Below are 60,948 nucleotides of genomic sequence, written 5' to 3'. Positions count from 1 at the left end.
GTTACATAAGACAGATGGTTACTTAAGGCAAAAATGAAAGAAGGGTGGTTAGTCGGGGTGGATGGGTGAGTGTATAATGCGAACGTCTAGCAACCCAAAGGTTGAGAGTTCGAATCTCATCACAGAAAACTTTGGCATTTTAGCTAATTAGCAACCTTTCAATGACTTACTACTTTTTAGCTACTTTGAAACTGTTTAGCATGTTAGCTAACCCTACCCCTAACCCTAACCTTAACCCTTGTAGCTAACCCTTCCCCTAACCTTAACCCTTTAACCTAACTCCTAAACTTACCCCTAACCCTAACCCCTAGCCTAGCTAACGTTAGCCACCTAACTAGAATTCTTAACATATCATACATTTAGAAAATTCGTTACATATAGTACCTTTAGCTATATCATATAATAAAATAATACGAATTGTAATTCGTAACATATTATACAAAATGGGTGATGGACAACCACAAATGAATACGTACCATACGAAAGGTAACATACAGTATCATAGTAAAAGTAGTGTCTCGGATTTACGTACAGAATAATACGAAATGCTCTGAGACCAGGTTGGCCAATAAACTCTTCTCCTTTCTCTCTCTCTCTCTCTCTCTCTCTCTCTCTCTCTCTCTCTCTCTCTCTCTCTCTCTCTCTCTCTCTCTTTCTTTCTTTCTTTCTTTCTTTCTTTCTTTCTTTCTCTCTTTGACCATCTCTCTTTCTTTCTCTCTCTCTTTGACCATCCTCTCTCTCTAATCCTCCCCTATTCTTTCACTCTCTTTCCACCCCTCTCTTGTTTGTACAAGGCTTACATCATCAGATCTGATACGATCAATATAAGTCATGTTCAGCAATGTGTGTGCTGTGCACAGCAAGGTGTCCAACTCCTGTCCCTAAGAGGCCCTGGTGCATACAGGGTTCTTTCCCTTGACACTATAAGTCAATTAATGATAGCCATGGATTGACTGAAGTCATGGAGGTGTCTACTCACCTGGTTTTGCTCTGAATCGGCAGTTCAGTAGTAAAAGGAGGCAAAAACCAGCAGACACGTGACGTGGTCCTTGTGACTTTGAATAGACTGATTCACCCACTTATTCAGGGTGGCACAACGTTACACAGCCTTGCGTAGAACAGAAATTACTCTCCACCTTGTAGAATTGTGTCAGCTCTAGACATTGCATTTCTATCTGCAACATTTGAAACGTGTACTCCAGTGTTGTGAGTAAGCCGAGGGTATACAGTAACAAATGACGTCATGGACTTGTTTGAGTCTCTACTTTTCCTAGGCTTGAGTCATGGGGCACAAACAAGAACAGCTTCCTTAAACAAGTATAACACTAGATTGAGGTTGAATTAGTTAAATACATACAGTGGTAATTGCCCATGCTCCTGAGTGGTGCAGTGGTCTAAGGCACTGCATCGCAGTGCTAACTGTGCCACTAGAGATCCTGGTTCGAATCCAGGCTCTGTCGCAGCCGGCCGCGACCGGGAGACTCATGGGCGGCGCACAATTGGCCCAGCGTCGTCCAGGGTAGGGGAGGGAATGGCCGGCAGGGATGTAGCTCAGTTGATAGAGCATGGCGTTTGCAACGCCAGGGTTGTGGGTTCGATTCCCATGGGGGGCCAGTATAAAAAATAAAAAAAATGTATTCACTAACTGTAAGTCGCTCTGGATAAGAGCGTCTGCTAAATGACAAAAATGTAAATGTAAAATGTAAATTAAGACTCTGGCTTTCTGATCAAACAGCTTGGAAGTCCATCTTAGCAGGGCCAGAGCAGAGGGAAAGGACAAACGACTATTGTCTTCAATAGGGATTTAATTAATGCAAGTAAGCTCTAAACAAAGTCAACCTTAGTGTAAAAAAAGTGATGGACCACATTAATTTTTCAGTATGACTTTATTTGACGATAAACTGCTTATAAACTGCCTGTAAACATGATTTGTTAACCATGTAAATACATGTATAAGGATTGTTGTTCGTGATTTGTATATGATTGCAATAAATTGTTTATATACTGTATTTACTTTTGTTAATAGATTGTATATAATGTAATCCAAAGTTTACTAATGGTTATCTAACTATTGATTAAGGTTAATAAGCAGTTTATAAGCAGACCTTCAAATAAAGTGTCACCAACTCTTTTCCTTCATAAAGTAGGGAGAACGTCTCAGTGTTAAAAGTGTGATTTTTCAGACATGGTATCACAGTTAATAAAAGCTAAGGTGTTGGTGGTGTTTGTGGAGCACCTTGGCAAGGCACTTCTGTAGATATAATCACCATATGTCACAGGATGCATATTTTCCCATCACCGCTGAGGTGAAAGCCAGGTCTATCCACACTTTAGGAGAAAGTTGACAGGGAACAGATAACATTTGCACATTCTTATTTATTCATGAAAAATACCACTTTTTCCATTTTCTGTATTTTTTTAACATTGTGCATTTTCACAGTTTTCAATATTTGCCAGTACTGTTCTACTTTCAAGTATCAAGTATCAGTGTCAATGACAAAGCAAATAAAACATACTGTATTTTTGTTTCAGTGCTGCAAAATATATTAGATCATGTTTCAGAAGACAAATCAACAACCCCCAAAATTAGAAATGCATTATAGCCAGTTGTGTATAGTCTCCTACAGTTAGACCTAAGGCTACTATACTGAAAACCTAGTCAGAGGTGCAGGGAGCGAATGGCAAGATAGACGGACAACTATTTTGTTTATATGGGGTAAACTAATAGTAAAGGCTAGGAAACAACGATGGGTGATCCTGAGAGTGAGCTTGGACTTGTTATTTGTAACTTAAAGGGAAACCTTTTCTGCTGGTCAATGACGTGTTGCTGGGCTGTAGTTTACATGACTCTTTTACATAAAGATCCATAGAAAAGGTGGGCGCCCTCAGAACTAAGAGCTGTGGATTTAGGAATGGAAGGCTACTCAATGGCACAACCCCAGAAGGAGAGACATGAAGTCCATGAATTTCACTTGTTCAATGATGGCATCATAATCTCATGAATATTTACGTAAATGTCCATTTGTCCATTTCTAAAAACAGAACTCGGTTAGAGGCGTGTTTTGAGGAAGCACTTGTACATGAGATAGACTCATCAGTAGCACATAACAACACTGTCAGAGTCAGACACAAATCGAGGCAATCACCTTCCTGTGACCTCCCTCTCTCTAGTGTGAGTGTGTGTGTTGCTGGGGGCCACGTGCTCTGCTGATAAACACTGTTAACACTCGGCCCCAGTGTGATGCTGTGATGTCCAGATAGCATGCAAGGAGAGACCGCCCCTGCTGTCTTATGACAAGGATGTGCCCTGTGTGAGTGTGTGAGTGAACAGACAGAGCCATAGTTCAACAACAGCTACAGCAACGCCAGATCAATGACAGTATTTAGGTAATGCCGTGACTAAGGACAGCTAGCCAGCTACTGATGTGTCAAGGTGTTTTATACGTGGTGACAAGCAATCCCTGCTGGCTTTCCAATAAACCACTCAGCATTGTGCAGATTGTGACGTCACCCCACTCCCAATCCCCACCACTCCTTGTCACTCTATCACCCCTACCCCTGACTACCACCATGACCCCCTTCCACCTCAACCCCGACCCCCCCACCCCTTCTAACACTGACCTTTGTCCTCTAGCCCCAAGAGCCCATCATATTTTACTCCAGCCAGCCTTGGCACAGCACAGTGCATCTGAAGGGTGCTCAGTATTTCACAGCAGATCTATTAATGACAGCACTTCCCCCCACCAGTCCCCTCCTCCCTCCTCCTTCCCTGCCCAGATGATTGAGTCCAGAGCAGGGGCTATCTCACAGAGCCAACGCAGGGCAACTAGGACCATCCGATAAGGCTTTTATACGGGTCCGAAATGTAATTATACATACTGTATCATAGCTATCATATTGGCGAGGCTATCAGTCTCTCTGGTTTCCGAGCCCTGTTTTGTTTTTCATTCTGTCCAGCTGCTACTGACTGGCTGCTCTATCTTTTTCAAATGAAATCACATTTTATTTGTCACATACATGTGTTTAGCAGATGTTATTGCGGGTGTAGCGAAATGCTTTTCTAACCAGGCAAAGATGTCAGAACAACGTCAAATTATGGTTGATATTTGGTTGAGATGTCATCATGTCAACAGATTTGAGTTTAATTTGAAATAAACCAAATCACAAAAACCTGTCGACGCTATTTGGTTATATCAAGACAAAATCTGTGTATGTCAATGACTTTTAGCAAATTCAATCAAGTAGCCAAGTTGATGCAGTGTGACAACGTTGATAAGGTAGGTTGAAATAACGAGCAAACAATGTTGCCCAGTTGTTGGTGGCTTTTGATGGAAGTGTTATTCCTCTACCAAGGAAGCTTTGCTTCCATAAAATATCCAAACATAATAACTAGCGTAACATTCATGAAAAAGCAATACCTTCAGTGACAGAAGCAGAGATGCAGTTTTCTTAACCACTTCAAACATCAGTCCCTGTTCCTTTTTTTAGCTCATACTACTGATGCTGTTGTTCTTGTTGTCGTTGATGATGTGATAAGGAGATAAAAAGGCTGATGCCAAATTCTATCCCCCAGCAATCCCTCTAAACCCCCACCCCCTCCCTCCTCCATGAGAGAGATTTCAGCTCTGGGTAAAGCTGCCCTGCCCATAGCTTAACGAGTGACTGGGCATCGTCACGTTTATGGAGGTATTTAGCTAGCCGGGGCTATGTGAGAGGAGAAAAAAAAGGCAACACATTTCTGCAGCGGGCTACAACTGGCAGTGGCAACCCCAGAAGTGGGTCATCTATATGCCAGGCTGAGCCTAGCATGCCTACTGCTGCAAGGAGGACAGGGTGAAGGGTGGGTGGAGGGAGGGAGGGAGGGATGGAGGAAGTAGGAAGGCTGGAGGAAATAGAGGCCGATCAAGGGGAGCAGAGAGAGAGAGATGGATCAGAGAGAGGAGAAAGTAGGGGCAGGGTGAGAGAGGGTGAATGGAGATGAACATCAGAAGAGAGAGAGGGTGCGAGGAGAGCGGGGGGGCTACAGAAAGAGAGAACAGAGATGTAAGACGGTGCGCTGCATACACCTCTGCACCATGTGGATTCACACACAGGGACCCTAAAGCCGAGATGATTTATCTCTCGTAGCATCGCATGGAGGACTGCTTTTTTATTGCCCCTGTTATGAAACGCACAGTCATTTCCCCTGGCTGCTGCTTGCTGTAACACCAGTATTGATTAGGTGCTAGCAGGGTTGTCCCCTCCGACAGCTGTAGAGAGGAGAGAAGAAAGGTGGGAGGGAGGGAGGGAGGGAGGGAGGGAGGGAGGAGTGTGTGACACACACACTGTACAGTGACAGGGCCCTGAGAGGGAGGGAGTGGTGATAAAGCAAATGAAAGATAACATGATGAAATACTGTTTTCTTTCTGTAAAGGGAGGTTGTTGACAACTCTAAATGTCAGCTGAATATCAGTCTCAATGGAATTGAATGTTGTCAAAAAACCATTTACACAGCCATGCATAACTTGCAATGATGAGATGATGAGCTAACTGACTATTTGAAAGGGTTTGTTTGAACGTCTTTTCTCTTTTGTTCTGTGGTAGAAAAAGGGTTCCAGCAGTTTTAGGACCCAATTTGGTTCCCTATAACCCATTGTCCACAACCCACTGTTCCGTTCCTAAACCCACACACACCAGCACCAACAGTCTGGATGGAAGAAGAGACAGGACAGGTGAAGGAATACTGCATTGCACTTGGTTTAAGGCAAAACATTTGCAGTGGAAAGCGATGTAAACTTAAGGCAGCATGGATTGAATGATTCTCATGTTTAAAAAAGTACTAAAACTACATATGTCACCCCAATACGATTTGTATTCACGTATCACTCATGTGGAGCACAAAATAGCGCTTATTCACAAAAAATGCTTTCTCCCAGCCCATAAATCAAAACTCAACTGGTATACGCAAACTTTGTGCATGTATACATGTATGTACCATGTACATAAACATGAACATAAATACTATATATTTTTCAACCCACACACACTCCCCATCCCTCCCAACCCCAAACCCCAATCCCCCCCAAAAAAGCAAAGTTAAATATATATATATATATATTTTTGCAATGACTTCATCTAGCACAGTGAAACCGACCCAGTTTGAAGGTAGAATGGTTGCAGTTTGTTCACTCCAGTTTTAAAGTCAGCTCCAGCTCCCACTTATGGGCAACGAGTGTCCTCTTTCTCCAAACTGCTCTTGTCCTTGTTTCACTCTCTCTCTCGCTCTCTCTCCCTCTCTTGCTCAGTTCTTACAAAAAAAGAGAGGAGAGGAGAGAAACAGAGAGGCAAATAGAGGCAAGGAGCTTGAGGGAAGGTTAAAGGAGAAAAAAGGAAAGTATGTAAAGGGAGAGAAAATGAAAAGTGAGGAGTAGGTAGAGGAGTGGGAGAAGAGGAGGAGTGTTTAACCCCCCGAGGTCAGTCAGTATTTGGGCGGGATGACCACGATGGGGTCCCCGGTCTTTGGCCGCCACATGAGCACTTGAGCGTCATTGGCGTTGGGCTTGACCATGGCATTGGGGGGAATGGGCTCGTTCTTGCCCAGGACGTGGGGCTGCTCCTGGGCCACAGGCTTACGCAGCGTGGCCCTCTGGCCCAGGGGCTTGTCCGGGTCCACCTCGATGTGGAGCTGCATCCTCCAGCGGATGGTCTGCATCACCAGGGTCTCGGCCGTGGCCTGGTTGATGGCCACCAGCCAGGTGGTGAAGCTCTGGTCACGGCGGATGCTGCTGAGCTGTGGCAGGTTGCTGTCGCTCACAGGCACGCCCCACGTAACGCTGGGGTAGAAGTTGTCATTCATGCTGACCGTGAACTTGGTGGCCTTCTTGGTGGGGCCCACGATGGTGCACGTCTCCGTGGTGTTGCCATACCATGGGTAGTTGACGCCGTCCGAGTCGCTGATGGCCTGGATCTTGCCATCCCGTAGGTCAGGGAGTTCCCAGCTCGACCTGGACGTGGAAAAGCAGGCAGTGAGATATAACCCGGAAGGGAAAACAGAGTGAGGCTTAAAGGGATAGTTCACGCCAAAATCAAAGATGGTGCCAATCACTCCCATTCATTTGGGAATAAAATATCCTAATACTAATAAATCTACACAACAGGTGGTGTGAACTGTCAACCCAACTCGATTTTAGACCACTTTTATGGTGTGAAAACATGAAGAAATTGTTGATTTTGGGTGAACGAATCCTTTATCCTGGAAGTGGAAACAAGAGGCTGAGACTTGTTTTATAAGTGAGAATCTCTCTGCATGTGGCTAGTGCTTTCCTGCCTAGAATCGCTTGAGAGAGATATCAATCGTAATAGGCTCCTACCCACTGTTAAATAAAGGCTGGAGGATAAGAAGAGTGGAGGAGACTATCTATGTCCATGAAAGACTCAAACAGCCTGGCTGAGTGGGTTTGCTCTATAAACATCAGCTCAGTAGCTATTGCGATTCAGGTCAGGGCAGCACAATCACAGCACACCACAAGTTCCCATTGTTAAGAGCCTCCCCATCTGTCTAACCTTTGTAGTAAGTCACTATGGGTGCAGCTTAATAGTTTTACATGGCTTTCTTTTCTCATCTCTATTACCACCTCTGCACTGACCACTGATCTGTCAACACAGGATAGGTGAAACAAATATGTCCTAGGCCTATCAAGATTGCTTTGCCTCATCCACCCTTGTTTCAGATCTGAGTGAATTAAGTGAAGGAAACTATGAAAGGAGGCCACTTTGGAGTATTGAGACGCAGTGGGAGACATTGTGGGACATAAACACTCTGGTTCGTCCGCCTAGCGATTCCCCCTCGGCAGGAAGAAGATGACCTTTCTCCCAGAAGTAAAGGATCAGCAGAAATGCTGCAGAAAACAGTGATCACCAGACACATGACAGGCCTGCATGGCCATTTATTCACAGAGGAGCTAGATTATGATCTCTAGAATAAAAATAGCAAGCCCCAGTGTGTGTATGTGGGGGGTGGGGGTTAAAGTGTGTGTGTTTCAGTTGAAAGTTTTATTAGTTGTGTACAGTATACACATGTCTAACGAAATGCTTACTTCCTGGTTCCTTCTCGACAATGCAACAACAACAAAAAATTATAAAAAGATAAGAATACGAACATAAAGTAAATGGCTCAGTAGAATAGAATAGACATTTTAGCATGTGTGTGTGTGTGTATGGGAGTGGGTGGGTGTGAGTGGGCGGTAGTGTTTTTCTTTGTGTGTGTCTGTACAGAACATGGATTATGTTTTATCCATGTCCATTCTTGTCGCTACAAATCACTTTCTCCTCTATCAATCTGTCTCCAAAACAAGTTGAACAATCTTTCCATCTATAAATACTGTACATCTCAGACAGGAGCCAAACTGTTACATCAATTCCACTGTGAAGGGCCAACGACTGCAGACAATGGCAACAAGGCACTCTCCTCGTATTTTTATCTCGATAACACGTGGTTTCTTGAGAACAAAACATGCCCAAGAGCAAGAACATTTGCCTTGTGTTCACCGTGCTCTTTTTCTCTCTCCCCGTATTGGAGGTCTAACGATACTACAGGATCTACCTACTCTTTATTGATGGCATTTTCATTACAGTACTATACTATTTTCAGTATAGTACTCTCATTCAAAACCATGGGAGGTGCTCTATTGAAATAGATCCTACAGATGTAGGATCTTAATTTGATCACTCTTTTGTTGCTGAAAATTTTCCTGTAAAGCAGGAAATGCAAACTTGTAGTGTATTTGAGTTTTTAAAAGGCTTTTAAAGTTTGCAATTTCCATGTAGAAAGGTGAAACTTAATTTGCCCTTATGAAGAAAATATATAAATTATAATCCATATAATAATTTATATTTCCTGTTGCTGCAGGATTATTTTCCTTCTGTAGCAAACTGGCTCAAAATAAGATCCTACATCTGTAAGAAGGACCCAACAGACTAAACGGCCAATCAACTGTAGTGGCGGGTGTGGCTTCTTTTGATGTTGAGTGAGGGACTAGATACAGTGAGGGAAAAAAGTATTTAGTCAGCCACCAATTGTGCAAGTACTCCCACTTAAAAAGATGAGAGAGGTCTGTAATTTTCATCATAGGTACACGTCAACTATGACAGACAAAATGAGGGAAAAAAATCCAGAAAATCACATTGTAGGATTTTTTATGAATTTATTTGCAAATTATGGTGGAAAATAAGTATTTGGTCAATAACAAAAGTTTCTCAATACTTTGTTATATACCCTTTGTTGGCAATGACACAGGTCAAACGTTTTCTGTAAGTCTTCACAAGGTATTCACACACTGTTGCTGGAATTTTGGCCCATTCCTCCATGCAGATCTCCTCTAGAGCAGTGATGTTTTGGGGCTGTCGCTGGGCAACACGGACTTTCAACTCCCTCCAAATATTTTCTATGGGGTTGAGATCTGGAGACTGGCTAGGCCACTCCAGGACCTTGAAATGCTTTTTACGAAGCCACTCCTTCGTTGCCCGGGCGGTGTGTTTGGGATCATTGTCATGCTGAAAGACCCAGCCACGTTTCATCTTCAATGCCCTTGCTGATGGAAGGAGGTTTTCACTCAAAATCTCACGATACATGGCCCCATTCATTCTTTCCTTTACACGGATCAGTCGTCCTGGTCCCTTTGCAGAAAAACAGCCCCAAAGCATGATGTTTCCACAGTAGGTATGGTGTTCTTTGGATGCAACTCAGCATTCTTTGTCCTCCAAACACGACGAGTTGAGTTTTTACCAAAAAGTTCTATTTTGGTTTCATCTGACCATATGACATTCTCCCAATCCTCTTCTGGATCATCCAAATGCACTCTAGCAAACTTCAGACGGGCCTGGACATGTACTGGCTTAAGCAGGGGGATACGTCTGGCGCTGCAGGATTTGAGTCCCTGGCGGCGTAGTGTGTTACTGATGGTAGGCTTTGTTACTTTGGTCCCAGCTCTCTGCAGGTCATTCACTAGGTCCCCCCATGTGGTTCTGGGATTTTTGCTCACCGTTCTTGTGATCATTTTGACCCCACGGGGTGAGATCTTGCGTGGAGCCCCAGATCGAGGGAGATTATCAGTGGTCTTGTATGTCTTCCATTTCCTAATAATTGCTCCCACAGTTGATTTCTTCAAACCAAGCTGCTTACCTATTGCAGATTCAGTCTTCCCAGCCTGGTGCAGGTCTACAATGTTGTTTCTGGTGACCTTTGACAGCTCTTTGGTCTTGGCCATAGTGGAGTTTGGAGTGTGACTGTTTGAGGTTGTGGACAGGTGTCTTTTATACTGATAACAAGTTCAAACAGGTGCCATTAATACAGGTAACGAGTGGAGGACAGAGGAGCCTCTTAAAGAAGAAGTTGCAGGTCTGTGAGAGCCAGAAATCTTGCCTGTTTGTAGGTGACCAAATACTTATTTTCCACCATAATTTGCAAATAAATTCATTAAAAATCCTACAATGTGATTTTCTGGTCATAGTTGACGTGTACCTATGATGAAAATTACAGGCCTCTCTCATCTTTTTAAGTGGGAGAACTTGCACAATTGGTGGCTGACTAAATACTTTCTTTCCCCACTGTACATGACAAGCAGAGACACCAACAATTTGCTTTACCCTCTTATAAAGTGATATATCTGAATTGTGCTAGTATAAAGGAGGTTTTATTGCAGGTAAAATATTGCATATTGCTAGCTACATTTATAGGCTTTTATGTTTTTTTGTCGTGCTTAATGTGCAGTAGCCTACACTCAAAAAATGTGGGATTCAACAATGGTTGTTCTAAGATCCTCAAAGTTCTTTGAAGAACCTTAGGGTTCTTGGCACTGAAAAAAGGTACTTCCAAGAACTCCATAAGAGGTGGGGTTCATCGAGGAACCTCCTTAGTTCTTGGGGGTTCTTGCAGGAACCTAACTTTGGATTTGAATTTGAAAAAACAGCAGGTGCAGGCACTTAACTGAACATTTTTAAGATCTCCTCAATTTAAGGTAAGGTTTCTCCCTTGTATGATCTAAATTGATATTGTTTTATAATGATACCACCTATCTTTTCATATTTGTACAAATGGCTGTGTTGTTTGGCACTTTCTCCCTTTTAAAATTATTTCTAAAACAGAAAATGTACACAATACAATGAATGTCAATCAACAAAGAGGTAAGAAGAATATGTGAAGGCTATAGCTGCATTGGGCGCGGATGACTGAACTGCCCACTTATTTGTGTGTGTCTGCAGGTATACTGACGAGGAGGCACACAAAGGTATGTACAATTGGTATTGGTTTGTCGCATAATATTATGCAGATCACATGTATGCTATCATCAAATTTGTATTAATGGTTTCTCTAAACCCTTATAGGACTCAGTCACAGCGGCCAGCTTCCTCCTCCCTGACCTCTTCAATGAAGATCCCAGAGGTCTCTACATTATGGACAAGGTATGTGTATGAAAATCGTTGTCAAAAGTGAAAAGCGTTTTTTCATTCACATTTATCACAAAAAACAATGTATGAATACTGTCGTGTGCACGTTTTGTTAATCATCTGTATAATTATAATTTTTGTATTCAAAGACTTCACCCTCCCTACACCACTGATGAATATAACTAGAAACCTGTTCGATCACCATGCACTGCAAAATCATTCTGGCTATGGGTACGAAGGATATCAACACATTAACACGCCAGATGATATACTGATCGAACTTGGAACTCTGCTGGGAGTTTACCTCATATTTCGATTTTAGAATTCTGCTTTGCCACTAAAATCATAATAAACATTAACAACTAAAAGATTGTGTTATTCTTGTTATTGTTATGCTGATTAATAATAATAATATATTCAATGTCTGTGGGGTATTGTTGTAGGCCAGTGTAAAAAAAACTCAATTTCATCATTTTTAAATTCAAGCTGTACTACAACAATGTGGAAAAAGTCAAGGGGTATGAATACTTTCTGAAGACACTGCATGTGCTTGTATGCTTGTGTGTGTGCGTGTGTAGCATTACATCACTGTGTTTATACACCTAACACTACTTTACCACACAACACAAAGAGAATAATAGACTACTGCTGCTCTATTGTATTTTCCAATCACAGCAACCGTAAGACTGGGTGTCTGGCAGATTCAGAAACCAGGGCACGCACCTGAGCCGACAGAGAAATCATCCACAGTATTATCCTGAGTCACTCTGTCCAATTAGACCAGAGCATCCTGGAAGTTTACTGCAGTAATTGACAGAACTCAGAACAGCAGTCTCAATAGAGAGAGAGCTTACGTCCTGCATCTTAACTATCTCCTCAAACACTGACAACACAGCTCTGGGTTATTAAGAAGTTACTAAGTTCCTTTTGTCTTTCTCTGAGATTGCTGTCAAAAGGGCCACACTGAATGATAATGGCAATGACCTTAAATGTATGAAGGCATTTGTCAAGACTAACGACAAGTATTACAGGGAAACCGTGGTTCTCTCTTTCAGAGAGTAGGCTATATACTACACAGAAAAGCTTAAGGGGGAAATGCTACTGTATGTACATCTCGGACTACCGGGGCATTCTTTATACCCCAAATCAGCAGAAATGAGTCGCTTTGATCTTCCCAGACAAGAGGATGTGTGCAGTATTTGTGCCATTTGAGGTCATAGCTGCTCTGAGAAAGAGAGAGATTTGCTAATGCCTGTTTCATCTATCTCTCTCGCTCTCTCTTTCTCTTTTTCTCTCACTCTCCTCTCTAGTCTCTCTTCATATTAGGTTTCATTTGCAGAGCAGAGGGAGATGTCTCTCTAATCTCCACACAGCATTAATATTGTTTTTCCCATTCAGTGGCTCCTTAGGCCCCGAGCAAGAGATTAACACACACACAGAGAGACAAACACGCAGAGAAAAACACACATAGCCAGACTAAGTCAAGGGGAGAAGGCAATGTAGGGGAGGAGATCGTAGTATTGGGACGGTGTGTGTAATCTTTGACATGCAGACCCAAACATCCCATGCTGCAACGGGTGAAGATAAACCCTCAGCATTCTGGGTATATGTCAACTTGTGGTCCCCACCACAGGATGTGGGACAAACTGAATTTGTGCAACATTGTGTAAGTCACAGACATCTGTAAACAGTCACTGAGCCGAACGAAAGGGATATTTTAGTGAATTGTCTGGCCTTGAATTAATTTCCTAATATTTTGAGAATAATGTGATTTCTCATACAGTGGGGGAAAAAAGTATTTAGTCAGCCACCAATTGTGCAAGTTCTCCCACTTAAAAAGATGAGAGAGGCCTGTAATTTTAATCATAGGTACACGTCAACTATGACAGACAAATTGAGATTTTTTTTCTCCAGAAAATCACATTGTAGGATTTTTAATGAATTTATTTGCAAATTATGGTGGAAAATAAGTATTTGGTCACCTACAAACAAGCAAGATTTCTGGCTCTCACAGACCTGTAACTTCTTCTTTAAGAGGCTCCTCTGTCCTCCACTCGTTACCTGTATTAATGGCACCTGTTTGAACTTGTTATCAGTATAAAAGACACCTGTCCACAACCTCAAACAGTCACACTCCAAACTCCACTATGGCCAAGACCAAAGAGCTGTCAAAGGACACCAGAAACAACATTGTAGACCTGCACCAGGCTGGGAAGAATGAATCTGCAATAGGTAAGCAGCTTGGTTTGAAGAAATCAACTGTGGGAGCAATTATTAGGAAATGGAAGACATACAAGACCACTGATAATCTCCCTCGATCTGGGGCTCCACGCAAGATCTCACCCCGTGGGGTCAAAATGATCACAAGAACGGTGAGCAAAAATCCCAGAACCACACGGGGGGACCTAGTGAATGACCTGCAGAGAGCTGGGACCAAAGTAACAAAGCCTACCATCAGTAACACACTACACCGCCAGGGACTCAAATCCTGCAGTGCCAGACGTGTCCCCCTGCTTAGGCCAGTACATGTCCAGGCCCGTCTGAAGTTTGCTAGAGTGCATTTGGATGATCCAGAAGAGGATTGGGAGAATGTCATATGGTCAGATGAAACCAAAATAGATTTTTTTTGGTAAAAACTCAACTCGTCGTGTTTGGAGGACAAAGAATGCTGAGTTGCATCCAAAGAACACCATACCTACTGTGAAGCATGGGGGTGGAAACATCATGCTTAGGGGCAGTTTTTCTGCAAAGGGACCAGGACAACTGATCCGTGTAAAGGAAAGAATGAATGGGGCCATGTATCGTGAGATTTTGAGTGAAAACCTCCTTCCATCAGCAAGGGCATTGAAGATGAAACGTGGCTGGGTCTTTCAGCATGACAATGATCCCAAACACACCGCCCGGGCAACGAAGGAGTGGCTTCGTAAGAAGCATTTCATGGTCCTGTAGTGGCCTAGCCAGTCTCCAGATCTCAACCCCATAGAACATCTTTGAAGGGAGTTGAAAGTCCGTGTTGCCCAGCGACAGCCCCAAAACATCACTGCTCTAGAGGAGATCTGCATGGAGGAATGGGCCAGAATACCAGCAACAGTGTGTGAAAACCTTGTGAAGACATACAGAAAACGTTTGACCTGTGTTATTGCCAACAAAGGGTATATAACAAAGTATTGAGAAACTTTTGTTATTGACCAAATACTTATTTTCCACCATAATTTGCAAATAAATTCACGGCAAGCGGTACCGGAGTGCCAAGTCTAGGTCCAAAAGACTTCTCAACAGCTTCTACCCCCAAGCCATAAGACTCCTGAACAGCTAATCATGGCTACCCGGACTATTTGCACTGCCCCCCCACCCCATCCTTTTTACGCTGCTGCTACTCTGTTAAGTATTTATGCATAGTCACTTTAACTCTACCCACATGTACATATTACCTCAACTACCTCAACTAGCCGGTGCCCCCGCACATTGACTCTGCAACGGTACCCCCCTGTATATATAGCCTCCCTACTGTCACTTTATTTTACTTCTGCTCTTTTTTTTCTCAACACTTTTTTTGTTGTTGTTTTATTTTTACTTTTTTGTTTAAAATAAATGCACTGTTGGTTAAGGGCTGTAAATAAGCATTTCACTGTAATGTCTGCACCTGTTGTATTCGGCGCATGTGACCAATAAAATTTGATTTGATTTGATTTGATTACAAATCCTACAATGTGATTTTCTGGATTTTTTTACTCATTTTGTCTGTCATAGTTGACGTGTACCTATGATGAAAATTACAGGCCTCTCTCATCTTTTTAAGTGGGAGAACTTGCACAATTGGTGGCTGACTAAATACTTTTTTCCCCCACTGTACCATATAGTTTTTGTTGACTCCAGTAGCCTACCTCACAATGAAACCCAGCTCGAATGGATACATTTTACAGACAGTGTTTGTGAAAGCCTTCCCACTGGGAAGAAACTGGTTGAATCAACGCTGTTTCCACGTAATTTCAACCCCAAAAATGTATGTAATAACTTTGAATCAACGTGGTTAACAGATCAACTTAAGAATTGTGTATTATTTTTACCCAACTTTTAACCTAAATCCAATGATATGGTGAAATGTTTTGTTGATTTCGCGTTGAATTCACATTAGTTGCCAACTCAATGAAATGTAAATCAAAACTATACTGAACAAAAATATAAACGCAACATGCAACAATTTCAAAGATTTTACTGAGTTACTGTTCATATAAGGAAATCGGTCAATTGAAATAAATTCATTAGGCCCTAATCTATGGATTTTACATGACTGGGAATTCAGATATGCATCTGTTGGTCACAGATACCTTAAAAATAAAAGTAGGGGCGTGGATCAGAAAACCAGTCAGTATCCGATGTGACCACTATTAGCCTCATGCAGATTGACACATCTCATTTGCATAGAATTGATCAGGCTGTTGATTGTGTCCTGTGGAATGTTGTCCCACTCCTCTTCAATGGCTGTGCGAAGTTGATGGATATTGGCGGGAACTGGAACACGCTGTCGTACACGTCGCTCCAGAGCATCCCAAACATGCTCAATGGGTGACATGTCTGGTGAGACATTTTCAGCTTCCAGGAATTGTTTACAGATCCTTGTGACATGGGGTCGTGCATTATCATGCTGAAACATGAGGTGAAACTGCACATTTTAGAGTGGCCTTTTATTGTCCCCAGCACAAAGTGCACCTGTGTAATGATCATGCTGTTTAATCAGCTTCTTGATATGCCACACCTGCCAGGTGGATGGATTATCTTGGCAAAGGAGAAATGCTCACTAACAGCAATGTAAGAAATGTGTGCACAAAACTTCTGAGAAATTAGCTTTTTGTACTTATGGAAAATGTCTGGGATCTTTTATTTCAGCTCATGAAACTTGGAACCAACACTTTACATGTTGCGTTTATATTTTTGTTCAGTGTAAATTCATTAGGCCCTAATATATGGATTTCACATGACTGGGCAGGGGCGCAGCCATGGGAGGGCATAGGTGTCACGCCCCGGCTCTGGGGACTCTTTAATGTTGAGCCAGGGTGTTAGTTTCTATGTTTTGTGTTTCTATGTTGGCCGGGGTGGTTCTCAATCAGAGGCAACGTGAATCAGCTGTTGCTTGTTGTCTCTGATTGGGAACCATACTTAGGTAGTCGTTTGGCATTTGTGTGGTGTGGTATCTTGTTCCGTGTAGGTTTGTGTTTGTGAACCTGTGGACTTCACGTATCGTTTGTTGTTTTTGTTCGTGTGTTGAATATCTAATAAATCATGTACGCTTATCACGCTGCGCCTTGGCCCGTTTCATCTAATGACGATCGTGACAGAAGATACCACCTCGACTGGGTCAAGCAGCGTGAAGAGGAGAGAGGTTGGACTTGGGAGCAGAGGATGGAGAGTCTGGCGAGAGCCATGGAGGCCATATCCACGGGGGAGAGACAAGCCCAAGAAATGTTTAGGGGGGGGCTCACACCGTGGACGACGGGGCTGCTGGAGGCAGATAAGGGGCAAGTTTGTGGACAAGGAGAGAAGGCCACCGGGTTACGGGAGCCATTGGTGATTAGAGGGAAGGAAAGTGTAGAGGCACGGCGAGAGGTACTGAAGTGTGTTGCCAGTCCGGTCCGGCCCGTTCCTGATCCCCGTATAAGGCCAGTGGTGTGTGTTCCCAGTGCGGTCTGGCCTGTTCCTGTCCCTCGCACCAAGCCTGTGATGCACGTCGCCAGCCCGGCCCGGCCTGTTCCTGCCCCTCGCACCAAGCCAATGGTGCGCGTCGCCAGCCCGGCCCGTTCCTGCCCCCCGCACCAAGCCAATGGTGCGCGTCGCCAGCCCGGTCCGGCCTGTTCCTGCCCCTCGCACCAAGCCAATGGTGCGCGTCGCCAGCCCGGCCCGGCCTGTTCCTGCTCCCCGCACCAAGCCAATGGTGCGCGTCGCCAGCCCGGCCCGGCCTGTTCCTGCTCCCCGCACCAAGCCTATGGTGCGCGTCGCCAGCCCGGCCCGGCCTGTTCCTGCTCCCCGCACCAAGCCTATGGTGCGCGTCGCCAGCCCGGCCCGGCCTGTTCCTGCTCCCCGCACCAAGCCTATGGTGCGCGTCGCCAGCCCGGCCCGGCCTGTTCCTGCTCCCCGCACCAAGCCAGGGGTGCGCGTCGTCAGCCCGGTCCGGCCCATTCCTGCTCCCCGCACCAAGTCTGTGGTGCGCATCGTCAGCCCGGTCCGGCCCGTTCCTGCTCCCCGCACCAAGCCAGGGGTGCGCATTGTCAGCCCGGTCCGGCCCGTTCCTGCTCCCCGCACCAAGCCAGGGGTGCGCGTCGTCAGCCCGCTCCGGCCCATTCCTGCTTCCCGCACCAAGCCTGGGGTGCGTGTCGTCAGTCCGGCACAGCCCGTGCCTGGTCAGGTACCGGTCAGCTGCTCCACACCGGAGCCTACGCAATCCGCTCCACCGATGTCCAGTCCAGCTCCAGCCAGCGGGGCCAGACCAGACCAGGGGCACTACGGGGGGGTTGTTAGAGGGTGGGGGTCACGCCCGGAGCCGGATCCGCCGCCGAGGTGGAATGCCCACCCGGTCCCTCCCCTGTGGTGTTTGGTTGGCGCGGTCGCAGTCTGCGCCTTTGGGGGGGGGGGGGGGGGTACTGTCACGCCCTGGCTCTGGGGACTCTTTAATGTTGAGCCAGGGTGTTAGTTTCTATGTTTTGTGTTTCTATGTTGGCCGGGGTGGTTCTCAATCAGAGGCAACGTGAATCAGCTGTTGCTTGTTGTCTCTGATTGGGAACCATACTTAGGTAGTCGTTTGGCATTTGTGTGGTGTGGTATCTTGTTCCGTGTAGGTTTGTGTTTGTGAACCTGTGGACTTCACGTATCGTTTGTTGTTTTTGTTTGTGTGTTGAATATCTAATAAATCATGTACGCTTATCACGCTGCGCCTTGGCCCATTTCATCTAATGACGATCGTGACAATAGGCCCACCTACTTGGGAGCCAGACCCACCCATTGGGGAGCCAGGCCCAACCAATCAGAATGATTTTTCCCCACAAAAGGGCTTTATTACAGACAGAAATACTCCTCAGTTTCATCATCTGTCCGGGTGGCTGGTCTCAGACGATCCTGCAGCTGAAGAAGCTGTATGTGGAGGTCCTGGGCTGGTGTGGTCTGCGGTTGTGAGATTGGTTGGACGTACTGCCAAATTCTCTAAAATGACGTTGGAGGCGGCTTATGGTAGAGAAATGAACATATAATTCTCTGGCAACAGCTCTGGTGGACATTCCTGCAGTCAGCATGCCAATTGCACGCTCCCTCAAAACTTGAGACATCTGTGGCATTGTGTTATGTGTCAAAACGGAACATTTTAGAGTGGCCTTTTATTGTCCCCAGCACAAGGTGAAACTGTGTAATGATCATGCTGTTTCATCAGCTTCTTGATATGCCACACCTGTCAGGTGGATGGGTTAACTTGGCAAAAGAGAAATGCTCACTAACAGGGATGTACATTTTTGAGAAATAAGCTTATGCTTATGGACATTTCTGAGATATTTTATTTCAGTTCATGAAACATGGGACCAACAGTTTACATGTTGCATTTATATTTTTGTTTAGTATAATAATTTATTTGATTCTGCAATAGAGGATGGATTTGCAGTATGAATAAAAATGTACATCTTCGTTCTAATTATCACTAACTCCCGTGAAGTCATCATGACGCATAGTTCAGTGATCCAGATGCGAGGAAGCTTAAATTAGACCTCCAATCTATCTGAAAATACTGTGTATTGGATGTGTCAAAGCCCCAGCGCCATTGAGAGGTGAACATGAAGAATTAAGTAGATTGCGGGTTGCAGGTATTGTCTGGCATTTTAATTCTAGGATATTTTTATTAGGCCTCAGTGTAATCAAATGTGCTAGTTGCCTCTGCACCTGATCAGACTGTAGCCCTGAGTATAGGCCTAGTCCATCACCTTCACCGTTGGTAAACTTGGAGTAGGACTACATTTAACATGTTGTATATATTTAATTGTAGGTTGATATTTAATTTAGGTTGATACTCACATCCCTTTGGTTCCATATTTGTTGTAGAACTCCATGTGGTTGCATGTTTGAATCCAGCCAACGGTCCACGTCTCTTTACCGGCCACGGGCGGCACCAGTACCCGAGCAGAGGCTCGGAAGTGCGGTGTCCGATAGCGCAGAACCACGATGGATGACTCGTCGATGCTGGTTGGCGTGGAGTCAATGGAGGAGTTCACTTCGAGAACGATGACACTTTCACGGAAACTCTTGGGCTTACACCTGATACTCTGGATACAGCCCATTGCATTAAATAGCAATACAATCCACAACAACGTCCCGAGGTCTGGAGGAGAAAGACGCATGGAAACAGCAACAAATTCACAATTGCATCCACATTTTCAATAGTCAAAAAATTTTTTTAAAAAAAAATACGAAAAAGGGTGGCACTGGCAAATGGCCAGAGTTCTCCGTTGAGAATGACTAGGCTATCTCTTTGCTGACATGTTCATAAAAGCCATGTATTTTGCAACCAGTTCTGTATTCCAACACTATGATGGAAAATGTAATAGTTTACTCAATAATGGAAGGAAGAGTTGTGATTAAATTCAAAGCAGCATGCTTTCTGCTTTTCGTTGGCCATCAGATCACATCACCAAAAAAGCGCCGATGCAACTTTCTTTTCCGTTTCTTGAAGCTTCCTCCATCAATAGAAGGGCCTCCAGATGTGTGATGTGTGCGCTGTCTCACCTCCACAAGCAGCGCGAGATCCCCCGCGATTACTGGCAATTTGCGATCATCGGATATGTGCACCAGCCACTGCTCACATGTACTTTGTGATCTAATTAAGCAGACGCAATTGATAATTGTGACCTAAGCATAATTTACAAAAACTGCTAACATAACATTTCGACGTCATATTGGCCGAGCTCAGCGCCACTCATCTGTGAGCCTATTCATGACAATTTTCATTCTCCTGAAAATGCGTAAAATCAACTTTTGCCTCAATTAAGCATTCTGTTTTCCATAATCCACCAGCTCCGTCACTGGTGAAAGGTTTTCATTTCCAAAAATGTGTTTTGATGTGGATAGGAGAACTGCAGCCAGCAATGGCTTGTGTTGAGCAACGTCTTAAATATGTAACAATAAACTGTTGACATTTAATACCACAGTAGGCTATAATAGGCCCCCTTTCACTGACCCCAGTGTTACGACAATTATGACAATGCCACATAAAAATGTACTACATGAGGCGCACCTGCACATGAATTTAATCATATGTACAAAAAGTAATCCTTTTTACATATTAAATAACCCCTCTAGAATATGTTGCTGAAGGTCTTCACTACAATAGAAACACATCCCGCGTGCAATCCCACAATAACTCTATGCACGGGGATTATACTATGAGAATAAATGTATCATAAACATTGCTGTCCTTAAATCGACGCAAATTGTAGACATGGTATGCAAAAGACAATTGGTAAAGTGAAACGTTTAGCCTAAAATAAAACAATTGGAAAAATTCCTTTCCTTAACTAAAACTCGCACTGGACTTCCCCCTCCCACCTTACTAGCTCTGACTTTGCTGATAGCTACTTTATCGAGGAACAATGTACTTACTATGACTGTGATATGTGGTTGTCCCACCTAGCTATCTTAAGATCAATGCACTAACTGCATGTGGCTCTGGATAAGAGCGTCTGCTAAATAACTAAAATGTATATATAAATGTAGTCTCGTTGCAAAAAGCCAGTTGTAGCATAAACCAAATATGTTTTATTTTTTTAAATAGAGGTTAACCACACTTTTTTTCAATGCAAGCACGTCTTTGTGAATTGTCCCCTCATGACAGTTTATTGGACTGCCCTAGATGCGTGCGCGCGTGGTTCGAGTAGTAATTCCGTAATCTTCCTGTTCGTTCCCTTCTCTTTTATTGTTGCATTCAATGTCAAGGTCCGGTAGTGGTATCATTTCAACTTACATTTATTTAATCGTGGGTTACAATGAACACCGGAAATATTCAAAGGCAACCAGGTTAACTTTCCCCTCTCCGTTTGCATCCATATCTTCTTGTAGATTAACTAATAAAAAACTATTTGAATACATGGAATGTCCGATAACCCAACCAGGCTCCCTCCTCGATCCCTGTCCTTTGGGTATAATTTAGTCCCAATTCCAAGACAGGCTGTCATTTCTCTGCGCTGGTCCCATCGCGGCCACAGCAGTTTCACCCTCCCGCATTGGTCTATTTTAGCAGCTTGAGCTGCAGCTCCTTTATTTAAGTACCTTTGAGACGACACTTCCCCTCGTCACTGCAAGCATTCTGGGAAATGTAGTGATGGCTTCTTGCTTCATTTATTAAATTGAACAGTTTTCAGGCTATAATAGGCCAATTCTATATGTCAAAGTTAAGCGAATAGCCCAAATTTAATTGACTATTTTGGGCTCACATCAATTTGGCTGCATGTCTAATTATAAAATATACATTGGTGAATATTAAATAACAATAAAATAATTTAAATTTAGGCCTACTTTGAATTAAATTGTTTCCCATGATTTTAGCCTGATAATAGCCCCACTTTTGTATGCTCCTGAGAAAACCCCTTTTAAGAAATTGATAAAGTCAATTTTCATAATTTAATTTAATGTTTGTTATTGCTTCTTGATTTGCGGTTTATTTTCTTCTATTTTTGGCCATTGACCAATGGACAAAGACGTGCCATGGGTTCGTGCTGAGAGCGTCTCTGTAGCTGTCCATTTAAGCACCTTGGAGAACTCCCATCCGGAAGAGCGCGTCCTTGAATGAGCACGGTTGCGTAGGCTAAGTCATGTTCACGACTGACACCGTCCTTAGAGCTTTCATCTTTTCTAAATACTGAATGACTCGCGGAGCTGACTATGAATGCTTGTTCGTTGATTGACTTTAATAGACTCGGGACTGTCTAGCTAGAATTCCTTGCCGCATTCTCTAAATGCCAATCCAACTGCCAGTGTTGTGCAGCGCGCGAAAAGGATCTGAACTATAGCCCATTCCTATACCTCGGCCTGGTAAGATGATAACATTAGTCTTTCTCCTTGAGCATAACAGGGGTACAGTATGGCCCATCTATTTATGCGTAAAACCAGTGTCTTTAGTTTCTGTTAGTGATAGGCCTGCTGCACCACCACATCTGCCGTTCAGGATCAAAACAAAACCTCCATGCCATTCCATGTTAGTTGCTCATGATTGTATATTTTAGTTTATAACATGTTAAAAGCTGATGATGACATTCTGTTTTCGCTGTAGATTGTGTCTCGTTCGATTGGCCCAGGCAGATGCCAGTCAAGCCTCTTCATGCCTGCATGGATCCGGTTGCAGGCTAAACACAGCAGCATGGGTAGCGCGCATACCAACGGGCTAAATATATCTTGTAGGGCCACAGGAGGGGAAGGACAGGGCTTAGCTTTGGACATTTAGCCGTCGTGCGTAAAACGAGAAATTGTCCTTCTGAAAGGTAGAGACCAATCCAAAATGCCCGCAATTCCGAGTTCTAGGTCCAGGACGCGGGATCGGAACAACGTCCTGAGCAGACCCGAGTTCATGTCCCTGAATCAGCCTCTACGGTGCGTTAACTCTGAGACCCGGGGCACCGCAAGGCGACCGGCCCAACCCAAACACCAAGCAAGCCAACCGTGCGACCCGCAGGAACCTACCGACAGTGCCAACAAGGAACGGAAAGAGCCCGCGAAACTGCCGGATGAGGACTGTATCCAGCTGAACCCTTCCTTCAAAGGGATAGCGATGAGCTCCCTCCTCGCCATTGACATTTGTCTGTCCAAGCGCCTGGGGGTCTGCGCCTACACGTCGTCGTCTTGGGGCAGCGTTCGTTCCATGATCACCCTGCTCGAACTTACAGGGCACGGCATCACGTGGATCTTTGGCACTATCATATGTCTGACAAGAAGTAATACGCTGGCGGGACAAGAGGTCTTGGTCAATCTATTACTTGGTAAATGCACTCCTCACTCTGTACCCAAAACACATTGTGTAATAATTATGTTATTGAATTGTAAGCTACATGTGTGACAGCTCTTCTTTAATGGCTTGGATATCATAGTGTGTCTGTCAGTGCATTTTTAATAGGTGTAGCCCAGGGGTCCCCAACCCCTGGTGAAGCCTACTGATATGATCACATCTCCCTCTACTTCCTTATCCCTGGGCCCAGGCCCTGTGTTAGGCCTATATAACCCATGTCAATATAGGATATATTTATAGCATGATTGTTAACAACATCTCACCAAAGGATGTCATTGTCCACCAGAATGTGATTTTAAAGCATTCCATGGTAGAGTATCAGAAGCAGGTCATTATGAAATCCTAACCCTCCATGGTCTCTTCTCTCTCCATCACCCAGTGTAGAACCAGGCCTGGGGAACAGGTGCAAGGCTTAAGGCTCCACACATCACGTTTTGACTTTCGACTGAAGAACTATAAGTAGACATTTTAACAAGCCAGGGGCCTACATCGAAAGACTCAGTGAAGTCAGTATCATTAATGTCAAGCATAGGCCTATATGAAGATACAGGCCTATACACTGCTTTGCACTTCTTATTATCCCCACTATGGCAGCTGCTACAGAAGCTACAGTGGAATAATTTTCCAAAGTACCTTATGAAAGTAATACATACTTTATGATACGTACTTCCTTGATATAAGATCAATAGGTTATTTCCCTACATTTGCTTTAGTCACACGAATGTAACATAGCCTACCTAAAGTGCGACCCTGATTTCTCTAACTAGTGGTAATGGAATCCTCCTAGATGGTGAACTCATTTTAGGTGGTTATTTTTACACACTTCTGCGAAGGAGAGCAGCTGACTATCCCCCAGATTGATTTGAGTGAATTATGTATTTCTCAGAACAAATTGGGGCCACTGTGACAAATTGTGATTCTGTGTGTGTGTGTGTGTGTGTGTGCGTGCGTGCGTGCGTGTGTGTGTGTGTGCATGTGATACTTCAAAAGTACTGTAGGCCCACACACATCCAACAGATTGCCACAGGTGTGTGTATTATTCTAATTTAGCTATGTGTACTCCTACACACCCCTTTGCTATCGTAGGCCCACCATGTTGGCTGGTTCATACCTGTGAATTCACCATGTTCCCTTTGACACCTGAAAGCCTCAGGTATTTTATTTTTGCTCCTGTGCCGGATGCCTGGTTGCTTTGGGCTAGTGTGTGTGGAAGGGTTGTGTGTGTGGAGCGATTACTCAGAAAAACACTGCAAATCTGTGGACTGAAGCTGTATTGTGTTCAGTCTATAATCTTTTTAATTTGGGACAGTTTGGGATATTGTGTTTGGGGCATTGTTCAGGTCATTGTTCAGGTCATTAATAGTGATCCAGGATAGGATAGGGAACCACTGTGTTTGAACAAACATCCTGATGAAGGCAAGCTGTGAATGCAGGATAATTCACAATAACACTTCTCTTTGACTTCATTTTGCCAGGAATAGACAGACAGTCAGATAGACAGATACACTATGTGGACACCTGTTTGTTGAACATCTCATTCCAAAATCATGGGTATTAATATGGAGCTGGTCCCCCCTTTGCTGCTATAACAGCCTCCACTCTTCTGGGAAAGCTTTCCACTAGATGTTGAAACATTGCTGCAGGGACTTGCTTCCATTCAGCCACAAGAGCATTAGTGAGGTCGGGAACTGATGTTGGGCAATTAGGCCTGGCTCGCAGTATCCGTTCCAATTAATCCCAAAGGTGTTCGATGGGGTTGAGGTCAGGGCTCTGTGCAGGCCAATCAAGTTCTTCCACACCAATCCCGACAAACGATTTCTGTATGGACTTCACTTTGTGCACGGGGGCATTGTCATGCTGAAACAGGAAAGGGCTTTCCCCAAACTGTTGCCACAAAGTTGGAAGCACAGAAAAATCTAGAATGTTATTGTATGCCGTAGCGTTAATATTTCCCTTCGCTAGAGCTAAGGGACCTAGCCCGAACCATGAAAAACAGCCCCAGACCATTATTCCTCCTCCACCAAACTTTACAGTTGGCACCATGCATTTGGGCAGGTAGCGTTCTCCTGGCATCCGCCAAACCCAGAGTCGTCTGTCGGACTGCCAGATGGTGAAGCATGATTAATCACTCCAGAGAACGCGTTTCCACTGCTCCAGAGTCTAATGGTGGCGAGCTTTACACCATTCCAGCTGACGCTTGGCATTGCACATGGGGATCTTAGGCTTGTATGCGGCTGCTTGGCCATGGAATCCCATTTCATGAAGCTACCGACGAACAGTTATTGTGCTGACATTGCTTCTAGAGGCAGTTTGGAACTCGGTAGTGAGTGTCGCAACCGAGGACAGATGATTTTTACATGCTATGCGCTTCAGCACTCGGCGGTCCTGTTCTGTGAGCTTGTGTGTGTGGCCTACCACTTCACGGCTGAGCCGTTGTTGCTCCTAGACGTTTCCACTTCACAATAACAGCACTTACAGTTGACCGGGGCAGCTCTAGCAGGGCAGAAATTTGACGAACTGAGTAGTTGGAAAGGTGGCATCCTATGACGGTGCCACGTTGAAAGTCACTGAGCTCTTCAGTACGGGCCATTCTACTGCCAATATTTGTCTATGGAGATTGCATGGATATGTGCTCGATTCTAGACACCTGTCAGCAACGGGTGTGGCTGAAATAGCCGAATCCACTAATTTTAATGGGTGTCCACATTTTTGGCCATGTAGTTTATATCGGTAGAAATATACATATTTTTTTGCTTTGAAGGGCATCATACAGTACATAACATTCTAGACTTGTGAAATCCATGGCTTGGTTCTCCTCCTCCCTTACCTTCAGTAGTTTTGAGGTGGGCTGTATCAGGGGGCAGAGCTGTGTCCTGTTGTTGGTACCAGTTGCTTTCCAAGCGGCTCAGCACTGTGTCCCAACTGTCCCAGAATGACCCCAATGTACCACATACTCACTTCCATGCTGTCCATTTTCCTCTCTCTGCCTAATTTCAATTTTCCCCACCTTCCATTTCCTTTTTCATCCTTAACTCAGTTCTTTATTCCCATTCTTCCATTCTTCCTTACTTCCTGCCTTCCTTCATCCCCCCCCATGTTATGTAATGTTAATGGTCGGTGACCACTGTGAATTCTTTAATTGCTAAAAGTTTACTTTACGACAGAACTAGGGGGTTATTTGTGTGTGGGTGTACAGGAAGAAGACAGCGTAATCAATGTTGTAATCCTGAGTCCTGACAGATTCCACAGGGTGGGGTGGTAGCTGGGTGATCAAAAATGAAAGGTGGTGATTGTGGGGATATTTTGGGCTGCACAAAGAGGGTTGGATGCTTTTAAAATGAGGTCTGCAGAAGACATGACTGAAAATATAAACGTTTAGGGCTGGATCAAGTCAATCATATTCAAATAATTAATAAGTATCTATATCACACCCAAGCATAATTAAGTACGTCTATTATACATCTATTACCAGTTTATTACAGTCTTATTACACAGGTTTGAGGAGGAAATCGTTTCTATCTCAGTATTTCACTTGCAAATACTCAAATAACTACACAGACAGCCAAGTGCACATAAATTAAGCCAAAGCTGAACTAACTATAAGCTAAGAGCTCTCCCAGTTCTGTGCTATCTTCCAGACCTATTTAGAGAGTAACTGGGCTGCTAGCCTGATAATGTGGCCCATTGGGATGCTGTAGCATAGAGGCTCAAACATTCTGATCACATACAGGGAAGAGAGGGGGTTGCGGTGATGCACTACTGTTCCACAAACTCTCGTCTCTTCTTTAAATCCACTGCGGCATTTCTGGGGTATCGCCTGGCCTGCCTCATTGCTTAATCACTGATGCTTAGCCCTGTAACAGATATGGAGCAAATTACATAACTGAAAATGTGGCCCATTTGTTTTTGACTACTGATATTGTATGTTGTGGTTTACTGCCCTGTGGTTAATTTATCTAATTGGGCTTTTTCATGCAACATTGTTTAAAAAGAAATCCTCCCTCCTCAGCCCTCTTACTTGACATCATGACCGTGGCCGGTGTCCAGAAGCTGATCAAACGCAAAGGACCCTGGGAGATGACTCCGGGCTTCCTGGACTACTGTGCCATGGACGTGTACTCCTTCCCGGCGGCCCACGCCAGCCGCGCCGCCATGGTGTCCAAGTTCCTGCTTTCCCACCTGGTCCTGGCCGTCCCACTACGCATCCTGCTGGTGCTCTGGGCCTTCCTGGTGGGCATGTCCAGGGTGCTGCTTGGTAAGCACCACCTGACCGACATGGCGTGCGGCTTCGCCCTGGGCCTGCTGCACTTCAGCCTGGTGGAGACGGTGTGGCTGTCGTCCAGCGCCTGTCAGACCCTCATCTCTATAGGGACCCTCAGCTGGAGTCCCTTCTACTGAGGGCTATCTATCAAGGCCCTCAATGCCTGTTTGAAGCTGTAAAGCCTGGCTTTATGAAGCCTTATAAGTAGGGCCAGGAGTTTTTCCTGACAAGAGTTTTCCCTGATCAGGGCCTACTGTCTAAGGCTGCATTAGACGTACATATAAACTTTATCTGTGATGACAAAAACTTCTATACACACAATTAGGCCCTATCTGGTTTAGCTCATTTACAGTATTTGCAGTAAATGTTTTTGAGGGAGGTAAATGTGCTCGTTGGAGTCATTTTGATCATTGATGACTCAAAGAAAGAAAATGTGGTAGTGTTGATATTTATTGATATTTACAAAGACTTCTATAAAATCCCTACCACCTTTTCTCTTCCACTGAACTAATCCTAATGCTTGAGAGCCCTCACTCGCGTATATCTAATTTTATTGGGTCTCACTGCTGTCAAGTTTCTTTCTTTTCTTTCTGCTTATTCCACCACTCCTCACCTTGCTCCACTTCCTCTTTCTCTTCGGCTTCCTTTTCCTCTTCTTCCCTGTTCCTCTTTCCTCCTGTCTGTGAACCTTTAACCCTTTTGTCATTTGAAATGTTTTTACTTGTACTTGATCAAAATATTGCCCAGTACTTTGAAGTGATGAAATTGTTTTCTAAAGGTTTTGAAATGTGTCCACACTTGAATGGTCCATTTGCAGATGAAGAAAGGAGATGTTAGGAAGCTCTTTGATTTCCTTTCAATTATGTTGTTTGTATGTTTCTGCTGGAAACTATCAACTGTTAAAACTACCAATTGTTGAGAAACAGATGGACTGGACTCCAAATGAATATATTTTTGCTGTCATTGAATTGGGCTGTAAATAACATAATTGTTGTCTAGATCAGGGATTTTTCTACTGGGTTAAATATTTATCTTATCCAAATATGTTTAAAAAGTAGGTTTTGATTAGTTTAAGGCTAGCAGTTTCATCATAGATGTGTATGTGTATTCCACATTGTTTGCCTTCCCTGGTGCAATAAGCATTAACCAAACAGATAGACACTGTCTTTTTGGTAATGGTGCTGATTTCATGCCACACTGACTGAACAACATCTGTGAGAATTCATCTCCATCAGGCTTGGGTTTACCATTGACACTGTGTATGTGTGTTTATGGGTGTGTGTGTGGGACGTGGATATGTGCGGGAGATTGTGTGTATGTGTGTGTCTGTGCATGTGTGTATGCATTGCATGCATGCAAGCAAGATCTCTTATGTGTGTGCCTTTATGAGTCAAATGTAATGTATTTTGGAGGGTTAAAGTCACTGAGTAAACCAATGCAGTCTGAGTAAAGTCATGAATGTTCACTGAAGTGTACAAAATATGTATTATACCTGATATCTTTATACCTACTGTATGCCTTCATTCATGTATTTCATTTATTGGTCTTCTGCTGATAATCTCTTTTGGTTGTTTATTTTTGTTGTGATGTTATGGACTTGGGATCCAAACTATTTAAGCCGTAACCTTTTTGCTGCCACAAAAAAACATTATTTCATTGGGTTGGACCTGTATGTATATATACAATATTGCATTTGTGCAAGTCAGCATGTTTTGTTTTGCACAAGGATGACAAAAAAAAGTCATATTTTCATGCAGTGTTTCAATTTATCCAGTCTAATTTACAAAATGAAGAAGATGGATCGATAGCCTTTGTAAGATGTGGACTCTGAAAAAGTGGAATGTCTTGTTCACTATTTCCTAGGTTGTTTATGCATGCCCATAAATACACCATTTGCAATGACTTATTTTTGTGTTGTTTTTCCTGTGTGTGTGTGTATCAAATCAACGTTTATTGGTCGCATACACAGTTTAGCAGCTGTAATAGCGGGTGAAGCGAAATGCTTATGTTATTAGCTCCTAACAATGTAGTAAAATGTCAAACAAGTACACAAATAATCACACAAAAAAACACAATTAATCAAGAAATGTCAGAACGAATCCATTTAACAACCCAAATAGCACTGCAACAGTAATCAAAATGAAATCTAAACATATATACACCGGCTGAATTTACACAACATATACTAAGAATGATATGTACAGCAGTACATATATTAGACTGAGCTATGTCAAGAACCCAGTATATAAATATATATGTATAAACAGTGTAACTAAAATGCAATGTACAGTAGTATAAATATTAGAATGAATACAGTATTTAAATACACAGTACAAAACCCCATGGCAAAATGGATAGAATTGCAGAAAATTAGGTTCCAGACCAGAGTTCGGAATATAAATAAATTATATATGCATGTGAATGATGTGTATGGACAGTATGTGAATAGAAAAGGTGTTTATGGCAGTAGTTATATAGGATGAGCCATGACTACAATACAGTAAACTGTATACAAATAAAGTGGGTGAAACAGTATGTAAACATTATAAAAGTGACTAGTGTTCAATGACTCTATGTACATAGGGCAGTGGTCTCTACGGTGCAGGGTAGAGTACATGGTGGTAGCTGGCTAGTGACAGTGTCTGAGGTTCAGGGTAGGATACTAGGCGGAGGCCGGCTAGTGGTGACTGTTTAACAGTCTGATGGCCTGGAGATAGAAGCTGTTTATCAGTCTCTCGGTCCCAGCTTTGATGCATCTGTACTGTCTCCGCCTTCTAGTAGCGGGGTGAACAGGTCATGGCTCGAGTGGCTGAGGTCCTTGATAATCTTTTTCACCTTTCTGTGACACCAGGTACTGTAGATGTCCTGGAGGGCAGGCAGCAAAGTCATTATAGTTTTGTGATTTTCTATTATTTGTTTTATTTCTATTCGTTTTTAGTTTAGTCTCAGTTAGTTTTCAGACTTGACTTACATTTCATATTTCATTTTTATATTATTTAGTTTCAGTTTTAGTTTTAGTGTTAGGGACAGAAAGTAGCTTATGCATAGGAGGCTATGAGCCATGTTTGTGTTGTAGGCCTATAGTTCGTTTTTTGGGATGTCACTTCTTGCCACAGGGGTGCAATAATCCATAAGGTGATGGGCCAGGACTATAGACATGGATAGACATAACGTCTCTGTATCTGTGTCATAATGGCGTCTGTGAGAGCATGGGTAGCACCATTGAGGCCATCTCCATCTTGAAATAGTCAATTTTCTTCTTCACAAGTAAAATTCATTGGCTGATCCCTCCAACCGGATCATCAGGTCATGCCAACCGGGTCATCAGGAGGGATCAGCCAATGAAGTTGGAAGTCCCGCCCAGTTGACTAAATAAAAATGGCGAAAGTCCTCAATGGCTCTGCCCATGCTAACACAGGCTTTTGGCAACTAGAGGTCTCCATACAACTCCATGGCCAGGACATAGGTTTGGTTCGGTTTAAATTACTCTATAAATAAATCCTAATGTGACTTGGATTTAAAGGATAAGCGCCTAGACTGGTGCAAGAAATATGGTGGAAGGAAGCTCTCTTGCCCATGCATGTTTAAGCCAATCCAATGCTTTTTTTTACCTTCAGTAGTAGATGTAAGAAGAATCACCTTTACCTTTATCTGACGGAAAGAGAGAGGGAAAAAGACAAATGAAGTCATGGCACATTTGACATGTTATGTTTATGTAATATTGAACATGTATCACTGACTAACCCCTTCAAATATGGTTAATAAAAACAACTGCAACAACAGCAAGAACATAAGCAATAGAATGATGACGCCATACTGTATGGCTGCCGTTTTGCAAGCTCCGACCCAACTTTGCCATTTTGAGATCGGCGAGGGCTAACCAAGTCGCGATAGCTAGTCGTGTGGCTCTAGCTAAATTGAGACTGATGACTAGAAAATGAATTATACTCTAAGCAAAACGTTCCTATCGACAGGAGCTGAAGTCTTACATTCAGCAGCGTTAACCTCCCGGTTTGCCTGAGAACGGTTCAGTAGGAAGACAGTAGGAAGTTGTGCTGAGGAGAGCTTTTACTGAACGCAGTCACTTCCGAAAGGAAGAGCGGCGAGAATGACCAGATGTCGGGCGAGTGGCTCCCTTTATGGATGAGATGGGTTCACCTCATTCGCCACTCGACCTGTCTGTGTGATTGGATACTTCGAGCTTGTGACCCGTCAGTGTCGGTCGGTACCGTTTAAGATGAGGGAGGATGATATTTTTTTAAATGAACATCGCCTTATTCTATTACAGCATATTGGATGACTGTCATTCATATTCCATTCACCCAGCTCAATGTAACATCGATAGGTTTAGGCTACTACATGATACTCTAATTTTCCCTGTATCCATCATGAGTTTGCTACAATCTAGCCTATGAATGAAAGTGTACAATGAAGGTAAACAGGTTGAGAGAATTTTGAGTAATCAATGTGACAGATAGTGACACATTCAATACTGCCTTGCACACTCTTGCCCAAATCTAGCTGATCTAGGGTGTAGTTTCAAACAGTTGCAAATGAGAGTTTCATTCCATTTGCTTCCATTTAAGAAACGTTTTTCAACAGAATCGGCATAATGAATACACCCCTGATCACACGCAAACACAGTTCCCTTTCATAGCAACCACATACAAACAGCTTGTTGTATATATACTGTAATTCCTTCTCGCATCTATCTACTTCAGTGCACAACACATCAGCTGTCTGTGACCAGGCAAAAAATACTTTCCAAACCAAACCTTCATATCCTGACGTTAACCGCTACACCCAGCCTACATAGTTGTCACCATATTAGCTAACGTCATAGTCAACATAGCTACTAGAACCAATGCGTTAGTAAACCCGCTACAATCATGCAGCACAGTGTACAGTCAGCAGCAAGCAGTTTTGCAGTTACACCGGCAGGCCCCAGTGGCAATAAATTAATAAAACCAAAAGCTTACCTTGAATTGGAAGAGTTCCAGTGTTGGATAGCCATAGCCAGCTAGTTAACATAGCATCCCTTTCTGTTTGGGCCAGGTGCATTCGATGCTAGCTAAGTAAGTGAAAAAATATATACTACGAAATATAGCTAGCTCTCTCTCTCTCTCTCTTGCTTCACTTTAATTTTGTTCAACTATTGTCTTTCTCTCTCTTTGAGTCAACAACTCACCACATGTTATGCACTGCAGTGCACAGTCCCCTCTGTTCCATAAGGTGTATTTTTATCAGTTTAAAAAAAATCTGATTCTACTGCTTGCGTCAGTTACCTGATGTGGAATAGAGTTCCATGTAGCCATGGCTCTATGTAGGACTGTGCGCCTCCCATTGTCTGTTCTTGACTTGGGGACTGTGAAGAGACCTCTGGTGGCATGTCTTGTGGGGTATGCATGGATGTCCGAGCTGTGTGCTAGTCATTTAAACAGACAGCTCGGTACTTTCAACATGTCAATGCCTCTCACATATACAAGTAGTGATGAAGTCAATCTCTCCTCCACTTTGAGCCAGTAGAGACTGACATATTATTAATGTTTGCTCTCTGTGTACATCCAAGGGCCAGCCATGCTGCCCTGTTCTGAGCCAATTGCAATTTTCTCTTTGTGGCACCGGACCACACGACTGAAAAGTAGTCCAGGTGCGACAAAACTAGAGCCTGTAGGACCTGCCTTGATAGTGCTGTTAAGAAGGAAGAGCAGTGCTTTATTATGGACAGACTTCTCCCCATTTTAGCTACTGTTGTATCAATATGTTTTGACCATGACAGTTTACAATCCAGGGTTACTCCAAGCAGTTTAGTCACCTCAACTTGCTCAATTTCCACATTATTTAGTACAAGATTTAGTTGAGGTTTAGGGTTTAGTGAATGATTTGTCCCAAATACAATGCTTTTAGTTTTATAAATATTTAGGACTAACTTATTCCTTGCCACCCATTCTGAAACTAACTCCAGCTCTTTGTTAAGTGTTGCAGTAATTTCAGTCGCTGTAGTAGCTGATGTGTATAGTGTTGAGTCATCTGCATACATAGACACACTGGCTTTACTCAAAGCCAGTGGCACGTCGTTAGTAAAAATTGAAAAAGTAAGGGGCCTAGAAAGCTGCCCTGGGGAATTCCTGATTCTACCAGGATTATGTTGGAGAAGCTTCCATTAAAGAACACCCTCTGTGTTCTGTTAGACAGGTAACTATTTTTCCACAATAAAGGGGGTGTAAAGCCATAACACATACGTTTTTACAGCAGCAGACTATGATCGATAATGTCAAAAGCTGCACTGAAGTCTAACAGAACAGCCCCCACAATCTTTTTATCATCAATTTCTCTCAGCCAATCATCAGTCATTTGTGTAAGTGCTGTGCTTGTTGAACGTCCTTACCTATAAGCGTGCTGAAAGTCTGTTGTCAATTTGTTTACTGTAAAATAGCATTGTATCTGGTCAAACACAATTTTTTCCAAAACTTTACTAAGGGTTGGTAACAGGCTGATTGGTCAGCTATTTGAGCCAGTAAAGGGGCTTTACTATTCTACTATAATGACTTTTGCTTCCCTCCAGGCCTGAGGACACACTTTCTAGTAGGCTTAAATTGAAGATATGGCAAATAGGAGTGGCAATATCGTCCACTAATATCCTCAGTAATTTTCCATCCATGTTGTCAGACCCCGGTGGCTTGTCATTGTTGACTGACAATAATCATTTTTCACCTATTCAACAATCACTTTACGGAATGCAAAATTACAATTCTTGTAATTTCCATAATTTGTTCAGATATACTTGGATGTGAACTGTCAGCGTTTGTTGCATCCTGACTCCAGACCTGCTCTCTTATTTGTAGACATAGAGGTTATGGGGAGGGCCGGTAACTGATCTTGGCACAGGTCTTGGTAGTGGATTTAAAAAATGGATAAGAAAAAGCAATCAAGTTTGATTATGTTTTTTAAGTCCACAAATGCAGAGAAAGATGGGGATTCGAAGCCGAAACGAGCCAGAAAACTGTCAGTGCCGGAGAAGAGGAGTGAGGGGCAAACTGCTCCTTATGGTGATGCTTTAGCTAGCAGTGCTGCTAATCCCGCCGGTTTAGCATCACCACCAGCACCTCCACTAGCTAGTAGGCCTACTAGCGAGTCAGACTCGGCAGAAGAGGGGGGTGGGGTCAGTCCAAGAACAAGCAAATTTATAACCCCTGACTTGTCATGCAAAATTCAAATCTGTGCTGTACAACAACAGGCTTTGAGCAAGAAATGTACTTTGAGCAAGAAACAGACTGGCAGGAGTTAAATGTGCTTGACATGGGGAGAGTCATTGTGGGTGGTTTTGAAAACTAAGGTAGGAACATAGGAGAACCCTTTTTGGTTCCAGGTAGAACCATTTTGGGTTCCAGGTAGAACCCTTTCCACGGAGGGTTCTACCTGGAACCCAAAATGGTTCTTCAAAGGGTTCTCCAATGCGAACAGCCGAAGAACCCTTCTAGGTTCTAGATAGCAACTTTTTTTCAAAAAGTGTAGTCTTGTATTACACACATTTACTTTCAATATTATTCATACATGCATCCATGATAGAATGCATTCAGCATTGCGCTGCATAGCAGACATATTGGATCTTGCCTGTCAGTCTGACTCGCTCTCACTTCCGCCTCCCTCCCTTATCTACAGTATATAATATATAACATATAGGGAGGGAGGGGGAAGTGAGATGGTCAGACTGAGAGGCAAGATTGTCATGTAGGGAATGCACACTGTAGATTCAGAGAGCAGGACACTGAGGCATGTATCCAAAACACAGGCAGACACATGCCTGTGTGACAGAAACTGTACATGGCTCCGTGTCCTGCAGTCTGAATCTACAGTGTGCATTCCCTGCATGACAAGCCAGTCAGCTTTTAGATATGTATTTGTATGAAGAGGTGAGGGGTCGTGTGTGTGTATCTATAAAGTATATCAAGTTTGTGTGTGTGTGTGTGTGTGTGTGTGTGTGTGTGTGTGTGTGTGTGTGTGTGTGTGTGTGTGTGTGTGTGTGTGTGTGTGTGTGTGTGTGTGAGTGCGTGCGTGCGTGCGTGCGTGCGGGCGTGCGTGCGGGCGGGCGTGCGTGCGTGCGTGCGTGCGCGCGCATGTGTTTGTGTGCGCGTGTGTACGTGTGCATGTATGTGCTTGTGCATTTGTGTGTGCATCCATACATGTATGAGTGTGTATGTGTGTGTGTGTGTGTTTGCCTGTGTGTGCTGTGCAGGTTCATATGGAGTGAGATTTGTTTCTTTATTCTGTAAATATGTCTAACATGAGCCGTGCGTATATTCAACATAACTTAAATAAAACTATGATCTGTAAATATAGAAAAAATATTACATTAATAAAATCATAATCCGTGAATATGTTTTAAAAAAATAATGTTAACCAGAATACCTAAATATAAAAAATATTTCACAAATTAAACCATGTCCGTATGCATGTTCAGTATATGTCACAAATACCTCCATGATCGGTAAATATATTCAACATAGCTCACAAATAAAATACAAATTTGAAAAAATTTAGAATGATTTGTGAGCAAATGTTTAGACATTCCTAATGTTAACAACTGTGGATTGTGCATTTGCGCATTAAAAACTGCTTGTGGGTCTGTATTCTGTGTTTACAGAATTTTGACACCGTTTTTCTGCCGGTTTGCATGTGCATCAAACACATTTCTAATCCAGGCATTGGGATCTGTGTCACATAAGACGCCGTGTGATAATGTCATGTTAAGGCAGGGCGTAAAAATCCCAGTGTCTTGGTACAACATTTTCGGGAAGAATATTAGACAACAACTTTGTGAAATGTAAGTATAACGCTTATTAATTCAACAAACTATGTTAAAAGGTTCAACAAATGACTTGCATATGAATGTTAAATTCGATCATTGGGCGTCGAGTGTGTACTTTCGACATCAGCCCACTAGCCAAGCTAGCTAGCATAGCTAACTAGCTAACGTTGGACACTACCGATAGCTAGCAGATGATCTTGTCAGCTGTTTCGACTAACAACCAAACTTAAACTAACTAGTTCATTGTTAATTCAGGAATGTGTCAATTATGAAGAACCGCTCAGTTTTAAAATCCTGTAAAAGTGTTCCGTCTGCCCCCTTGTCTTTGTGTGTGATTGTTCATTGTAGAGGATATATAGCTCGTGGAGCTAGATTTGTATTGTGTATCGCCGGGATATTCACCCGTTTGCCTTGTCTTCCCCAGTGCGCCGTTTACCGCACTGGTGTATATTACGCATTGCTGCGTACCTCTGTTTATTTGAATAAACCATTTATTCCGTGATTTCCTCTCCTGCGCCTGACTCTGTCCAACATCACCCGCTACAGAATCACACACCTGAACAACATGGAGTCAGCAGGAACCGGGAATATGTCTGCAGTCGTGGAGCGGAGTACGACGGGACAGCGGCCCGCTGCCAGGGTTTCCTCCTGCAGATGGAACTCTATTTCTCCACCATCAGCCCGGCTCCATTGGAGCGGGAGAAGGTGTCCGCCCTCGTCTCCTGCCTCTCGGGCAAAGTCCTGGAGTGGGCCAACGCAGTCTGGAGTGAAGGAGGAGCCGCGTTGGACAACTACGGGGAGTTTGCTCGACTCTTCCGGGCCGTCTTCGATCACCCTCCCGAAGGGAGAGAGGCGGGCGAGCGACTGGTCCATTTGAGGCAGAGGACGAGGACCGCGCAGGACTTTGCCCTGAAGTTCAGGACTCTAGCGGCTGGGTCCGTGTGGAACGAGCGGGCCCTCATCGACCACTTCCGGTGCCACCTGCGAGAGGACGTCCGAAGGGAGCTAGCCTGCCGGGACACCACGTTGTCCTTCAATCAACTGGTGGACATGGCCATCCGGTTGGACAACCTGCTAGCTTCTAGAGGACGTCCTGGGAGGGTCCTGCCCGTTTCACCGGATCACGAGATGATGGAGCTGGGTGGTGTGGCGATCCAGGAGAGCGAAGGTCGCTCCCAGGACATCCTCTAGAAGCCAGCAGGTTGTCCAACCGGATGGCCATGTCCACCAGTTGATTGAAGGACAACGTGGTGTCCCGGCAGGCTAGCTCCCCAGCATTCTTTTGGGTTTGGAGGCGGCAGGCAGGGCACTCTCGCGTCACCCCAGGTATCGAACACCCACACTTGTTCAGAGCCCTCTGCTGCGCACTGTACCCTACACATCCACTTCCCTGATTACACGGTAGTTCCCCAGTGTAAGGTGCTGGTCGATTCAGGCGCAGCTGGGAACTTTATGGACAGGTCGTTAGCACATAGTTTAGGTATTATATTGGTTCCTATATCCATTCCACTGCCCATCCAAAGCACTTGACAGTCGACCATTAGGGTCAGGGTTCGTTAGGGAGGTTACAGCACCAGTCACGATGGTTACACAAGAGACCCATAGAGAGCAAGTCACTTTTTTTATTATTGAGTCTCCTGATTTCCCTGGTGTGTTGGGTCTTCCCTGGTTAGCACGACACAACCCCACCTTTTCATGGCCACAGAGGGTTCTCACGGGGTGGTCGCGAGATTGTCAGGGTAGGTGTCTGGCTGTTTCCGTTGGTGCAACCACGGTGGAAAGTCCAGACACTACCTCCACCGTGCGCATTCCCCTCGAATACCTCAATTTGGCTCACGCGTTTTCCAAAACGCAGGCGACCAAATTACCACCTCATCGGGCGGGGGATTGCGCGATAAACCACCGGGTAGACGCTGTGCCTCCCAGGAGTCAAGTATATCCCCTGTCGCAGGCTGAAACGGAGGCGATGGAGACATACGTCTCCGAGTACCTGGGCCAGGGGTTCATACGTCCCTCCACTTCGCCCACCTCCTTGAGTTTATTTTTTGTGAAGAGGAAAGACGGAGGTCTGCACCCTTGCATTGATTACTGAGAACTTAACAAGGGGACTATTCGTTATAGTTATCCTCTACCCCTCATTCCATCTGTGATCTCCTGAATGCGTACAACCTGGTGCGTGTCCGAGAAGGGGACGAGTGGAAGACAGCATTCAGCACAACCACGGCCATGGTCCCACTTGTGTATCGACTTCCTTACTGATCTTCCCCTCTCTCAAGGTAACACCACCATCCTGTTCGTTGTGGACCACTTTTCTAAAGCCTGCCGCCTCCTTCCTCTGCCCGGTCTCCCCACGGCCCTGCAGATTGCGGAGGCCAGAGGATATAGCGTCTGACCGGGGTCCCCAGTTCACATCTAGGGTCTGGAAGGCATTGATGGAACACTGGGGGTCTCGGTCAGCCTGACCTCTGGTTTTCACCCCGAGTCTAATGGGCAGGTGGAACGGGTGAATCAGGATGTGGGTAGGTTCCTGTGGTCCTACTGCCAGGACCGGCCGGGGGAGTGGTCGGTGTTCTTGCCATGGGCCGAATATGCCCAGAACTCTCTCCGCCACTCCTCCACTAACCTATCGCCATTTCAATGTGTTTTAGGTTATCAGCTGGTTCTGGCACTGTGGCATCAGAGCCAGACCGAGGCTCCTGCGGTGGATGACTGGTTTCGGCGCGCGGAGGAGACGTGGAACGCTGCTCACGTCCACCTCCAACGCGCCGTGCGTCGCCAGGAGGCCAATGCTGACCGCCACCGCAGCGAGGCCCTGGTCTTTGTACCGGGTGATCGGGTCTGGCTCTCGGCCCGGAATCTGCCCCTCTGCATGCCCTGCCGGAAGCTGAGCCCGCGGTTTGTGGGGCCGTTCAAAGTCCTGAGGAGAATAAACAAGGTTACCTATAGGTTACCACTCCCTCCAGATTATCGCATTAACCCATCGTTCCATGTGTCTCTCCTCAGGCCGGTGGTGGTTGGTTCGCTCCAGGAGTCTGAAGGTGCGGGAGGTCTCTCCACCCCCTCTGGACATCAAGGGGGCCCCGGCGTACTCCGTCCGTTCCATCCTGGATCGGCGTCGGGTGGGGGGCCTTCAGTACCTCGTGGAGTGGGAGGGGTACGGTCCGGAGGAGCAGTGCTGGGTCCCAGTGAGGGATATCCTCGATCCGTCCCTGTTGCGGGATTTCCACCGTCGCCATCCGGCTCGCCCTGCTCCGCGTCCTTCTGGTCGTCCCCGAGGCCGGTGTCGGCACGCTGCTAGAGCTGCGCATCAAGGGGGGGTGGGGGGGGGGGGGGGGGGTACTGTCACGACTTCCTCCGAGGCTGCCTCCTCTCCTTGTTCGGGCAGGCTTTGGAGTTCGTCGTCACCGGCCTTCTAGCCACTGCTGATCCTCATCTCATCATTCCATTTGTTTTGTCTTGTTTATTACACACACCTGGTTCACATCCCCTCATCAGTACCTGTATGAGTGTTCCCTCTGCCCCCTTGTCTCCTCAGGACAAATATATTTTATATTTAAGATTCTTCAAATAGCCACCCTTTGCCTTGATGACAGCTTTATATAACCCCTGGCTTGTCATGCAAAATTCAAAGCTGTGCTGTACAACAATTGACTTTGAGCAAGAAATTGACTGTCAGGAGTTAAATGGACTTGACATGGGGAGAGTCATTGTGGGAGGTTTTGAAAACTAAGGTAGGAACATATTTTTCCTTTACAAACATATTCTGTACTGTGAAGTTAATATGAATATGCGCTTCATATTTCCACATAGGCAGGAGGCCTATGTATTCTCATATGTGTGTTCTGCTGTAGCCTACATTGATTTATTTTATTTGAAGTTAAATTCTGACACCAACCACCGCTTGCAAGTATACTACTTGCGAATGTTCAGTCTTTGGATAACAAAGTCGATGAGCTCAGGGCAAGGATTTGTGTATGTCCCCTGTAGTCCCCTGTAGTCCCCTGTAGTCCCCTGTAGCTCAATTGGTAGAGCATGGCGATTGCAACGCCAGGGTTGTGGGTTCGTTTCCCACGGGGGGGCAGCATGAAAAATGTATGCACTCACTAACTGTAAGTCGCTCTGGAAAAGAGTGTCTGCTAAAATGACTAAAATGTAAGGATTTCTTTCCAGAGAGACATCAGGGCCTGTAACATAGTTTGTTTCATGGAAACATGGCTCTCTGGGGATATTCTGTAGAAATCGGTCAAGCCAGATGGGTTCTCAGTTCATCGCGCAGACAGAAATAAATAACTCTCCGGGAAGCAGAAGGGCGGAGGTGTGTGTTTCATGATTAACAACTCATGGTGTAATTGTAGTAACATACAGGAACTCAAGTCCTTTTGTTCACCCGACCTAGAATACCTCACAATCAAATGGCGACCGTATTATCTCCCAAGATAATTTTCTTCGGTTATAGTCACGGCTGTGTATATCCCCCCTCAAGCCGATACCACGTTGGCCCTCAAAGAACTTCACTGGACTTTATGCAAACTGGAAACCACATATCCTGAGGCTACATTTATTGTAGCCGGGGATTTTAACAATGCAAATTTGAGGACTAGGCTACCGAAGTTCTATCAACATATCGACTGTTGTACTAGGGCTGCTAAAATTCTCGACCATTGCTATTCGAACTTCCGGGATGGTTATAAGGCCCTCCCCCGCCCTCCTTTCGGCAAATCTGACCACGACTCCATTTTGCTCCTCCCTTCCTATAGGCAGAAACTCAAACAGGAAGTACCCGTGCTAAGGACTATTCAACGCTGGTCTGACCAATCGGAATCCACGCTTCAGGATTGTTTTGATCACGCGGACTGGGATATGTTCTGGGTAGCTTGCGAAAAATATTTTAGACGAATACACTGAAACGGTGAATGAGTTTATCAGGAAGTGTATAGGAAATGTTGTGCCCACTGTGACTATTAAAACCTACCCTAACCAGAAACCGTGGATAGATGGCAGCATTTGCGCAAAACTGAAAGCGCAAACCACCGCATTTAACCATGGCAAGGTGACTGGGAATATGGCAGAATACAAACAGTCTAGCTACTCACTCCGCAAGGCAATTAAACTGGCAAAACATCAGAATAGAGACAAAGTGGAGTCGCAATTCAACGGCTCAGACATGAAACGTATGTGGCAGGGTCTACAGACAATCACAGACTACAAAAGGAAAACCAGACACGTCGCCAACACCGACGTCTCGCTTCTGGACAAGCTAAACACCTTCTTCTCCCACTTTGAGGATAACACAGTGCCACCAACGCGGCCATGGACTGTGGGCTCTCCTTCTCCGTGGCCGACGTGAGTAAGACATTTAAGCATGTTAATCCCCACAAGGCTGCCAGCCCAGATGGCATCCCTAGCCGCGTCCTCAGAGCATGCACAGACCAGCTGGCTGGTGTGTTTACGGACATATTAAATCTCTCCCTATCTCAGTCTGCTGTCCCCACATGCTTCAAGATGGCCACCATTGTTCCTGTACTCAAGAAAGCAAAGGTAACTGAACTAAATGACAATCTCCCCGTAGCACTCACCTCTGTCATCATGAAGTGCTTTGAGAGACTAGTCAAGGATCATATCACCTCTAACTTACCTTTCACCCTAGACCCACTTCAATTTGCTTACCGCCCCAATAGATCCACAAACGATGCAATCGCCATCACACTGCACACTGCCCTATCCCATCTGGACAAGAGGAATACCTATGTAAGAATGCTGTTAATTTACTATAGCTCAGCATTCAACACCATAGTACCCTCCAAGCTCATCATTAAGCTTGAGGCCCTGGGTCTGAACCCTGCCCTGTGCAACTGGGTACTGGACTTCTTGACGGGCCGCCCCCAGGTGGTGAAGGTAGGAAACAACATCTCCACTTCGCTGATCCTCAACACTGGGGCCCCACAAGGGTGTGTGCTCAGCCCCCTCCTTTACTCCCTGTTCACCCATGACTGGGTGGACAAGCACGCCTCCCACTCAATCATCAAGTTTGCAGACGACACAACAGTAGTAGGCTTGATTACCAACAATGACGAGACAGCCTACAGGGAGGAGGTGAGGGCTCTGGGAGTGTTGTGCCAGGAAAATAACCCCTCACTCAATGTCAACAAAACAAAGGAGATGATAATGGAATTCAGGAAACACCAGAGGGTGCACCCCCCTATCCACATCGACGGGACCGCAGTGGAGAAGGTGGAAAGCTTCAAGTTCCTTGGCGTACACATCACTGACAAACTGAAATGGTCCACCCACGCAGACAGGGTGGTGAAGAAGGCGCAACAGAGCCTCTTCAACCTCAGGAGGCTGAAGAAATTTGTCTTGGCACCTAAAACCCTCACAAACATTTACAGATGCACAATTGAGAGCATCCTGTCAGTCTGTATCACCGCCTGGTACGGCAACTGCACCGCCCGCAACCGCAGGGCTCTCCAGAGGGTGGTGCGGTCTGCCGAACGCATTACCGGGGGCAAACTACCCGCCCTCCAGGACACCTACAGCACTCGATGTCACAGGAAGGCCAAAAAGATAATCAACACCCTCAAGTGTTCACCCCGCTATCATCCAGAAGGCGAGGTCAGTACAGGTGCATCAAAGCTGGGACCGAGAGAATGAAAAACAGCTTCTATCTCAAGGCCATCAGACTGTTAAATAGCCATCACTAGCACATTAGAGGCTGCTGCTGCCTATTGAAATCACTGGCCACTTTAAGAAATGGAACACTAGTCACTTTAATAATGTTTACATATCTTGCGTTACTCATCTCATATGTATATACTGTATTCTATAATATTCTACTGTATCTTAGTCCATGCCGCTCTGTCATTGCTTGTCCATATATGTATATATTCTTAATTCCATTCCTTACTTAGATTTGTGTGTATTGGGTATATGTTGTGAAATTGTTAGATATTACAAGCATTTTGCTACACCCGCAATAACATCTGCTAAACATGTGTATGTGACAAATAACATTTGATTTGATTTGATATTGTGATATTTGTTCTACTGCTATATTGATCTCTTGAAAATTATAGGATATTCGATTCTTGTATGCCCCATAGCTGAGTATGTGTGCATATGCTTACTCGAGTATGTGGGCATACTATAGGCTATAGCCTACGTATGGCGGGTGTTCTGCATTGACGTCTAAATTCCTTTGAATTAATCAGCGCCTTGGAGAGCGCTGTCCGTTTCACCACCATAGATAATAGGCTACTTGTCTGCTTACTCAGTCTGCTGCGCTGCTACGTTGTGTTTGTCACTTTTCTTTCTCATGAGCCCCCGGATAACCCCCCCTCTCGCGCTCACTATGTGTTCCGGGACCTCCTGATTTACAAATTAAGCACTGCTTTCAGTACTAGAGTCATTCTCTGATCCTTTGATTGGGTGGACAACATGTCAGTTCATGCTGCAAGAGCTCTGATACGTTGGAGGACGTCCTCTGGAAGTTGTCACAATTACTGTGTAAGTCTATGGAAGGGGGTGAGAACCATGAGCCTCCTAGGTTTTGTATTGAAGTCAATGTACGCAGAGGAGGACAGAAGCTGGCTGTCTTCAGGCTACACCATGGTGCTACCCTAGAGAGTGCTTCTGAGGCTACTGTAGACCTTCATTCAAAACAGTGTGTTTTAATCAATTATTTGGTGACGTGAATATATTTAGTGTGGTTTTATCTAAAAATGATACATTTTCTAATGTTTCACTATTTTTATTTTATGAAATTCACTGAGGAGGATGGTCCTCCCCTTCCTCCTCTGAGGAGCCTCCACTGGTGTGTGTATGTGTGTATGTCAGTTTCCAGCTCCCTAAAGGGTGGGGAAGCAGATCAACTCAATGGAGCACTTCCAGATTCATGTATCAGGGTTAACCACGCACCACACACCCAAAGTTACATGGCCAGCCTCTCACCATTTACACACACACCAGTGGAGGCTGTTGGGAGCAGCTATAGTAGGATGGACCCATTGTAATGACTGAAATGGAATCAATGGAACAGAGTCAAATGTGGTTTCCATATGTTTGATGGGTTTAATACTGTTCCATTTATTCCATTCTAGCCATTACAATGAGCCTGTCTTCCTATAGCGCCACCCACCAGCCTCCACTGACACACACACATGGATCTCAGCCACACGTGTCTCCTAATATTCTCATTTTCCCCTCTTACAGAGAAGAAAAAAAGGAACAATGGATGGACAATCTGCCTCAGCATATGGGAAAATTGTATTTATCATAATTCCTCCATCCTCAGCTTTTGTCATTCCTACACTCTTAGAAAAAAGGGTTCCAAAAGGGTTAATTGGCTGTCCCCATAGGATAACCCTTTTTGGTTCCAGGTAAAACCCATTTTGGTTCCAGGTAGAACCATTTTGGGTTCCATGTAGAAGGGTTCTACCTAGAACCATAAGAGGTTCTTCAAAGGGTTTTTAGGTTCTAGATAGCCCCTTTTTTTCTAAGAGTGTAGTCTTGTCCAAAGATCACATATTACTGTATTACACAAATTTACACTGAATATTATTCATACATGCATCCATGATAGAATGGATTCAGCATTGCGCTGCATAGCAGACATATTGGATCTTGCCTGTCAGTCTGACTCGCTCTCACTTCCGCCTCCCTCCCTTAGGATATACAGAAGATAGCCCTATTTGGTAAAAGACCATGTCCATATTATGGCAAGAACAGCTCAAATAAGCAAAGAGTAACAACAGTCCATCATTACTTTAAGACATGAAGGTCAGTCAATACAGAACATTTCAAGAAATGTGAAAGTTTCTTCAAGTGCAGTCGCAAAAACCATCAAGCGCTATGATGAAACTGGCTCTCAAGAGGACCGCCACAGGAATGGAAGACCCAGAGTTACCTCTGCTGCAGAGGATGAGCCTCAGAAATTGCAGCCCAAATAAAAGCTTCACAGAGTTCAAGTCACAGACATATCTCAACATCAACTGTTCAGAGGGGACTGTGTGAATCAGGCCTTCATGGTCGAATTGCTGCAAAGAAACCAATACTAAAGGACACCAATAATAAGAAGAGACCTGCTTGGGCCAAGAAACACGAGCAATGGACATTAGACCGGTGGAAATCTGTCCTTTGGTCTGGAGTCCAAATTTGAGATTTTTCGTTCCAACCGCCGTGTCTTTGTGAGACACGGTGTGGGTGAACGAATTATCTCTGCATGTGTATTTCCCACCGTAAAGCATGGAGGAGGAAGTGTTATGGTGTGGGGGTGCTTTGCTGGTGACACTGTCTGTGATTTATTTAGAATTCAAGGCACACTTAACCAGCATGGCTACCACAGCATTCTGCAGCGATACACCATCCCGTCTGGTTTGGGCTTATTGTAGAATAATAGTGAAGACATCAAAACTATGAAATAACACATATGGAATCATATAGTAACCAAGTGTTAAACAAATCAAATTATATTTTATATTTGAGATTCTTCAAATAGCCACCCAGCTTTGCACACTCTTGGCATTATCTCAACAAGCCTGTGCAAAGCTGGGTGAATATTTGAAGAATCACAAATATAAAATATAATTTGATTTGTTTAACACTTGGTTACTAGATGATTCCGTATGTGTTATTTCATAGTTTTGATGTCTTCACTATTATTCTACAATGCAGAAAATAGTAAAAATAAAGAAAAACCCTTTAATGAGTAGGTGTGTCCAAACCTTTGACTGGTACTGTATATAACGCAACTGTTTTTGTGACAAAACCATCAGTAGAGTTGACAATGAGGTGAAAACCCATTTGATTTTAAATTTTTATTTGTTTCATGGGAATTTAACCACAAACGTTATTTTTATGTACACGACGTCATCACGCACAGACTTTTATCCGCAATAAGTCAGTTTGATGGAAACACATCTCTGGTGGGAAAATGCGCATATTATTTTATGCAGATTTTTGAATATTGGCATGAAAATCTGTTGCAAATTGGATGGAAATCTAGCTATTATCTGATTAAACATATCATAGTTTCAGCTAGCTGTTTTCTGCTCCATGTAGGCTTGCTTGCTAGCTAGCCAAGTAGTTTGTTGTGCATCCTTATCTACATTTATTCATGTGTTTTTTCCTAGTCAATACATGCATTCCGTGTCTGATTACTATCAATTCAATCCCTCTCTGTATTGTGTTGCACCATTGGGTTGAGGGGCTGGGCTATGTTACTAGTAAAAGATGCACTATGCAGAAATCGCTCCTCCATTTCCTGGTTGCTAAAATTCTAATAGTTTGCCTAATTTCAGTTTATGTGACATAACAAGCACGTATAGTGTAGAGAATCGTTGTACCATCTAAACCGCTGTGAAATATATTTTCCATAACAAAAATTATTGTATTGTACTGGTGTACAAAACCAAAACGTAAGAAAGGGAAGCATAGAAATAGCGCACATAGAACAGATCTTCCACTTCTTAGATCTATAACACACATTTCTATGTGAATTCGGTCAGGTCGCCAAAAAGTTACATATTGCAACTTTAAATTAAAGGCAAACTTATTCTACTCATATTGTAAAGACTTTTATCAGTAAAAATGATTAACCTGATAATAATAACATGAGGGTTTAATTGTGTAAAAATGCACAGGCCTTGATATGATAATGGTTCAAGATAATCTTGTAATGATTATCAAAAACATTTTTTGAAGTATGAAAAGACCTGAGACAACTTGATCAAGCTTATGAATATGTAAAACCTCATAATGATGGCATATTGAAGTGCAGAAACAATACATTCACTGATTCACACACATTGACACACACTGTCAATCCATTCACACACACACAGGGAAGGAGTTAGCGAGTCTTCAGGAACAGCATCCATGTGCTATTGGCTTGGGTTTCAGCATGTGATGCTCTTGCCTCCTTTTATTGAGTTACTCCTGTTAATAAGCTTGATCAAATAGCTTAATAACATGCTATTTCAAATGTCTTCTGTGTAACAAATGGTGTGTGCTGCCCAGTTGACATCTAACTCAATATTGTATATTCTATTCCTACTGTTCCCACAGAGCTGTCCATTCGGAGTCAACCTAGAACCATGACCCCACTTGTCCTGTTCTACCACTGACCAGCTGCTTTTAGACCCTTCTGCAACTCCCCACTAATCCAGCTCCCGTTTCTTTCAGGTCCTTCCTGAGTTGTTTGATCGGACTACTGACTCGGCCAAGGACCTATAGCAGCATTTCCCAAACACGGTCCTGGGGACCACAAGGAGTGGACATTTTGGGGTTTTGCCCTAGCACAACTACACAGCTGATTCAAATAATCAACTCGTAATCAAGCTTACATAGGCCTATATATTTCAATTAAATGATACACATTTCATGTTCAATAAATGTAGTTCCATGTTGCTAATTGTAGGCTACTGTCTGTAATTCGTGCATCAATATATTTCATGATGTGTAACAACATGTGTGCAACAAGGTTATTATAGTTTTGTGGGATGGGGAGGAAAGGGGAGGGGAGGAGAGCTAAAGATTTCTTCTGAGAGACTTGAAAATAGGGAGATAGCAGACATTCATACTCTTCAAGGTATGTGCAGACTGTTTTTCCCTAGCTTTGGGAGAAGAAAAACAGATATTTGTATTTATTATGGATCCCCATTAGTTGTTGCTAAGGCAGCAGCTACTGGTCCTGGGGTCCAGCAAAATCAAGGCAGTTAAATAACATTTTTGGTTGTACTCTAAGGACCGATTACAGTACAGTTTTAAAATGAGCTCATGAATTAATGACTTAGATGACTTAGATGAGGGTAGGAAATCTTGTGTTTCGTGTTTGTTGCGTGTTTGTGTATCCTTCTGTTCACTCATATTTAAGAGAACATTTTGCCTAGTGTGCAGTGTCTAAAACGTTCATGACCAACGAGAACATGAGAGGAAGGAAATGTGCTGAATTGCTATAGTGGAACATGGGAGGTTTGTAAACATTCAGAGTGCCACATGTAGTCTGATCTAGTTTCCCTCTCCCTACACAACACAGAAATCAGGAGTTTTTAATTCTATTCAGGGTTTTTTAAATTGTATTATTTTGTTTTTTATATTATTTTGTTTTAGTGTTAGGGACAGTAAGTAGCCTAGGTGTCACACCCTGATCTGTTTCACCTGTCTGGCGCTTGTCTCCACCCCCCTCCAGATGTCGCCCATTTTCCCCATTATCCCCTGTGCATTTATACCTGTGTCTGTTGCCAGTTCGTCTTGTCTCGTCAAGCCTACCAGCGTGTTTTTTTCCCGTACTCCTGTTCTCTCTAGTCCCTGTTTTCTAGTTCTCCCAGTTCCGACCTATTCTGCCTGCCCTGACCCCGAGCCTGCCTGCCGCCTTATACCTATCAGACTCAGACCTGGTTGTCACGATCGTCTAAGGAAGCGGACCAAGGCGCAGCGTGTTGAGCGAACATGTTGACTTTATTTAATTAAAGCAACCACGAAAACAACAAAACAAATGACGATAGTGAAGTCCACAGTGACAATGACTGACTAGGAACAAAAACCCACAACCCCAAGGTGAAAACACACAGTATAAATATGGCTCCCAATCAGAGATAACGAGCCGACAGCTGACACTCGTTACCTCCGATCGGGAGTCACTCAATACAAACATACAACAACCTAGAAATAGACACAACAGAACTACCAACATTGAAATAAACACATAGAATGCACACACCCTGGCTCAACATAACGAGTCCCAGAACCAGGGTGTGACAGTACCCCCCCCTAAAGGCGCGGACTGCGACCGCGCCTCAAAAACCCCAAACAGGGGAGGGCTGGGCGGGCATACCTCCTCGGTGGCGGTTCTGGCTCCGGCCTAGACCACCACCCTCCGATACACCCCCCACAGTACCCCTGGTCCTGTCTAGCCCCGCTGGCCGGAGCCGGACTGACGACACGCGCCCCTGGCTTGGTGCGTGGAACAGGAATGGACCGGAATGGGCTGGCGACGCGCACCACAGACCTGGTGCGGAGAGCAGGAACGAGCCGGACAGGGCTGACGACGCACCCCGTAGGCCTGGTGCGTGGAGGAGGAACGGGCCTTACCAGGCTGACTTCTCGCACCCCTGGCTTTGTGCGTGGAGGAGGAACGGGCCTTACCAGGCTGACTTCTCGCACCCCTGGCTTTGTGCGTGGAGGAGGAACGGGCCTTACCAGGCTGACTTCTCGCACCCCTGGCTTAGTGCGAGTGGCAGGAACAGGCCGGACCGGGCTGGCGACGCGCACCGTAGGTTTGGTGCGAGTGGCCGGAACAGGCCGGGTCGGGCTGGCGACGCGCACCGTAGACTTGGTGCGGGTGGCAGGAACAGGCCGGACCGGGCTGGCGACGCGCACCGTAGGTTTGGTGCGAGTGGCAGGAACAGGCCGGGTCGGGCTGGCGACGCACACCGTAGACTTGGTGCGGGTGGCAGGAACAGGCCGGACCGGGCTGGCGACGCGCACCGTAGACTTGGTGCGGGTGGCAGGAACAGGTCTGGCAGGGCTGTCGACGCACACCGTAGACTTGGTGCGGGGAGCAGGACTGGGCCGGACAGGGCTGGCGACGCACCCCGTAGGCTTAGTGCGTGGAGCAGGGACAGGCCGGGCTGGCGACGCGCACCGTCCATTTGGTGCGAGGGGTCGTAACAGGCCGGACCGTACTGGGGACACACACCACTGGCTCTACCCCGGGAACTGGAACGGGCCGGACCGGACTGGTAATACACCCCAGTACCACTCGCCGTGCCTCTACATCTCCTCTCCCTACTTTGACCAGTAGCCCCCGTAACCTGGTGGCCTTTTGAATTCGCCCCTTCTCTGCCTCCGTCAGCCCCGTCGTCCATGCCCTGTGCCCCCCCCTAAAAATTTCTTGGGGGTGCCTCTCGTCCCTCCGACGCTGCTCCCACATCCAGGCTGCCGACTCCTGGACACGCTGCTTGGTCCTTTGATGGTGGGTTTTTTTGTCACGATCGTCTGGGTAAGGAGTAGTAGACCAAGGCGCAGCGTGTGAAATAAACATGACTTTATTTAATTAAAGTTCCTAAATATAAACAAAACACGATTCGTGAAGTCCACGGTTAAACATACCGTCACGGAACAAAAACCCACCACCCCAAGGTGAAAACACACAGTATAAATATGGCTCCCAATCAGAGATAACGAGCCGACAGCTGACACTCGTTACCTCCGATCGGGAGTCACTCAATACAAACATACAACAACCTAGAAATAGACACAACAGAACTACCAACATTGAAATAAACACATAGAATGCACACACCCTGGCTCAACATAACGAGTCCCAGAACCAGGGTGTGACACTGGTTACGAAACTCTGCCTGTCCGCGACCTGCCCTTTGCCTGCCTCCTGTGGTTTTAATAAACTACTCTGTATATTGAACCTTCTGTCTCCTGTGTCTGCATCTGGGTCATAGCCTGAGTCGTGTTACTAGAATACATTTATGTGTTGTAGGCCTATAGTTTGTTTTTTGGGGATGTCACTTCTTGCCACTAGGATGCAATAATACTGTATATAAGGTGATAGGCCAGGACCATAGACTTGGATAGACATTTCATGATGACTGAGGTGAACTAACATCCCTGTACAGTTCTCCCTCATCACTGATGCAGTACAAGACCTGGATAGTTCAGCCCTGAGCTCCACTGTGTTCACTGAGTATATATATAACACTTCTGCTTTCATTCATGGTTAAATTGCAAGGCAGATGGCTGTAGACCGTATCATGATTCAATGCTGTCTGATCTTGAGGATAGAAACAATGAGATGTCCATTATTTTAGGCTTTTTTTCACTCACATTCCTCATTCTCACATACCTGTGTTACAGTTGTCTAACATTATCACAGAGAGATGATTTTGCTTTTGGTATCACTGAGACTGTAGCTTCCTGTCATCGGTTATTTTTACCATAGAAAGCTGTCTGACACAGGAAGTAGTGGCGCTGCCGCATGCCTGAGTTTGTGTTCTGAAACGACTGGTGACAACTCTGTCCCACTTTAAACTAACAACTTATAAAGCATTAAAGGAATCTTCATAAGCACTATATAGATGTTTTACAACTAATTTATTAGCAAAATCATACCACATAAAGGGTGAAATAAAAGTTATTTACACTTGGTGCTTTGCCAAATGTGTCATAACCCCCTTGCTACCCTTTATATAACATGACATTTTGGGACAGACAACTCTGTAATATAAAAATATCAATAACAGGAAAAGAGAAAAAGAAAGATACATTAAAAAAGTTTCTTTTTTCTCAGACTTACTCATTCGATATCATGTTATATTTACTTCTCTAACCATCTTTCACTTTCGTCTTCTCTATCGGTAACCTTGCTTCTCTCTCTTCCTGTCTGTTTTAGAGATTCTATGAATAATAAGCACATGTATTTGTGTCATGTTCATTATGTAAGGCCATCCTTTACTGACAGGTCCTTTCAGCCCATTCCTACTACCTCTGCTAGCCTAGGCCATATAGCACCATTATACATCACCTCCAAGTCTCTTACTCATTATTTTCATAATGAATCATTCAACAATGAGCCAACGTAATTACACCACCGATAACATGCAAATAATTTCCTACAGATCCACTTGAAACATGCCCATTGAAAAGCAGCAGGCTGAGAAGAGCAATAGGCGGTAGAGAGAGAGAGAGAGAGAGAGAGAGAGAGAGAGAGAGAGAGAGAGAGAGAGAGAGCGAGCGAGAGAGAGAGAGAGAGAGAGAGAATTATTACTTTTTTACTGTAATTATCTCACTTCGCTTTAGCAACAGTGGCCTTGTCATTCATGCTAATAAAACATATCTGAGTCTGAATCTGAGAGAGTGAGTGAGTGAGAGAGCGAGAGAGAGAGAGAGAGAGAGAGAGAGAGAGAGAGAGAGAGAGAGAGAGAGAGAGAGAGAGAGAGTGGGAGAGAGAAAGAGGAAGGAGACAGAGAGAGATAGAGGGAGTGTATCAAGGAAATACACTGAGAATACAAAACATTAAGCTCTTTTCATGACATAGACTGACCAGGTGAATCCATGTGAAAGCTATGATCCCTTATTGATGTCACTTGTTAAATCCACTTCAATCAGTGTAGATGAGCAGAGGTTAAAGAATGATTTTTAAGCCTTGAGACAATTGACACATGGATTGTGTATGACACAACTGTGGGAAGCATTGGAGTCAACATGGGCCAGCATACCTGTGGAACGCTTTGACACCTTGTAGTGTCCATCCCCTGACGAATTGAGGCTGTTCTGAGGGCAAAAGGTCGGGGTGCAACTCAATATTAGGAAGGTGTTCCTAATGTTTTGTATACTCAGTGTATATGGTGCTGGGGAGAATGGTAGCAAATGGACCAGATCAACTTAGAAACTTTGGCTCCAGTGAGTAGCTTCACGTCTCCTTCATAGCGTTGTCATTGTCATATCCTTCTTTGTTTTATGCTAGGATTCAGGAAGCTGTCAGCTCTAACTCCCTCCCTCCCTTCCTCCCTCCCTGATCACAATAGTCAGGTATCCTCTGCTCAGTCTGTGGGCCAGCTCTGACTCAGCACTCTATTAAAGGCCCAGTGCAGACAAAAACTTCATTTTCCTGTGTTTTATATATATTTCCAAACTATGAGGTTGGAATAATACTGTGAAATTGTGAAGATGATAATAATGCCCTTTTAGTGTAAGTGCTGTTTGAAAAGACCACCTGAAATTTCAGCCAGTTTTGGTGGGATGGAGTTTTGGCATGCCTGGTGAATACACCAGGCGGTAAAGTTTTCACATAGAGGTGTGACATTTGATAACCGTGTAAATCTCTCAAGGTGACTTTTATCAGTATATTCGGCTCTATTTATTCTCATATAAAAAAATGCTAATTAGCATCAAAGTAGACATCATGCAAAACTACAAATCCCTGCAAGCTCCTGCATGTCATCTCTAGCTGACACCTTTGCGAACAGGTATTGTGTCAATTTAAAACTTGTACAAGACAGTTCACAGAATTGTCCATTTAAAGAAATGTAGCCAATGTATTCATTACTACATTTAGCTAACATTAGACAGTTCATCCAGAGATTCTTACCTTTGCCTCGATTCGTCAGTCTCAGCCAGATCAGATGGCATTTGTAGTTCTTTATGATAGCCACATTAACAGCATTTCATTATTGTTATTTTTTTTTTTTTTTTTTTTTGGGGGGGGGGGTAAATACAGGCGAATACATTGATAAAAGTCACCTTGTCCTAGAGAGATTTACGCGGTTATCAAAACGCCAGGGCAAGCCTACACGAAACACAGCCCTTGGTTTAAGTGTTTCTTAAATCCCCTATGGGCTAAATTAATGGTGTAAAAACGATTGGAACTAGTTCCCTGTTTGACCGCTAGGTTTTATGGGTATTATGACTCATACTGTGGTACTCCATTGCCCTTTGTAGTCAGTCCGAACTGGAACTGGTATCATTGTCATTGGTTGTCATAACATGATGATGATGATGGTAATGTGATTGTGAGGTTGATGATGATGATGATGATGATGATGATGATGATGATGATGATGATGATGATGATGATGATGATGATGATGATGATGATGATGATTTTGGTCAGCATAGTTTTGATGATATTGGCATGATGATTCAAAGATGTACACAGTGCACTTTACTTGTTATGTAACTTTGTACTATTGCTATACTTGTGTGCTGCTGCTAATGTTAAACATTAGTATTGTACATTTTTACATTGATGGCTGTCAGCCCATGAATGATGTAATAGTCCATTGTTATTCAGTATCATTGTGTATGTGGATTTTATATATTTATTTTGTCTCGTGCTCCTCTGCTGCAAAACCAATTGCCTTCTGGGACAAATAATGTTAAAACTTGAACTTGAACTTGAAAGGGTCTGATACGTAAAAGAAATACATTTTTTATCAAAATCTCACAAAATGGGTCAATATACAGGGGTGCTAGTTTCACCCATTGTTACGTGTTCTATGATTAAATAAGTGTTTCATAAATATTTAATAATTAATACTTTTAAGTTCTATCCTCTAGAAATACATTGTACATCTTATGGTATGTTTTTTATCCAAATAAATGCAATCTATTTCTTCCTCCTGAACCCATTCAAAAGGTTTCAACAACTCTAAGCATACAATAGTCACCTGAACCATATTGTTAAGAAGACAGCTTCCAAGTCTCATATTAAAGCAACTATTGGAAGTCTGGAGAAGTCTATGATCGGGTTGTCATAATGGGACAGTGGGCTGTTAACGCTCACATTTTATTAAGACATTACATAGTCCTCCAGACAGAGTCCTCAAGTCCTTGGGAAGATCTCAATTGCATTCTCCTTGCGTCCTCACTTCTCTCTCCTTATCTCCTTCTCAAAACCCATTGGAGGAGATCAGAGGGGCGGGACCTCTGGCTTTCTCATCCAATGGGTTTTGAGAAGGAGATGAGGATAACGGAGTGAGGATGCAAGGAGTATGCAATTGAGAGCTTCCCTTTGTTTCACACGTTTGTTAACACCCTAAGTGCCAAAATATAGAATAGAATAGAATTACATTTTAGCAGACGCTCTTATCCAGAGCGACTTACATGAGCAATTAGGGTTAAGTGCCTTGCTCAAGGGCACATCGACAGATTTTTCATCTAGTCGGCTCAGGGATTAGAACCAGCGACCTTTCGGTTACTGGCACAACGCTCTTAACCACTAAGCTACCTGCCGCCCTATACAACTTTATTGTCAGATCCTATACCCCAAACCTAACTGCATCAAATGCACACAAGCACATGTACACACACACACACACACACACACACACACACACACACACACACACACACAAAAGCATAAACCAGTATTACTGTCAGTTTGTTTTAGGATAAAAACCTACAGTAATAATGACAGTATTGATTAACCCAATCACTGTGTCAGTATTTGAATAGTTAAAAATGAGCGATCCATTGATATAATTTCATTGTTAAAGGCTGTTTATGGACAGAAATTCCATAAATAGAAGCTTGATTACATGTAGAAATGTGTAGTTACATCACATTATTGAAAAAAACAACCCAAAGAATCTTTCTTTATTGATATCGCCTATAGCTTGATATCTGCAGGCATACTGACTGCATCTAAATGGGAAGTGAAAGGACTTGAACCTCCCTCTGACTCATCCTTAGACATGTTTATGCAGCCAGGCAATAGGCTATCTTGCCTGGACCAACTCTGAGAGAGGCAGTAGCTGTTTTCCTCTACCTTGACCATGTTCTGAAATAAATGCTCACTTTTTCAGAGCATTTCTGACATATTCAAGCAGCATGTAGAACAAATCCTGTGCATTGCACAAATTGTAATATTTAGTCCAGTATTCATTTGTACAGGGACAATAATAGGTGAAGTGTCATTGTGTAAAATTATACAGTTATGGTCATTTTTATGTGATTTTAATGATGCAATAGGTTTTGATATTATGTGACTAACTATTTCTCTACTTCCATAGTATTCCCTCCCTAAACTACAATGGTTTCTATCTGCAACTCCTATCACTCCCTTAGAGACCAATCCATCAATTTACCCCTTAGAGCAGGGAAAGTAATTAACACCTTCTTTACACATTACTGACAAACCATCGATGAGTGCATGTGGGCAAATGCCAAAGCCTGTGAATGTCAAAACAAGGTTTGTAATTCCAATGCACCAGTCTAGTCATTAAAATATCTTGATAAGTGCGCCCTCTAGAGGGCATTGTAAGCTCTTACTCTACTATGACTGATTCTCAATCCATTTTTTTGTGAGGGTACAATACTCGCAAATGACTCTGTTATTGCTCTGAAATATCGCTGTGTTGGTCTTTTAAATTGGATGTGTAGGTACTGTGCACCTGTGTCTCACTGCAAGTATTGATCAATAGTTAGTTTCTGTATGCTGTCTCAATAAAGGCCTCGTGAGACTGTTGTCATGGCACCTGCCACACAGTGATAGAAGTATGGCCAAGGCTTCTGTCTACTCAACCAGACGCTTCTGTGGATGAGTGATAAAGTTCAGTCTTCACAATGACAATCTAAACACCAGTCTCCTTCCTCATAGCACCATGACACAGACATACACACAGACGCACTTAAAGACACAGATGCGCAGTCACACAGACACACAACAGAAAAACATGCACACATCGAATTAACCTTTCATTAGTCCCATACTCATAATCACAAGGTTTCAGTAGTGGTCAGATGGGATTAGTAGACAAAAAAATCATAATCTGAAAGAACATCAGCAACTAAAACATCACAAGACACATAAGAAACAGTCACACACACACAAACCGAACGCACGCACACACAAACATAAAAGGTGAACCCAGACAGTAGATACATAACCTTAGCAGCATCCACCCACCCCAGCTGCCTTTGGGATGTAGTGGAGATTCTCCTTAGGTGAATGTGATTACCCAGATCATTGTTTACTTCGCTTTTCCAACCCTCCCGTCACTCACTGCCGCCATTGTAAATACATGTTTTCTGCTCACTGGAGGTGGACTGTTGGCATCGGATTTGCCATTATTGACCAAGACAGTGATTAAAAAGCATGTGATACAGTGCTGCTGGCTGCAGTTTGTCTCCTCAACCACTGAACTTGATATTGGAGCCATAGCAACCAAGTGTAAGATTACTGCCATTGTGGAGGAGGCTGAGGTCAAGCATAGCATAGGTACTGACTCATTGCTCTTCATGATAATTACTTGTTTTCGCCCATAAATCAAATCAAATCAGATCAAATTTTATTTGCCACATGCGCCGAATACAACAGGTGTAGACCTTACAGTGAAATGTTTACTTACAAGCCCTTAGCCAACAATGCAGTTTTAAGAAAAAAAAGTGTTAAGTAAAAAATAGATAAGTAAAAACTCTGTACCGGTACAGAGTCAATGTGTGGGGGCACCGGTTAGTCGAGGTAATTGAGGTAATATGTACAGTTGAAGTCTGAAGTTTACATACACCTTAGCCAAATACATTTAAACTCAGTATAAACATGTGGGTAGAGTTAAAGTGACTATGCATAGACAATAAACAGAGTAGCAGCAGCGTAAAAGAGGGGGTGGGGGGGACAATGCAAATAGTCCAGGTAGCCATGATTAGCTGTTCAGGAGTCTTATGGCTTGGAGGTAGATGCTGTTCTCTAGTGCATCGTTTTTTTTTGCAATTACATAAAATAATATATGTTTTCCACAAGAAACATGACATGTTTTTGATGCAAGAAGCTCTCATCTTATTCAACACCAAATCATACAAAATAAAAAGACTTGGAGAAGAACCCAAGGGGAAACCAATCACAAATGTGATATTACTGTACCTTGAATATAACCAAATACAGTGCCTTCGGAAGGTATTCAGACCCCTTGACTTTTTCCACATTTTGTTACATTACAGCCTTATTCTAAAATGGATTCAATATTATTTTTTTCTCAGCAATCTACACACAATACCCCATGATGACAAAGTGAAAACAGGTTTTTTGAAATTTTTGCAAATGTATTAAATATAAAAACAGAAATACCTTATTTACATGAGTATACAGACCCTTTGCTATGAGACTCGAAATTGAGCTCCGGTGCATCCTGTTTCCATTGATCATCCTTGAGATGTTTCTACAACTTGATAGGAGTCCACCTGTGGTAAATTCAATTGATTGGACATGATTTGGAAAGGCACACACCTGTCTATATAAGGTCCCACAGTTGACAGTGCATGTCAGAGCAAAAACCAAGCCATGAGGTCGAAGGAATTGTCAGTAGAGCTCAGACACAGGATTGTGTTGAGGAACAGATCTGTGCAAGGGTACCAAAAAAGGTATGCAGCATTGAAGGTCCCCAAGAACACAGTGGCATCCATTATTCTTAAATGGAAGAAGTTTGGAACCAGCAAGAGTCTTCCTAGAGCCGGCCAAACTGAGCAATCGTGGGAGAAGGGCCTTGGTCAGGGATGTGACCAAGAACTCGATGGTCACTCTGACAGAGCTCTGGAGTTCCTCTGTGGAGATGGGAGAACCTTCCAGAAGGACAACCATCTCTGCAGCACTCCACCAATCAGGCCTTTATGGTAGAGTGGCCAGACGGAAGTCACTCCTCAGTAAAAGGCATATGACAGCCCGCTTGGAGTTTGCCAAAAGGCACCTAAAGACTCTCAGACCATGAGAAACAAGATTATCTGGTCTGATGAAACCAAGATTGAACTCTTTGGCCTGAATGCCAAGCGTCACGTCTGGAGGAAACCTGGCCCATCCCTTCGGTGAAGCATGGTGGTGGCAGCATCATGCTGTGGGGATATTTTTCAGCGGCAGGGACTGGGAGACTAGTCAGGATCGAGGTAAAGATGAACGGAGCGAGATCCTTGATGAAAACCTGCTCCAAAGCGCTCATGCCCTCAGACTGGGGCGAAGATTCACCTTCCAACAGGACAACAACCCTAAGCACACAGCCAAGACCATGCAGGAGTGGCTTCGGGACAAGTCTCTGAATATTCTTGAGTGGCCCAGCCAGAGCCTGGACTTGAACCCGACGAACATCTCTGGAGAGACCTGAAAATAGCTGTGCAGCAACACTCCCCATCCAACCTGACAGAGCTTGAGAGGATCTGCAGAGAAGAATGGGCGAAACTCCACAAATGCAGGTGTGCCAAGCTTGTAGTGTAATACCCAAGAAGACTCAATGCTGTAATCGCTGCCAAAGGTGCTTCAACAAAGTACTGACTAAACCTACCTACATGTACAGTTGAAGTCGGAAGTTTACATTTTTACATTTTACATTTACGTCATTTAGCAGACGCTCTTATCCAGAGCGACTTACAAATTGGTGCATTCAACTTATGATACCCAGTGGGACAACCACTGGGGGGGGGGGGGGATTACTTTTATACTATTCCAGGTATTCCTTAAAGAGGTAGGTTTTCATGTGTGTCCGGAAGGTGGTCAGTGACTCCGCTGTCCTGGCATCGTGGGGGAGCTTGTTCCACCATTGGGGTACCAGAGCAGTGAATAGCTTTGACTGGGCTGAGCGGGAACTGTGCTTCCGTAGAGGTAGGGGAGCTAGCAGGCCAGAGGTGGATGAACGTAGTGCCCTCGTTTGGGTGTATGGTCTGATCAGAGCCTGAAGGTAAGGAGGTGCCGTTCCCCTCACAGCTCCGTAGGCACCATGGTCTTGTAGTAGATGCGAGCCTCAACTGGAAGCCAGTGGAGTGTGTGGAGGAGCAGGGTGACATGAGAGAACTTGGGAAGGTTGAACACCAGACGGGCTGCAGCGTTCTGGTTAAGTTGTAGGGGTTTAATGGCACAGGTAGGGAGCCCAGCCAACAGCGAGTTGCAGTAATCCAGACGGGAGATGACAAGTGCCTGGATTAGGACCTGTGCCGCTTTCTGTGTAAGGTAGGGTCGTACTCTACGAATGTTGTAGAGCATGAACCTGCAGGATCGGGTCACTGCTTTGATGTTAGCGGAGAATGACAGGGTGTTGTCCAGGGTCACGCCAAGGTTCTTGGCACTCTGGGAGGAGGACACAATGGAGTTGTCAACCGTGATGGCGAGATCATGTAGCGGGCCGTCCTTCCCCGGGAGGAAGAGCAGCTCCGTCTTGCCGAGGTTCAGCTTGAGGTGGTGATCCGACATCCACACTGATATGTCTGCCAGACATGCAGAGATGCGATTCGCCACCTGGTTATCAGAAGGGGGAAAGGAGAAAATGAATTGTGTGTCATCTGCGTAGCAATGATAGGAGAGACCATGTGAGGATATGACAGAGCCAAGTGACTTGGTGTATAGAGAGAATAGGAGAGGGCCTAGAACTGAGCCCTGGGGGACACCAGTGGTGAGAGCACGTGGTGCAGAGACAGATTCTCATCACGCCACCTGGTAGGAACGACCTGTCAGGTAGGACGCAATCCAAGAGTGAGCAGCAGATGCCCAACTCGGAGAGTGTGGAGAGGAGGATCTGATGGTTCACAGTATCAAAGGCAGCAGATAGGTCTAGAAGGATAAGAGCAGAGGAGAGCGAGTTAGCTTTAGCAGTGCGGAGAGCCTCCGTGACACAGAGAAGAGCAGTCTCAGTTGAATGACCAGTCTTGAAACCTGACTGGTTTGGATCAAGAAGGTCATTCTGAGAGAGATAGCAGGAGAGTTGGCTAGAGACGGCACGCTCAAGAGTTTTTGAGAGAAAAGAAAGAAGGGATACTGGTCTGTAGATGAGCGAGGTGAGGTAAGGGAGAAGGTCTCCGGAAATGGTCTGGAGAAGAAAGGAGGGGATAGGGTCAAGCGGGCAGGTTGTTGGGCGGCCGGCCGTCACAAGTCGCAAGATTTCATCAACTTAGGTTGGAGTCATTAAAACTTGTTTTTCAACCACTACACACATTTCTTGTTAACAAACT

The 60,948-nt window shown here is 44.3% G+C and overlaps 2 protein-coding genes across 2 annotated transcripts; one reads left to right on the top strand and one right to left on the bottom strand.

Annotated features, from left to right (window-relative positions):
• Positions 1–6,120: 6,120 nt before the first annotated feature.
• On the bottom strand, positions 6,121–21,661 carry LOC311128708 (protein FAM78A-like). The gene is made up of 2 exons (XM_084160945.1): positions 19,471–21,661; positions 6,121–6,983 (listed from the first exon to the last, which is right to left on the bottom strand). Exons 1-2 carry the CDS (start codon positions 19,791–19,793, stop codon positions 6,458–6,460), a joined length of 849 nt encoding a protein of 282 aa, XP_084017071.1. The 5' UTR covers positions 19,794–21,661; the 3' UTR covers positions 6,121–6,457.
• A 1,281-nt stretch (positions 21,662–22,942) lies between these two features.
• On the top strand, positions 22,943–29,608 carry LOC311128426 (inactive phospholipid phosphatase 7-like; the record flags this gene model as incomplete). The annotated part of the gene is made up of 2 exons (XM_084160561.1): positions 22,943–23,420; positions 27,456–29,608. The coding sequence occupies 2 exons, from the start codon at positions 22,943–22,945 to the stop codon at positions 27,842–27,844; spliced, it is 867 nt and encodes a 288-aa protein (XP_084016687.1). The 3' UTR covers positions 27,845–29,608.
• Positions 29,609–60,948: the final 31,340 nt, after the last annotated feature.

The sequence above is a fragment of the Coregonus lavaretus genome (genome assembly GCF_964263955.1).
Source record: "Coregonus lavaretus genome assembly, chromosome: 4".
NCBI classification, from domain to species: Eukaryota; Metazoa; Chordata; class Actinopteri; order Salmoniformes; family Salmonidae; genus Coregonus; species Coregonus lavaretus.
This window is presented reverse-complemented; position numbering and strand designations above follow the sequence as displayed.

Coding starts and splice junctions, on each gene's coding strand:
- LOC311128708 (XM_084160945.1), bottom strand. CDS start 19,793: ATGCGTCTTTCTCCTCCAGACCTCGGGACGTTGTTGTGGATTGTATTG. Junction 6,984..19,470: donor AAATATGGAACCAAAGGGAT/GTGAGTATCAAC, acceptor TTCCACGTCCAG/GTCGAGCTGGGAACTCCCTG.